The 72,089-nt window shown below is 42.6% G+C and overlaps 1 protein-coding gene and 1 long non-coding RNA gene across 2 annotated transcripts; one reads left to right on the plus strand and one right to left on the minus strand.

Annotated features, from left to right (window-relative positions):
- Window positions 1-6,439: 6,439 nt before the first annotated feature.
- Window positions 6,440-7,387, plus strand: LOC134207053 (uncharacterized). The gene is made up of 2 exons (XM_062682783.1): window positions 6,440-6,650; window positions 6,941-7,387. The coding sequence occupies exons 1-2, from the start codon at window positions 6,462-6,464 to the stop codon at window positions 7,385-7,387; spliced, it is 636 nt and encodes a 211-aa protein (XP_062538767.1). The 5' UTR covers window positions 6,440-6,461.
- LOC134207054 (uncharacterized) lies at window positions 7,054-43,355 on the minus strand. Its single transcript, XR_009978350.1, has 3 exons — window positions 43,166-43,355; window positions 42,372-42,971; window positions 7,054-7,395 (listed from the first exon to the last, which is right to left on the minus strand). It is a non-coding gene; the product is annotated as an uncharacterized LOC134207054 (long non-coding RNA).
- Between the last annotated feature and the right edge of the window lie 28,734 nt (window positions 43,356-72,089).

Genomic DNA, 72,089 nt, shown 5'->3' on the forward strand with positions numbered 1-72,089 from the left:
AAAGAAGAAGGAAGAAAAAGGATGAAGAAAGAAGGAAAAAAGAAGAAGGAAAAAGGAAAAAGGAAGAAGGAAGAAGAAAAAAGGAAAAAGGAAGAATACAGAAGGAAGAAAGAAAAAGGAAAAATGAAGAAGAAAGAATGAAGAAGGAAGAGAGAAGAAGAAATAATGAAGAAGGCAAAAGTAAGAAGGAAGAAGGAAAAAGGAAGAAGGAAGAAGGAGAAAAGAAAAAGGTAGAAGGAACAGGGTAGAAGAAAGAAGGAAGAAGGAAGAAGGAAGAGGAAGAAGGAAGAGGAAGAAGGAAGAAGGAAGAAGGAAGGAGGAAGAAAGAATAAAGAAGAAGGAAGATGGAAGAAGGAAGAAAGAAGAAGGAAGAAGACAGATATAAGAAAGAAAATGCAAGAAGGGAGAAAGAAGAAAGAACTTCTCATTTTTAACTTTTTGCTTCTTTTTGCTAATTCTGCCTAATGACCGTTCGGCCTAATGGCCATTCGGCTTTATGACCTTCGGCCTAATAGTCTGACACCGTCGCAACCTACGAAGGCTAGCGACTTGCGGTTCCATGTTCCAAGCTTCCAATCGTGATCCTTTATTCGTCGCCTAGGTCTTTGCCGATTATATCGAGTCGCATTATCTCTTATATTGTTCGTAATGATTGGTTTTCTAGGCGGCTTATTGGGCCTGTGCAAACCTCCTGCCGCCGGAGGGTCGTCGTGTCAGGTCTGTTTAGCGTCCCACCTAGCACCAGGACTTGGGTTTGTGCGCTTTGAGCGGCACACGGTCGCTTTGGTGGAGGCTACTTGCGGATAAATGCAGCTTTTAACAAAGCCCACTGTCAAACCCCACCACATCCTAGGCAGGTATCACAACTCGCAGATGGCCTGGGGAGGGATCGTCAAGCCCTTGGACATAGTCCCTGCTGCCACCAGGTATGTATATCTATGGCTACTCCCCACCTTGCCTACGCCACTGCATAACAGTCATTTGACACAAATTCAGTTCTCACGCCGCCAATTTCAGATGTAGAGCAATGACCTATTGGAAAAAGTTTCAGGGTCTTTCATGAGCAACATGTTTAAAAAAAATAAAACAAAATAATCATTTGTTTGAGAAACTGAATATATCCATTTTACACAATTTCGAGAAAACAACATACATAAAACTGGCTTTGAACAAATTAACGCCGAATCTTTCGATTTTTCGATACAGATCAATAGTTTTTGGCAAAGCTCAACACCTTGTGCACTTCCAGTATAAAAACTGCAAGTAGTACTTCATAATCGTGTGGGGTTTGAATAAAACGCCTTCAGCGTGTGTTAATAGATTCACATATCAGCGTGTCAATCGGCGAGCAGCACCAGCAAGCCATGACTTTTCCTCTTCTAGTCAGACCTCCACGGTGTGCACACGCATCCACGGAGAGTCGCTGTCATAACTTCGTTCCAGCCATTTAGGGCCACACATTTTGGCGATCCTGCCAGTCTATTTTTTGGATCCTGTCGCTGATTTCATGAGGTGAGTTGAATTCAAGTGGTTAAATTGTGACAAGTGATAAATTTCAGTTTGAAAAATCACAAGACGCGTCACGAAGACCGTCGGAAAATGGTTTGTGGTTTGCTAAATCACAGAACACGTCTCGAAGACCGTCGGAAAATTGTTTTTTGGTTTGCAAAATTATAAGACGCGCCTCGGAGACCTTTCGAAAAATGGTTTGTGGTGGCGCGACTGAAAGACCGCTGGAAAATGGTTTGTGGTTTGAAGAACATCAAAGCCTCGCCTGGAAGACCGTCGGAAAATGGTTTGTGGTTTGCAAAATCACAAGACGCGTCTCGAAGACCGTCGGAAAATGGTTTGTGGTTTGCTAAATCACAAGACGCGTCTCGAAGACCGTCGGAAAATGGTTTGTGGTTTGCTAAATCACAAGACGCGTCTCGAAGACCGTCGAAAAATGGTTTGTGGTGGCGCGTCTGAAAGACCGCTGGAAAAATGGTTTGTGGTTTGAAGAACATCAAAGCCTCGCCTGGAAGACCGATGGAAAATGGTTTGTGGTTTGCTAAATCATAAGACGCGTCTCGAAGACCGTCGAAAAATAGTTTTTGATTTGCAAAATCACATCACGCGTCTCGAAGACCGTCGAAAAATGGTTTGTGGTGGCGCGACAGATAGACCGCTGGAAAAATGGTTTGTGGTTTGAAGAACATCAAAGCCTCACCTGGAAGACCGTCGGAAAATGGTTTGTGGTTTGCAAAATCACAAGACGCGTCTTGAAGACCGTCGGAAAATGGTGTTGGCGCGACTGAAAGACCGTTGGAAAAATGGTTTGTGGTTTGAAGAACATCAAAGCCTCGCATGGAAAACCGTCGGAAAATGGTTTGTGGTTTGCAAAATCACAAGACGCGTCTCGAAGACCATCGGAAAATTGTTTTTTGGTTTGCAAAATCACAAGACGCGTCTCGAAGACCGTCGAAAAATGGTTTGTGGTGGCGCAACTGAAAGACCGCTGGAAAAATGGTTTGTGGTTTGAAGAACATCAAAGCCTCGCCTGGAAGACCGTCGGAAAATGGTTTGTGGTTTGCAAAATCACAAGACGCGTCTCGAAGACCGTCGGAAAAAGGTTTGTGGTTTGCAAAATCACAAAACGGGTTTCGAAGACCGTCGGAAAATGGTTTGTGGTGGCGCGACTGAAAGACCGCTGGAAAAATGGTTTGTGGTTTGAAGAACATCAAAGCCTCGCCTGGAAGACCGTCGGAAAAAGGTTTGTGGTTTGCTAAATCACAAGACGCGTCTCGAAGACCATCGGAAAATGGTTTTTGGTTTGCAAAATCACAACACGCGTCTCGAAGACCGTCGAAAAATGGTTTGTGGTGGCGCAACTGAAAGACCGCTGGAAAAATGGTTTGTGGTTTGAAGAACATCAAAGCCTCGCCTGGAAGACCGTCGGAAAACGGTTTGGGGTTTGTTAAATCACAAGACGCGTCTCGATGACCGTCGGAAAATGGTTTGTGGTGGCGCGTCTGAAAGACCGCTGGAAAATGGTTTGTGGTTTGAAGAACATCAAAGCCTCGTCTGGAAGACCGTAAGAAATTGGTTTGTGGTTTGCAAAATCACAAGACGCGTCTCAAAGACCATCGGAAAATAGTTTTTGGTTTGCAAAATCACAACACGCGTCTCGAAGACCGTCAAAAAATGGTTTGTGGTGGCGCAACTGAAATACCGCTAGAAAATGGTTTGTGGTATGAAGAACATCAAAGCCTCGCCTGGGAGACCGTCGGAAAATGGTTTGTGGTTTGGAAAATCACAAGACGCGTCTCGAAGACCGTCGGAAAAGGTTTGTGGTTTGCAAAATCACAAAACGGGTTTCGAAGACCGTCGGAAAATGGTTTGTGGTTTGCTAAATCACAAGACGCGTCTCGAAGACCGTCGGAAAATGGTTTGTGGTTTGCTAAATCACAAGACGCGTCTCGAAGACCGTCGGAAAATGGTTTGTGGTTTGCAAAATCACAAGACGCGTCTCAAAGACCGTCGAAAAATGGTTTGTGGTGGCGCGTCTGAAAGACCGTTGGAAAAATGGTTTGTGGTTTGAAGAACATCAAAGCCTCGCCTGGAAGACCATCGGAAAATGGTTTGTGGTTTGCTAAATCACAAGACGCGTCTCGAAGACCGTCGGAAAATGGTTTGTGGTTTGCAAAATCACAAGACGCGTCTCGAAGATCGTCGAAAAATGGTTTGTGGTGGCGCGACTGAAGGACCGCTGGAAAAATGGTTTGTGGTTTGAAGAACATCAAAGCCTCGCCTGGAAGACCGTCGGAAAATGGTTTGTGGTTTGCTAAATCACAAGACGCGTCTCGAAGACCGTCGGAAAATGGTTTGTGGTTTGCAAAATCACAACACGCGTCTCAAAGACCGTCGAAAAATGGTTTGTGGTGGCGCGACTGAAAGACCGCTGGAAAAATGGTTTGTGGTTTGAAGAACATCAAAGCCTCGCCTGGAAGACCGTCGGAAAATGGTTTGTGGTTTGCAAAATCACAAGACGCGTCTCGAAGACCGTCGGAAAATAAATTTTGATTTGTAATCCAGCCGCGCCTGGAAGACCGTCGAAAAGGTGTTATGGTTTGCTAAATAACAGGCGCGTCTCGAAGACCGTCAGAAAATGGTTTGTGCTTTGCAAAATCACGATACGCGTCTCGAAGACCGTCGGATAATGGTTTGTGGTGGCGCGACTGAAAGACCGAAAAATAGTTTGTGGTTTGAGGAACATCAAAGCCTCGCCTGGAAAACCGTAAGAAATTGGTTTGTAGCTTGCAAAATTACAATGCGCGTCTGGAAGGTCGGTGGAAATGGTTTGTGGTTTAGAAAACTTTAAGGCGTGTCTGAAAGGTGGCCGAAAAAATGTATTGTAGTTTGTAAAACTACAAGGTGCATATGGAAGACCAACGGAAAATGGTTTACGATCCAGAAAATCTCAAAGTCCTGCGAGCATTGATTTTGGTTAAAACGGCGGCGTTAGTATGGCAGCATACATGAGACTACCAGTTGGGCAATAATATAACGAAATCTGAGAGAAATGGAGAAATATTCAATACCGTACTCGTACTGTTCGAAACTGTTCGGAAAGCCAAATATATTATTTAGAAATTGATCTTGGAATGTACTGACTAGGTAACCATAGCGGGATTACCTGTAGGAACAGATATCTTGGAATTTGAAACATTAATATGGTTGCCGGGTTTTACAAAGCTATTCGGAAGTTCGAATTTATTATGCGTAAGATAAGTTTGGAGTTATTGGCTAGCAGTACTAGTTGATGGCAAATGGTTAATGGTATACTATACACGAAATTGAAAGTTGGAATAAATTTACGGGTTTGGATTGGATTTGGAATGGATTTGAATTGGATTTGGATTGGTTTAGTATTGGATTTGAATTGAATTGGATTGGATTGACATTTGGATTTGATTTGGATTGAGTTTGGATTGGATTTGGATTGGATTTAGATTGATTTAAATTGATTTGAATTGAATTTGGATTAGCATGGATTTTCTTATCTTTATTAGGTTGTTCTTAAATCTTATTAGTAATGAAGTTCAATTCCGCTTAGTTTTGGATTGCATTGGGTAAAATTTGGAATGTTTTTTGGAAAAAAATGTCATTGTATTTGACAAACAAAAGAAGGCCATTTACTTCGTAAATTTGTTGTTCTCTAATCATCAAACCAAAGTATGAATCACGTTTTATCTGTCGTGACCCACAGTTTGGGAACATTGTTCCACACCACATCATTGTTCTGGTATTAAAACCATGTTGAGTAAAGTTGTAATGCGGTGTGGATTTTTTGGAATAATTTTATTGAATTTGCTTAAAGCTTCAGACGTTTTTATCTTTTTAAGCAAAATCATTTGTAAATATATTATGAAATTAGATTATTATTTTTAATTAATAAATAGCTTTGACGTTTTTATCCTTTTAAGTAAAATATCATTGAAATGAGTTGAAGCCTAATTATTAGTCATAAGTTATTTCTTGCTTTATTTTTTGTTGTTGTAATTATTAGATTATTTGAATTCAATTAGCTTTGGACGTTTTTTTCTTTTTAAGCAAAATAATGCTTGAACTCGTTAAGGTCACTCCTGACAAAATCCAAGTTTCGAAGTGCTCGCATTTTCGGGGGCACACCACTCGATACGGAGGCGGCTGACGACTGACATTTTTGTTGATTCAGCTTGGTGCATCGCAGCATGCGTGAAAAATAAAAATGACAGTTATGCGTTGCTTCCGTATCGAGTGGTGTGCCCCCGAAAACGCGAGCGCTTTGAAACTTGGATTCTGTCAGGAGTGACCTTAATAGATTCACACATCAGCGTGCCAATTGGTGAGCAGCAAGTAATGACTTTCAAAATATATAAAAATCTCATTTTGGCCAAAAATGTTACATATTCAGTTTGTCAAAAAAACGGTTCAATTGTAAACAGTTTGTGGTAAAGGTTATTAACAAATTAGTCCCATGACATCGAAATGATATTTCCCGTCACTTAATTACTATAGCAAATAAAAGACAGTTGTAAGAATGACCACAGCTGTTTTCTGTCGAAACATACGTAGGGATAAACGATACTCCTCCACTACGTTTGCATGACTTCATTACTCACTTTTTGCGTGGACACAGTGTACACGTAAGCTCAACACCTCAATGTGCGCGACGAGCACAAAATTGCCGCGCAATTACCCTATAAGGACAGATAAGCACGATAAGCACTCTTACTTTTCTTTGGATTTTGGCATGAAGAACAAATGTGATTCCCGCCAAAATTAAATGCTCTAACAGGCCTGTTAAGTGAGAGTAAAGATATCAGCACCACAAGTTGAATGACGCTTTCGCGTAACATTGCTATCACTATTCAAAGTGAGTTTCATTCTGTGTTTACTTGCCAATACTATTGGATGGGTGGTAGCATAACTCTGCAAATATGAACAAAATTTCCACAATTATCTCCATCCCAACAGTTCACAAAGTCGAACAGAAAAAAAATTTCCCACTAGAGTTTCCTTTGAATAATGATGTTAACATTCTACGAAACCCATCGGAATTTGCCAATGGCCTAATCAATTGGGAAGTACTGACGACTTTTCGAGCCGCCCTTAAAGTAGGACAAAATGTAGGTACTCAAAACAATATGCTTTGAACGATGATATGGAAATGCTAATATCATCTTCCAAACTTGGACGTACATGTTCATGATAGCATTAGAGGCGAAAGTACTAAGGAACTATCAATTCTATACTTTCGCCTCTAATGCTATCATGAACATGTACGTCCAAGTTTGGAAGATGATATTAGCATTTCCATATCATTGTAAATCGTTTAACTTCACGTAGAAGTAACACACACGAAATCATTAATTTAATGCTTTGAACATTAATTTTATTACACATGCTTTTTATTCAGATATCAGCCATTTGGATTCTGGTGTACCTCCTATCGAAAAGCCATTCCTATCAGTATGAACCCTTTTTCACTCCGCTTGAAGTTTCCTACGTTTTCCTCACAGTAAATTCGGTGATCGGGACGGTGCTTCTGCTGGGCGATTCGTTACTTGCAGCTCGTCCGGTTCGTCGAGCATTCACTTCGATGCAATGGTTCAGGGTGGAACTTTGGTTCACTGGATTGGCGGCAGCTGGCTACTACATACTGGGGTACTGCGTGTTGTCCGATCTTTTCCGCGCCTATCCCATCGGTAACAATCGATCGGCGGCTGCCATCGGATTCATCGCTGCTTTGCTTTTCCTGGTGGACTGGTGGATGCATTTCAGCAAACGGCGTGCCATCGTCAGACGATTGGAGAACGAGAAGGATGGTGATGCTGAGCAGGAAAATCTTGCTTATCCAGGATGATATTATCGCTTGGAAAATAAAAAACGGTGATTACATTGAAACTCGCTAGCTCACGGGAGGGTATTCTACCGGGTCGTTACGCTATTTCAATCACCCCAATACTCAAGCTGAGGATGATTCTGTTCTTCGCAGGAGTATGATAAAAACAGAGCTGTCGACAAAAGGTGTCTAATGCGGTAGGATGGGCAAAGCTATAACTCAAAGGGGGGAGTATCTATGTAGTGATCCAAGAAGGACGAGGCTTGATGGTCCCTTTGTGGACGTGGGAAAACGACACAAGAGAAAATGGTGAAAGACCTTTATAATTCAGGGCTGCTCTACATGGCTACACCTGAGGTTAACAATTTTGACAATACATTTGTGTGTCTCCGTTGACGGCGTCCTAATAAAGTCGGTTCAGTGATGGTTTATACGATACGCACTTGCTACTCTCACGGCCATCTGCTTATATGTGCTATTAAGCCGTACGGATTTCTTCTCCTGATTACACCAGCCGTCCAGACGGGAGCTCCGTATCGGAGAGTTATTTTGTGAAGTTAAGGGACAGGGCCCTTCTTTGCCATGAGGTAAGATGCGCGGCTTCAAAGCAATACTATGCTGAAGGTGGCTGGGTTCCATTCACGGTGCCGGTCTAGGCAACTTTCGAATTGGAAATTATGTCGACTTCAACAAAATCAACTTAGTTAAAGATAATGTTATGTGTCCAGTAAAAATAATGTTCGACTATTTTAAATGAAATATTTCTAGAAAGGAGGGGGCTAGGAGGGAGGGGGCTTCCACCTCTCCTATTTAATCTTAGACACTGCAACCATATTCTAGTTTTGATTTGCGTTTGAACTGTTCCTAAAATTAAAAACAAACATTCAAATTTACTGTTCAGGAATACGTAGGCGACTCTAGGGCGGACTGCCCTTTGCCATGGCTTCTGGGCGACCAAATAAGGTCCGATCGATCCGTATTCGGTGAAGGACGAACCAGAACTAGCTTGAGCGATTCAGTTTCCGTAGCAATCGCTGGGCCAGTTGGGGGGCTTGGGTTCAACTTCCAGGCTCGTTAACTGAGCACTTTCGGGTCCTGATTCGTCAATAATTGTAAGTACCACGAATTAACGATCACTTTGGCACTCCTAGGGACCTAATACGTCAAATTAGACTTTCCAATACGAATTAAACCTTGTTTTAACGTCTGTTCTCTCCGGTGTTCTCGATAGGAACGAGATCAGATCCTCTCTAGTCTACGTTTACCCTATAGCCTATCCATTCTTGTCCTGTAGTTTTTCACCATCCCTTTTTGGTGATAATTGGCCGTGACGAAAGCGTGAAAGCAAAATGGGGGTCTGTTGATGCTTTTTTATTTCACCCAGCAAGGGATATAGAACGTCAATTTTAAAATGCTTATTATAGCATGAAAACACATTTTAGCCGGAAATTGTTCATTTTTTAAATTTACTTTTATATAGTTGAATTATTTTGATTAAAAAAACATGTGTAGATAAGGAGCCTAACATGTAGTAACCCTATGAATTTAAAAGTTTTCAACATATCACTGTTGATAACATTTTAAAAGCATTTTAAAATATACTTTCTATACTTCACCGTGTTGAAAGTGATTTCACGCACACGTCCGTCGCCGCTAGATGGGAACAGCACGGCTGCGTCAAAGCGAATTGCTTATTTAACTCGCGACAACTTTTCGGCTGATACCCATGCAGCAGTTTTATTCGTGTTCTGTGTTCGAAAGTGCTTTTCAAATTTTGTTTTTATTTTATTTTAGCTCTTCGTTTTTAAATATTTTATTTTCTTTTATTTACTCGTTTGCATGCTAATATTTTAATTCTTAGGCTTTGGATTACATACATATGTATTTTACATAACTATCAAACTATATTTAATGTTACTTTTTAATTGGCAGTCTACTTAGGGACATTTTGTGTGAACGGTAACACCTGATTTTTGGCAGCTTTTTGAATGCCGCCTGATTTTTATTTTTTTTGTGAATATTTTCATGGGAAAAACTCATAGTTTCATTAACAATAAAGGTGATAACCGAAAAGTTAAAAAAATTTACCTCAGACAGCAAGTAATGAATACTTTGAAAAGAGTAATGAGAAGTAGAGAACAGAGAACTTCTTCCTTCTTCCTTTTTCCTTCTTCCTTCTCCCTTCTCCCTTCTCCCTTCTTCCTTCTTCCTTCTTCCCTCTTCCTTCTTCCATCTATCTTATTCATTTTTCCTTCTTCTTTCTTCTTTCTATCTTCTTCCTTCCTCCTTCATCCTTCTTTCTTCTTCCTTCTTTCTTCTTCCTTCTTCCTTTTTCGCTTTCTTTTATTCCTTCTTCTTTCTTCCCTCTTACGTCTTCTTTCTTCCTTCTTCTTTCTTCCTTCTCCCTTCTCCCTTCTTCCTTCTTCCCTCTTCCTCTCTTCCTTCTATCTTATTTCTTCTTCCTTCTTCTTTCTTCCTTCTATCTTCTTCTTTCTTCCTTCTTCCTTCTTTCTTCTTCCTTCTTCCTTCTTCGCTTTCTTTTTTTCCTTCTTTTTTCTTCCTTCTTCCCTTTTCCGTCTTCCTTCTTCCTTCTTCTTTCTTCTTTCCTCTTTCCTTCATTCTTCTTTCTTCTTCTTTCTTCCTTCATCCTTTCTTCATCTCTTTCTACCTCTTCCTTCTTCCTTCTTCTTTCTACCTTCTTCCTTATTTTTTCTTTCTTCTTCCTTCTTACTCCTTCTATCTTCCTTCTTCCTTCTTCTTTCTTCCTTCCAAACCCATAGTTTGAGAAACACTATATTTAAGAAAAACACCACAATACTGATATGAAAATGATAGATGCCGTAACGGCCATGCACTATTTGAAGAATTTTTTTTTCATAATTCTCAATTCTCTATAACGTAACTATATATAAAACAATGTGGGCCCTCCTTAGCCGTGCGGTAAGACGCGCGGCTACAAAGCAAGACCATGCTGAGGGTGGTTGGGTTCGATTCCCGGTGCTGGTCTAGACAATTTTCGGATTGGAAATTTTCTCGACTAACGTGGGCATAAAAGTATCATCGTGTTAGCCTCATGATATACGAATGCAAAAATGGTAACTTGGCTTAGAAACCTCGCAGTTAATAACTGTGAAAGTGCTTAATGAACACTAAGCTGCGAGGCGGCTCTGTCCTAGTGTGGGGATGTAATGCCAAGAAGAAGAAGAAGATATAAAACAATGAATCGAAAACTTAGTTAACCACGGCACGACTCGCCTTATCACCGAAAATCCACGCTCACACTAAATGACAGCTATCTCTTAGCTTACACCATATCAGTTCTTTCTATAAGTCATATATATTGCCCGAAACAGATAACTGCGACGGACCAACCAACACAGCAGCAGACTCAACATAATCAAATGAACTAACGATTAATCTTCAATTTCAGTTCTCATTAGGAATTAACTTCTGAGTGTGAGCGGAAATGTAAATTAGTCTTGGAATAATCATCATCAGGATCAAGCTTCACTAAGATATTTGATGGTTCCTTACGTTCAGTGAGTGGAGTGCTTCATTTTTGTAACCGTCCACAACTAGCAGCAATATGGAGGACCCCATAGTACGAAACGACAGAGAAGGATCCGATTAGAAAAGGGACAACGTCACCACACTGGTACCGTTTGGAAGACACGCCATGTTCCAACTCAGCTATCACGACTGCACTTGGCAGAGCTGGAAATCGAAGGGAGGATTCAATCTCCTGGCGATAGAGACCCAGGAGTGGAGATACCAATTCCAGCAATCGAACGACATACCCGTACGATGTTTGAAATTCTTATGTAAGAGCCATTATGAATGAAAATAAATATAAATCTACCAAGTAAAAGAAGTGATCTACTCGCACAATTCTAGATTTTCCGAATAAAAAGATTTTTGCACATATGCAGGGCTTATAAGTTATAACAGGCCATTGCCCGAGTCGATATCACTTAAGGACATAGTTGGAAGAGTACCAAGATGGCAGTCAATATGGAACCGGACCTTCCACGGGTCAATCCGACACCTCCCGCACTCCTCTCCCACCAACATTCGAATGCATCGAATAGTATCGAACGAAAGTTTAATATTCAAATTACTAACCTGTTCCCAGCATATTTATTTACTTCCTCATAAAGAACATGTTTCTTCAAAGAGTCCTATGCATTTTGGCACGAATTAATGCATAAATCAGCAGTTTCGTGCCAATTTAATAGCCATTCACGATTTGGTGGGTTTATCACTGCACTTCCCTTCTTCTCAAAAAGCATTTGAAAAATTAAAGTTTTCACACACTTCTCCGCACACGAGCAGTCCGAAATGTTGATGGAATGCCAATTAAACATCACTTTTTGAAATCAGTCACTTGTTTGAAGCGAAAACTTAATAAAAACTGCTTTTTTTGCCCAAAAAAAAACACTAAAAACGGATCCCGGAGCGAATGTAAACACCGGAACTTGCAGCAGTAAACTAATGTTTAGGGTGGCTCAAAAATTATTATGCTCCGCCATGCTCAGTCGAATATGTTTTATATTCTGGGTGTCTTCCGATGGTTTGAGCTGGTTTGAATAGGATGTTACCGTGCACAGGTTGTTTCAGGTTTATATGAGATTCATATGGCAAGGTTGAATTTTACATTATTCTGATTGTAGCGCTTCGTCATTGGGCCCTGGCGTGGGGGAGACCATATGACTGGATAAAATATTCAAGAGCTTTGACTCCATAGACAATGTATATTGAATTTTCGTTCCTATAGTTGGGAGTCGATTCTAATCGAGGTTGCGAATCCTTAGCATGATAATTAGGCTTCTCAGAAAGCATCAGTGAAACGTGTAATTCAACAAAATAGTCAGAATTTGCCTGTGATATTTATCACACCAGGAGCAGATACTTCATACAAAAAGTTTGACATGGGAGTAAGCGGGGTATAAAATGATATTTTCGCGTTACGTAATCAATGGATCTTTCCCAAGGTGCGGTTTTCATTCAGTTATGTGGGTTTTGTTTTCGCCAGCGTTTGGAGGAGAGGCACTATAGCCAGTGTAATGAAAGGTTTAGTTTCCCATCCTGGCATTCATCCAAACTTTCACTGGCTTGTGCTCAAGCTGTTTTTGTTCGAATCGGCATTTGGAGGACACTAGGAGCATAGGACGAAATCGATTGAGCGTGGTGGAGCTGGGTCGTTTTTGAACCACCCTACTAAGGGAAGATCCAATTATTACGTAACGCAAAAATTGGGAATTTTCAACCCCCCTCCACCCTATGTCACACTTTTTGTATGGAGCTTCTGAAAATTTTGTATGGATCGTCACACTTCACTCAACCCCCCTCCCCCTCTAAGCGTTACGTAATTTGTGGACGTTCCCTAATATTCTTTGTTTTTTATATAAAAACGACACCAATACTACTACAGTATATGACAGTTTTTATTATACCAAAACTTTCAAAGCTTTGTTTTGGTACTCAGCCCACCTTCACCTTAAAGCTGTTAGGAAAGCTTCAAGATGATGTATGTCGATTCTGTAGCATATATGTAGAGGACTTTTTTCAGTTCTGCAGCAGGGGGAGGATAGAACCATCTGAAGTTCAAAGAACAAATCCCAGTACGATTCATCAGAACGATAATTCTGAATTGGGAATCCGCTGCCAGTCAAGGCGATGCGGTTGTTCTACATAGCCATAAATAATACGCCAACTTAACAAAACTATATCAAACGGGACATACACCACAATAGATCTAACAAATGGTCGCAGTGATTAAAATACCCAACAAGGAAAAAAAGTGGAGCACGACGCTACGCTACAATGTTTTTGACGTCAAATATCTGGATGAGCAACTGAAATACCCCAAACCAAAACCCCAACCCTGTCCATCCTGAAATTACGCAATCTAACCTTGAGTCACCACGAGTATCTTGGTCAATGTACCTTTCCCCTTACTAACTGTTAATAATAATGATATAGTTTTTAAATATCATAAAGAGTCTCGGCTCCGTTAAGTGATATACACGCCTGAGCCTGTCAAATAAATGCAATAGATAAAAAAAGAAAAAAAAAGTGTAGACGTTCGTGATGTCAAGAAGAATTTATAATCGATTAAACGTTATGGGCTGCAAAATGGTGGGTTGACATCAAGGAAGGAGCGCCCAACAGAGCTCTGGTCCCCACAAGTCCCTATCTCACGCTTCCACGGGTCTTCCGATGACAAAAGACCGCCAGCTAAGGGTTGTGTACTTAGCTGGTAGTGCAGCCTGGGCACTGTTGTCCTTCTGCTAGAGTGAGAAGGTACGCCTCGAGCGTCTGTTCACCAGGAGGTGCGGCTCAAACAGCATCTGCCTGGTACCCAGCGGCAGATTAACGAAATGCTGTATCCCGTCTGCTATACCTAAGGTGGCAGCCCCATCATCGCGATGTAGGTAACGCGACCCCGGTAAGGTAGCTTACTGAAGCCTCTCAAATACCACGAAAAATAAAGATAGAAGAAAAAGAGAACGTTATTTTTGGAAACCGACCCGGGAAAATGGTAAATGCATCATGAAACAATCATGATTATCCTTAAACAATTGAAAAATGCTCCTTAAAAATACTGATCATTTTTCCTTAATTTATTGAACAAATTACCTTGAAATATATAAAATGCTCCGTAAACATTTGAAAAGTGTACCGTAGAAACGAAAAAAATGTACCGTAAACAATTGAAAATGCTCCTTAGAAAAACAAAGATCACGGAAAGGTACAATTTCTTTAACAATGCTTTGAATTGCTTGTAGGCTAAGATTACATTTTGTATAAGTTTATGGAGCATTTCATTTTTTTTACGGAGCACTGTTTTTAGTTTAAGGAGCATTTTCTCAGGTTAAGGAGCATTTTTTATTGGTTTACTCCTTCTTTTCTACTTTATGACAGCCAATTTCAAGGTACTTTTTCAACTATTTCACAATAATTTTTATATCAATATACTGCGCAATTATCATTAGTTAAATAGCAAATCTTTGTTTTTCTAAGGAACATTTTCAATTGTTTACGGTATATTTTTTTCGTTTCTACGTACACTTTTCAAATGTTTACGGAGCATTTTATATATTTCAAGGAAATTTGTTCAATCATTTGAGGAAAAATGATCAGTTTTTTTAAGGAGCATTTTTCAATTGTTTAAGGACAATTTCATCTGTTTTAATGGACAATTTTTGGGCTGCCAAACCGACCCGGCAACGAAATAAGGACTATGATTGGAAACTCGGTACCTGGAATGTCAGGACCTTAAATGAACCTGGACGAGTGAGCCTTCTGGCTCGTGAACTGCAGAAGGTTGGAGTGAACGTGGCTGCTATTCAAGAAGTCCGATGGCCTAGATCCGGAGAACGTGAATTCCGAGCCGTGGACTCCACGACCAACACTGCATTCAAGTATAACATCTATCACAGCGGCGGTGAAAAAGCAGAGCATGGAGTTGGTTTCGTAGTGATGGGCAAGCAGATGAGGCGAGTAATGCGGTGGAAACCCATTAGCGAACGAATCTGTGTGTTGAGGATACGGGGCAAATTCTTCAATTACAGCCTAATCAACGTTTGTCGGTGCAAACGATAAACCCGACGACGTGAAGGACACGTTTTATGAATGTCTTGATAAAACCTATGGAGAGTGCCCAAAGCATGACGTGAAAATTGTTATCGGAGACGCTAACGCTCAGGTCGGTAGATAGGACTTTTCCGTCCCATAATCGGTAGGGAGAGCCTTCACCCGCTACCAATGACAACGGCCTACGGCTAATAAATTTTGCTGCTGCCAGAGGGATGGCCATCAGTAGCACCTACTTTGCACGAAAGAACATCCGAAAGCACACCTGGAGACACCCAAATGGTGAAACTTGCAACCAGATAGACCATGTTCTAGTGGATGGGCGCCATTTCTCGGATGTTATCGATGTGCGGACATTCAGAGGTCCGAACATTGACTCTGACCACTACCTCGTTGTCAGTAAAATTCGATCACGATTGTCAACAGTATCGAACGATGCGTTACAATATCCAGCGATTGTCGGCGGAAGGAGTATCGGCTGAGTACCGCCAGAAGCTCGACGAACGGATAAGTGCAATCAACGTTAGCGACAACATCAACGATCTATGGGAGTCGATCCATGGAGCGGTGAGCACAACAGCACGGGAAGTGGTAGGCACTGCACAGAGGCGACCCAGGACGGGTTGGTTCGATGTGGAGTGTCAGAGAGTGACAGACGAGAAGAACGTTGCCAGAAGCCGGATGTTGGTGTCGGGTACCCGATCGAATAGAGATCGGTACAAGGAAGCAAGAGTAGCCGAAAAACGTACCCACCGCAGGTAGAAAAAAGAGTACGAAGAACAAGTTATTAGTGAGGCGCAGGAAAAAATGGAGCAGAACGATATGCGGAGGTTTTATGAGTCTGTCAATGGCGTGCGGAGAAAGACAGCGCCATCTCCCGTCATGTGCAACGACCAACAAGGCAATTTGCTGACAGATAAAACTGAAGTGGCTGCCAGGTGGAAGCAACACTTCGAGACTTTGTTGAATGGAGGAAGTGACGGTGCATCGGTGAACAGAATAAATATTAGCGACGATGGACAAGCTGTGGAGTCACCTACACTAGATGAGGTTAAAAAAGCTGTTAAAGAGCTGAAAAACAATAAGGCTGCGGGGAAGGACCAGCTCCCGGCTGAACTTCTCAAACATGGCAGTGAGCAGCTTTATGAAGTTCTGCACCATATTATGTCGAAAATATGGGAAGACGAGGCAATGCCTGCTAGCTGGTTGGACGGCCTCATTTGCCCTCTCTTTAAAAAAGGGCACAGACTGGAGTGCGCAAATTACCGAGGAATAACCCTCCTTAATTCGGCCCGTATTCTGTTCAACAGATTGAGACCGCTTGAAGAGTCCTTCGTCGGCGAATACCAAGCAGGTTTTCGTGAGGGCCGATCAACGACGGATCAAATGTTTACCCTGAGACAAATCCTTGATAAATTCCGGGAGTACAACTTGCAGACACATCATCTGTTTATTGATTTCAAGGCGGCGTACGATTCAGTGAAACGGAATGAATTATGGCAAATTATGCTTGAACATGGTTTTCCGGCGAAACTGATACGGCTGATTCGTATAACGTTGGACGGATCGAAATCAAGTGTAAGGGTTGCGGATGAAATATCGACGTCATTTGTTACCTTAGATGGATTAAAACAGGGTGATGCACTCTCTAATCTACTGTTCAATATAGCGCTCGAGGGAGCGATTAGGAGAGCTGGTGTGCAAAGAAGCGGTACCATTATCACAAAATCGCATATGCTTCTGCGATTTGCGGACGATATCGATATTATCGGAATTGATCGCCGTGCCGTGGAAGAGGCTTTTGTGGCTTTTAAGAGGGAGACAGCGAGGATTGGACTCACGATCAATACCAGCAAAACGAAGTACATGGTCGCTGGCAATCAACGTGGGCTCATTAGCGGTAGTGGTAGCGAAATGGTGCTGGATGGTGAAAAATTTGAAGTGGTAGAAGAATTTGTGTATCTTGGATCATTAGTGACGTGCGATAATGATGTTACCATCAAGGTGAAAAGGCGTATTGATCACATGCATGAATCACGAATTGTACCAGGTGTATAAAGGGCTGGATATTATTAAGCTTATACAACACGGCAGACTACGGTGGGCTGGTCACGTTGTTCGTATGCCGGAAGAACGTCAAGCGAAGATAATATTTAGTAGAGAACCCGGAAGAGGCCGCAGGCTTCGTGGAAGGCCGCGTACACGATGGCTTTTTGCAGTTGAAGAGGACCTGAGGGCGCTCAATGTTCAGGGCGACTGGAAGCGATTGGCCCAGGATCGAGTCCAGTGGAGAAGGATGCTCCATTCGGCGTAGGTTCATCGAAGAGCTGTAGCCCATCAAGTATCAAGTAAACGTTATGTAAGTTGCGAATGAGCCCTATCAACTGTTAGGCTTACCTCGCCGTACATCGATTCACTATATGCCATTCTATTGCCGGCGGCGATTGTCAAACTCAGAACGGGTATTAATTTTTTGTTTTCATTTATCATGCCGTTGAAATCGAAAGCGAAACTGACTCTTTTGTGATGATGCCGGGTATGAAGGGGAGCTTGTACGCCGCCAGCAATGAGGAAAGTGGAGAAACAATGCAATTTATTTTCAAATACGCGCACCCGCGCATCCCATCATAGAGCTGATTTCGCATCCCATCATAGAGAATGATTTCGGTGCAGGCGTTCTCCAATGAAGTAACCTTACCAAAAGCAAATTCGGATCGGCCTGTATGATGCATCTCATGTCGTTGTGAAAAAGCATTTTATTCTAAGTGCAAATAGTTAATCTGGCTGTTGGTGTCGCAAGCACAGACTTTTAGTTTCTGTCTCGTACATCATCTAAAACTACAAGTACATTAATTGGTGCGTTTACACCGTGCTTCGTAATCCACATATCAGGTTTACAGTTTCTGCAAAACGCATCAGCACTATAAATTTATTTCTCCTATCTTCACCATTACAAATTGTGTCATAGTTGCAATCATATACCATAACGAAATAAAAATACATCGGTTGAGAAACACTGCTGTAAACACAACTGCTCTCTCTGGGGCATCCGTCCGACAAGAGGACGACGGACGATGCCTCACCGGATACCGAACGCCTCCGCATTTCCCAAGATGCCCCCTCATAGCAGTGGTGTACATGTATTTTTGTGCGGAAAGCGCTTCATCTTGTTGTTTTGCTCTTGTTCAAAATAACAAAAAGGTGTAGTGATGAATGAATTTTCCGCGGTGGTTTGTTGTCCTTGTGGTCAGGAAACGTCATCTGAGTCACTACCTACCTTCGTACATACACTCGTTTCTTGGAGTGGGCGTTGCCGTTCGCAATAGGTGCCTGCATATCTGATGGCTCGAATTTTGACTTCGGTGACTTTGTCGTTGTAAGTTCGCAATTTCAAATTCCGAATGTTAAATATCACATCACGTTCAATCTCACTCTACAACGCTTGGTTATCGCTAAAATGTTGCGCCCAGTTTCGCCAGCCAACGGGAGCCACTAATTAAGTCCTGTCCCGTCGGTCGTGTTTTGATAGGTATTAAAATGTGAAAGATACCGACTCGTCATGTTGCCGAGCTAGGGGGTTGTTCGCCGTGATGATCCACTTCTTCGCGCTTCCGCGCGCACTCAGAATTAGTGCTCTGCCACTGACTTGCTTCAAGGGTATGCGGCATAGGATATTTTCCGCAAAAAAATAAACATAATTGTTTGCTCATGAGCAGTGAATGTAAAACTACAACATTGCCAATGCCAACAACATTGTTCTCTCTTGGAAATGTCGGGACAAACTTAAGTCGCAAAAAACGTTCCGCGCATTTACAACAATTACCCACCATATTTGTTACAAATAAAATAGAACGCAACATAATCTTTTATTGCTTGTTTTTTGCATTTTTCAGCGACAATAAATCTACCATACCATTCCATTTTACCATCGACTAAAATAAATTCCGTACTGTAAATGTAACGTTTGGATTGATCTCAATAGCGAAATACTGCCTACCCTTAAGTCTCGCTGCCACTGCAAACTGCTAATGGTTAGCAACACATTCACACGCTATCTGACAGCGCGAATGGCGAAAATTTGAAATACCGCAAGCGATTCATGAAATTTTTCCCGACACATCACTCAACTTTTCGCCAGTAGTAGATCATGATCACGCTGTTTTGTTTTTATATTTTGCAAGTTTCCGTTCTCTGTGTCTGATACTCACCGCCTTTCCGCGCTCTCGACTTACTACAGCGTGCGGGCTCGTGGGGCCTGCTGCTGCGACGAGTGATTGTCCGGTTCGGGTCAACCAGCGGCTACTGTGCGAAGGTTATAAAAACATTCTCCAACAATAAATCACCATGCACCTCCATAAACTTTTGATACACTTTCGCAGTCGAAACGATCTGTCCGTCCGGACTCCGGGGCGCACCGGACAGGAAATTCCTCACATCGCACAGCTCGTAAAACTCGCGCTACTCGCGAAATGATGTCGTGTTACTGTTTATAGCATTGAATTCGATCGTAATTCGAATCTACAATAATCAATTTTTATTCCTTCATTATAGCTATGGCAGCACAAGAAGCCGTACCAGATGTGGCGGCGCGGACAACACGGTCGACGGAATGTCGATCGATCGCGTGGGTACCGGGGTGTGTTGGTTCGGAATGGAACGAAACAAAACGCCACCGGTCGTCGTGCGTTTGAATGAAAGTGCGGATTCATAACACAGTTTGAGAAGTGAAGGAACGGATCGATCGTGCGACAACGATCATTGCGGCGATGATCGTGGTAGTGATCTGCTACAACAAGCTTGGTGGAAAACCGAGAGAGTGAGAGCTTGTTTTCATTTTTGCGATTTCATTTTTTTTATGAAGAACGGAGTAATAGTATGAGTAGGTTTGATGAAAATTGAAATAGGTGAAGAAAATTTTCAACGTGCCTGACATTGTTTTTATGTCAGAACGTCTAAACCATTAAAGGTGTAGATCGCAGCACAGGTTCTCTGGGCAGAACTGACATGACAGTCCCGTAAAGACATGTAGAACATTATTGTAAAGAATGTTGGAGAAGATACGACTCGATGCAAGCAAGCAACAAGTTGTCAGTTAATTATAGGGAGCTGTCAACTGACAAAAAACAGCCGAAAAGTTTTAATTTACCAAAAAAAAAAAACGAACCAAACAATTGCATAATGTAAAAAAAGGAGCAAGGTAAATATCACCCCTTTCGAAGTAATTGGTTTTATTTTTGCCTTTCTCGTATACTAAGTATACGGTAAAGGCTATATGATCGCTCCAAAAACAAACTTTTTATAGAAGGCTCGGAGACCCATAGTGTTATATACCAATCGACTCAGTTCGACGAATCGAGGTGATGTCTGTGTGTGTGTGTGTGTGTGTGTGTGTGTGTGTGTGTGTGTGTGTGTGTGTGTGTGTGTGTGTGTATGTGTGTGTGTATGTGTGTGTGTGTGTGTGTGCAAAGCTACTCAAAAAATGACACTCATTTTTAGGGCACTTATCTTCAACCGATTTGCTCGCAACAAGTTGCATTCGACGCAGAATCCTGTCCCATTGTTTCCTATTTGAAGTTGGTCAGATCGGACTATGGGATCAGAAGTTATGGCCAAAATACAAATTCATACGAAAAAATCGCGTAAAAAATGTCACTCATTTTTCGGGCACTTATCCTCAACCGATTTGCTCGCAACAAGTTGCATTCGACGCAGAATCCTGTCCCATTGTTTTCTATTTGGGACAAATTCATACGAAAAAATCGCGTAAAAAATGTCACTCATTTTTCGGGCACTTATCCTCAACCGATTTGCTCGCAACAAGTTGCATTCGACGCAGAATCCTGTCCCATTGTTTCCTATTTGAAATTGGTCAGATCGGACTATGGAATCAGAAGTTATGGCCAAAATACAAATTCATACGAAAAAATCGCGTAAAAAATGTCACTCATTTTTCGGGCACTTATCCTCAACCGATTTGCTCACAACAAGTTGCATTCGACGCAGAATCCTGTCCCATTGTTTCCTATTTGAAATTGGTCAGATCGGACTATGGAATCAGAAGTTATGGCCAAAATACAAATTCATACGAAAAAAATCGCGTAAAAAATGTCACTCATTTTCCGGGCACTTATCCTCAATCGATTTGCTCACAACAAGTTGCATTCGACGTAGAATCCTGTCCCGTTGTTTCCTATTGAAAATTGGCCATATCGGACTATGCGATCGAAAATTATACCATTTTGTTATGAAAAAAGTCGCTAAAAAAATGTCACTCATTTTTCAGGCACTTTTCCTTAACCGATTTGTTCGCATTAAATTGCATTCGACGCAGAATGTCTCATATTTTCTTATTGAAAATTAGCCAGATCGGACTATGGGCTTAGATGTTATGGTCGAATTACTATTTATTGTAAAAAAGAGTTCAAAAAAGTCTAGCTCACTTTCTTAGCACTTAGACTTCATCTATTCCCCAAGCTACACAATTTCAACAAATCTGGTTGCAGTAACCATATTGTGACTGAATCCGGTCATATATAAGTTACTGTGATTGATGCGCAATATGTGTGCTTCTCAGGTCGCTCGCAACAGATTGCATTCGACGCAGAATCTTGTCCCATTGTTACCTAAAGAAACTTGGCCGGATCGTACAATTGGGTCAAAAGTTATGGCGAAAATACTAATTTTAAAACTACTGAATAAAATGCCATTTTTTGCTCTTATGCTCATCCGATTTGTTTCCAACAAATTGCGTTTGGCGAGAATTTTCTTATGCATATAAACAAATATGAAAAATAAGACCAATCCACATATTGGTGTTATTTGAGATTTTTCCAAACCTTTTGAACGAATGAGAAAGGCACCATCACCGCTAGGTGGATTAATCTGGGTTTTTCTTCTTAAATACTTTCTAACTGGAACGTGATCTGGTTCCCAACTTAGTTTTCACTTAGTATTTCCTCAGGTATTAATTGAAAGCATTTCTAAGCCTGACATTGTTCTCTAGTTAGGCGAACACTGACAAAATCAATAAATTTTTAAATATAAGAAGATAAATTTATTGTATTGACGAGTATTCGAAACGTCGGTTCGAAGATCGAGAACAGTCGGCTATAGCAGGCTTCATCAGTTTGAAGAAAAATATTGAAATTCATGTTTTCATAATTGTGTACACAAGAAGTCTCTCGCTTTAAAACTCCATGAACCGCGAATCGATCAAATGTACAACAGTACTACCTCAATTGGGTTTTGGGAAGGGTCTTAACTTATGGATCTTGTGAACCTCCGGTGGTGCAAAAGACTATCCTGAGCAATATCTAGCTATCGCTTTAACCTGTTGCCAGGTTAGATTTCTGTCGACTTCTTTTATTTCTTTATTGAGGCTTATATATTCTTATATACGCAGCAGAGGCAGACGCCATGAGCCTCTGGGTCTGCCTCTGCTGCGATGTCCCGCTGGGTTCCAGTCTAATGCTTGTTGCGCCCCTACGTAGAGTGTGGCCGACCCAGCCCCACTTCCGATTCCGAATTTCTGTCGCCATCGGTCTCTCGTAACAACGACGATGAAGGTTGTTGTTTGAGATCCAGTTGTGAGGCCACCAGGCCTGAATTATATACCGCAGGCATCTGTTGATGAACACCTGCAGCCGTTGAGTGTTCTCCACTGATACACACCATGTTTTGTTAGAGTATAACACCACAGATTTCACGTTAGAGATGAAAATTCGTATTTTGGTGCGTTCATTTATGTATCTGCATTTTTTCCCATATATTTCTTAAAATCGCAAAGGCAGCCCAGCTTTCTTGATTCGTGCGTCTATGTCGATCTCGGTACTGCCGTCTAACGCCATTTGGCTACCAAGTTATTGGAAGCTTTCAACATTCTCCACTGATTGCCCGGCTACTGTGAAACTGGAAGGGGTCACCGTGTTTACATCCAACGATTTGGTTTTACTGATGTTGCTGACTAAACCTGCCGAAGAGGAGCACTCGGCAAGGTCGTTGAGCTTATTCTGTATATCAGAGCGCCGTTAAGCGAGGAGTGCAACGTCATCAACCAATTCGAAGTCGTTTGGGTGCTCCATGTCTGTAGGTTGGCCTAGCAGCACACGGTTTGGTTCACGGTCAATCGCACCTACCAGAATCTCGTCGATGACGATGAGAAACAGCAACGGTGATAGAATACCTCCTTGGCTCACACCAGCTATGACCCGAATCAGGTCAGACTCCGAGCAGCACAAGTCAGACCAATATGGTTGTAGCAACTTGATTGTGACTAAATCTGATCACATATCAGTTACAGTAACTATGCAAGACATGTGTGCTGCTAGGGACAAGACCCCATTGTGCAGTACTCAACACGAGAAGGCCTCATACTATGCCGAGGCCGATGATTCCTCAGGAACCCTCTTGCGTCTCAGGGCGCGCCACATATTCCCGTAATTCAGACGGTCGAAAGCTTTTACGTAGTCACTGAATACCAAGTAAAGGGATTCTCGGAATTTATTGACCTGCTCCAGAATGATACGGAGCGTGACAATATGGTCCACACAGGATCTTTCTTCTTCTTATTGAATCCGACCACTACCTCGTTGCAGTATGCCTGCGCTCAAAACTCTCGACGGTGTACAACACGCGTCGAAGTCGGACGCCGCGGCTTAACATTGGGCGGCTACAAGATGGTAGACTAGCCCAAGAATACGCGCAGCAGCTGGAAGTGGCACTTCCAACGGAAGAGCAGCTAGGCGCAGCGTCTCTTGAAGATGGCTGGAGAGATATTCGATCCGCCATTGGTAGCACCGCAACCGCTGCACTTGGCACGGTGCCCCCGGATCAGAGAAACGACTGGTATGACGGCGAATGTGAGCAGTTAGAGGAAGAGAAGAATGCAGCATGGGCGAGATTGCTGCAACACCGCACGAGGGCGAACGAGGCACGATATAAACAGGCGCGGAACAGACAAAACTCGATTTTCCGGAGGAAAAAGCGCCAGCAGGAAGATCGAGACCGTGAAGAAACGGAGCAACTGTACCGCGCTAATAACACACGAAAGTTCTATGAGAAGTTAAACCGTTCACGTAAGGGCCACGTGCCACAGCCTGATATGTGTAAGGACATAAACGGGAACCTTCTTACGAACGAGCGTGAGGTGATCCAAAGGTGGCGGCAGCACTACGAAGAACACCTGAATGGCGATGTGGCAGACAACGGTGGCAGTATGGTGATGGACCTGGGAGAACGCGCGCAGGACATAATTCTACCAACTCCGGATCTCCAGGAACTCCAGGAGGAGATTGGCCGGCTGAAAAACAACAAAGCACCTGGGGTTGACCAACTACCAGGAGAGCTATTTAAACACGGTGGTGAGGCACTGGCTAGAGCGCTGCACTGGGTCATTACCAAGATTTGGGAGGAGGAAGTTTTACCGCAGGAGTGGATGACCTTCCCTTCGTTGGGTGTCCCATCTACAAAAAGGGCGATAAGCTGGATTGTAGCAACTACCGCGCAATCACATTGCTGAACGCCGCCTACAAGGTACTCTCCCAAATTTTATGCCGTCGACTAGCACCAACTGCAAGGGAGTTCGTGGGGCAGTACCAGGCGGGTTTTATGGGCGAACGCTCCACCACGGACCAGGTGTTCGCCATTCGCCAAGTACTGCAGAAATGCCGCGAATACAACGTGCCTACACATCATCTATTCATCGACTTCAAAGCCGCATATGATACAATCGATCGGGACCAGCTATGGCAGCTAATGCACGAACACGGTTTTCCGGATAAACTGACACGGTTGATCAAAGCGACGATGGATCGGGTGATGTGCGTAGTTCGAGTTTCGAGGGCATTCTCGAGTCCCTTCGAAACCCGCAGAGGGTTACGGCAAGGTGATGGTCTTTCGTGTCTGCTATTCAACATCGCTTTGGAAGGGTAATACGAAGAGCAGGGATTAACACGAGTGGTACAATTTTCAATAAGTCCGTCCAGCTATTTGGTTTCGCCGACGACATAGATATTATGGCACGTAACTTTGAGAAGATGGAGGAAGCCTACATCAGACTGAAGAGGGAAGCTAAGCGGATCGGACTAGTCATCAACACGTCGAAGACGAAGTACATGATAGGAAGAGGTTCAAGAGAAGACAATGTGAGCCACCCACCGCGAGTTTGCATCGGTGGTGACGAAATCGAGGTGGTAGAAGAATTTGTGTACTTGGGCTCACTGGTGACTGCCGAAAATGACACCAGCAGAGAAATTCGGAGACGCATAGTGGCTGGAAATCGTACGTACTTTGGCTCCGATCGAATAGAGTTCGCCGCCGTACCAAACTGACAATCTACAAAACGCTAATTAGACCGGTAGTCCTCTACGGACACGAGACCTGGACGATGCTCGTGGAGGACCAACGCGCACTTGGAGTTTTCGAAAGGAAAGTGCTGCGTACCATCTATGGTGGGGTGCAGATGGCGAATTGCATCAGCTGTTGGGAGAACCATCCATCGTTCACACCGCGAAAATCGGACGACTGCGATGGGCCGGGCACGTAGCCAGAATGTCGGACAGTAACCCGGTGAAAATGGTTCTCGACAACGATCCGACGGGCACAAGAAGGCGAGGTGCGCAGCGGGCAAGGTGGATCGATCAGGTGGAAGATGACTTGCGGACCCTCCGTAGACTGCGTGGTTGGCGACGTGTAGCCATGGACCGAGCCGAATGGAGAAGACTCTTATATACCGCACAGGCCACTTCGGCCTTAGTCTGATTAAATAAATAATAATACAGGATCTTCCGGCACTGAATCCGACCTGCTGCCGCCGGAGAGTCACATCGATCTTTTTCTGAATCCTGGCTAGGATAACTTTGCATAGAACTTTGAGAACGATACACAGCAACATAATCACCCCTATTCTTGTTTACGGACGAACGAAACTTTTGAACGAATGCAGTTCGTTCGAATCGTTTCCCCATTTGATTTTGCTGGCGTGAACTAGAATGCGCATCAACTTTCGTTCGAAACCGTGTTCGTACGTAAACAAGAATAAGGGTAAGTGCCTCGCCAGTTATCGCATACAGTCAGGTCACCCTTTTCCGGGGGTCTAAGTCATTTGGCATAAAGTCATTTGGCATAACGCCATTTGGCATAATGGTCATTTGGCATAACGGACATTTGGCATAATTTTGAACTACAACAAAAAAGTGGGTCATTTGGCATAACGGACATTTGGCATAATTTGGAACTGTTAAAGGGAAAGGGTTATTTGATGTATTTTTTCACATAGTTAGAGTAGATCGAGGAAATGTTCTGATAGATTTAGCCTGACGATAGGTATTTTTCGGAAGGACGGACAAGCGAAGCGGCAGAACTACTTCCGAGAAAGGGATCACATCCGTCATTGACTTATTCCAGAAAAACGCCTACATCCAAAAAGAGAATCTTGATTCTCCTTGCTTGATTCCGGACAAACAGCTACTTTTGAAGAGCATGAGCATGAGCATGATTGACCGCCCACGGTTGCTACTCCGTTATTGCCAGGTCAGCTGTAATTACACAGAGAACCAACAGATGAAGATTGGGACTGACATCATCTTTAATGTGTAAGAACTGGTGACCCAAAAATAAGCAATACCAGCGCCGGCTGTGTCCGAATGCTGGTCAATTAAGGAATAGGTAGGAAATTGTTTACGTGATACTCGCTTTGATAGAAGCCGACGAATCATCTGCACTTCCACGAAAAATCACTGGGATGTTGGATATATGGGGTAGGGAGTGTGGCAGGGTTCGTTTTGGTAAACGGTCTGCCGTGTAAAGCGTTTAGTTTGATTTGAAACAATAACAATCAAACGAACGCTAATTATTTTAATTATCGGATGCGAACTAAATTTTCACTTTCTGGTTAACTTACTCACCCGCACAAAGCAGAACAAAATTTCGGTGACCGGCCGATCGTTTTGCTTTCCGCACAAAGCAAAACTAAATTTCGACGACCGGCCGATCGCTCTGCTTACTGGAGAATCTGAAACACGAGAAATCTCGCACTGAACTGATTAACTTTATTACCGGTCGCGCAATCCCGGACAAACAGATACTTTTGAAGAAAGGATTAAACCCTAGATTGTTTCAATCCGGGCAAATGCCTACTTCAGGGTGCCCAGCGAACCGGGAAAACTGCGAGAACCGGGAAAAAGTCGGGAATTATGCGGGAATTTGAATGTGCACCGGGAAAAATTAAACTGCATTAACTTATTTGTAAACATTAGTGTAGTAATCTCAAATATGATGAGAGTATATAGAAAATTTCTCTCGGAAATATCTTCAGAAATTCAATCCAAAAATAGTTTAAATATTTGGCTTTGGAAATTCCTAAGGATTTCCTTCTAGAATACCATTGGATACTCTTTTAGGATTTCCATTACAAACTATTTCATTTATAATAAACATACCAGAAGAATTCTTCCATCAAAATTTCCTAAAGAACTCCTGCAATTACGAGACAAGCCAGCCTCGGGCTGAAAGTCTCGATAATAAAGACAAAAAAAACTCCTGTAAAAATTTCAGATATATCTCCTGAAGGAATTTCGCATGATTGTACTAAAGAATTTCCGAAAAAATTCCTGAAGGGATTTTCAAAGTATTTCCTAGACGTTCTTCAAAAAAAAATAAAGCTTTTCTGAAGGATTTTTGGGAAAAAATACAAAGGCATTTTCGGAGGATTTTTCGATGAAAACCCTGGAGGAAAGGAAAACGATGAATTTTTGGAGCAATCTTCTGGATTCTGGTCTGCAGGAATTCCAAAGTATGTGGTTTCTCTCTTCTGTATTCTGCAGTATTTTTTAAAAATAATTTATTAAAGTGCTATTTTGCAGTACAATGAATTGACCTTTCCTGTCAAAAAATGTATCTCGTGTTATTGTCTCAGTCGATTCTTTGGCTTATTTAAGGTCAACTTTCCCAAAGAACCCATATTTTTCAGAGCCTCCAACTATTTTTAAAATCGAAAACAAAAACCGAAAAAGTGCTGCACATGTGAACCGGCCTGGAAAATTCGTACAATGTCCGTTCAAAATCGGGCCAATCTTAAAAAAACAGGACTTTTTCGATTTTTGTTAGAGGTGTCAAAAAAATGGGTTCTTTGGGAAAGTTGACCTTAAATAAATCAAAGAATCGATCGAGCGAATAAAAAATTTGACGGAAAGAGTCAACTGTTTCTAATAAAAAGATTCGCTTAGAATAAACTACTTCTGGTACTGTAGATTTGTTTTTATTTCTTCCTAAATATATGTATTTTTGTATCGGGAAATTTTTCAAAATTTAGGGAGAAAACCGGGAAAAAACCAAGAATTCTAAATCCAATATTCACTGGCCACCCTGCTACTTTCAACGCCAATGCCCGGGATTAGATTCAGAAGAGTCGTAGTGTGCCGTGGTTGAAGGCGGTTGCGAAAATTTCTAATCCGTCATATTTTTCAGTTTTTTATTTTTTTATTTTGGATTCTTTTTTTCCAAATTTTCCTTCCTTCTAAAATCAACAAACTAATAACAGCAATTTTTTCCTACAAATTATAGTGTTGAATTGACAGATGAATTCTATTCAAGAATTAACTTGTGTGGCTGCGGTTGAAGTCAGGGAGGGTCGTTGAATTTTCTCTCCCGGATTCTGGAGTTAGAGCATCTGAATACATCCACTGGGAAAGCAAACTTCTGTATCGAGAGGAGTACGGCAGCTCAAGAATCGTGGTCATCAATATGCGAAGGGAGAGACCGGATCGTATACACGTAGCTTGCCAGAGAAAAGCAGGATTACTGAGCCGAATGTCAAAGAGGATGAGGTATTTTATCGCAAAATATTTGACGGCTGATTTTCAAGGTATGCAGAAGTCCAGGTATGTTACATTTTTAATTTTGCTTGCTGCGCAACAATGGCCGTGAAAAGATCTATTTCATGTTGACGAAAGGGTCAAACATGATAACAAATGATAAGCTAATATTGTTTAATGTTTATTAGGTTGGAATGATGAACGGCTGGAAGTTAGGGTTCGGTTTTCACTATCATCCAATCTTTGACATATGGGAGAACACGAAGATACAATGGGAACTAACTGACTATATGTGTGTTTGTCGTCACCATTGAAAAAGTTTACGTCGTAATTTATCCGTATAGATAGTATGAAGAGGTAGATTTTGAATTGCTTTCACTTGATGTTTTATATCATCATATTTGTTTAACTTGTTTGGAACATTTGTATAGAAAGACGCAGTTATAATTTTCGTTGTCGTCGTCGGTGAATAGAGTTACCTTTTCACTAATTTGCAGTACGGGCTTGAAAAAACAGTCAATATATTATTACCTATAAAACGTTTATGTAGACGACGTCGACGACGCCGATTTTTATGCACTTTTAATTCAATATAATTTTTCTAAGAACGGTTTTATTTCTTAGTTTATTTGGATTCCATAATCACATAGTATATTCACATACGTCTGGGTTTTTAGATCACATTCACCCCTTTTGAATTATGCATACTCATTAAACTATCTCTTCAATTTATGTTCTTTCTGATAGGACACATATTTTGCGTTAGTTTGCATTTCCCATAGTTAATGTATTGCCCTTGTTACTCATCTTATGACAAGTGAAGACATTCCACTAAAAAGTTCTAACAATTCTTATCAATAATGATTAGCCGTCGATGATGTTATCAATTCAGTGCAAATCCGAATTATAGCCGCTAACAAAGTTGGATTTTTCTCACAATTCGTGCGTTAAACCTAACTTCGGAAGTGGTGCGCTGTTTTCATTTGGTGATGCACTATACAGCGCGCTACTTCCGAAATTAGGTTTAACGTATGGATTGTGAGAAAAATCCAATTTCAATTGCGGCTATAATTCGATTTTCTACTGAATTTATAATAAAAGAAATCAAAGTATATAGGTACATATTGGTTTTCAAAAAAAGCGCTCATGCTGTTATGTTTGATGCTGCTTTCCTTTTTTATTTTTTTCATTTCATCTTTTAAGGTTTCAGGATAAGTATCTTTTTTTCAAAATTTGGACACATCATAACTTCTGAGCTCGTTTTTAGTAAACTCTCCCTTGCTCGATATTGAGTAGTCGAGATCGACTTAGAGGGGCAAAATATTACATCGAAGTAGAGAACAAATTATTAAAATATCATAAGTAAGTGATCAAGTGCTCATAATTTAGCCTTGAGTAGTGAAGAACTAATGGTAGAGGTTTACTTATTTACATTCTTTATTTTCCACGAACTCAAATAATTCATCATCTTCATTATATTCCTTAACGACGTTTCAGCGCGTTTACTTGAAAAAAATACTCATATTTTTTCATCCTTCGTACTCGTGATGTGATGTAAAGTGTCTTGACGTTATGTATATACTTTATTCCCACTAGAAATATATGTTTAAATTTTATCATGAAATTGATCGGTTTTAGAAAATAATTAGGCAAAGGAAAAATTCAAAAAATCATTATATTCATTATGTTAAACTCTTCATTCAAAAATATTCATCGAATTCATTTTTGCTGTTTGTAGCCGACCCGACAAACTTCAGATAAACGAAAATTGGCCTTCTGGATGATTTTTTCTTCCGTTTCTTCATTTTCACTCCTCATTCACTTTTCGCGAAAATTTGTGGTAAGCCATTTCAATAAATTGTGTTTTGACGGGAAAAAAATGCTTCCAAGCATGGAAAATATGGAGATATTGTAAGTAAAAATATGGTATAATTTTATCGTCTTGAGTTTTCGCTTGTTTTCATCGCTTTTGTTTCTTTTCTTTGTCTCGTTCCAGAGAGCGAGTAATGGCGCTTAAACCTAGGCCTATATGTACACTGATGTACATAAGTATTCGTCATGTTTTCATAGTAATCTATCTGAATTTATGCGAATACTTTTGCCCATCAGTGTATAAGCCAGGGCACTAGACTAAAAACTGTGTCCCATCCCAAGACGTCGAGGACCCATGGAGTGTACATTAATCTTCTTAGCAAGTCACTCCCAACGATTCGTCAATCATCTTTCCCCCTGCATGTGAAACGGTTGGTACGGCTGTCCCCGTTTCTTCCTTTCGTAGATTCAAAACTCTTCGTTGATCATGTTATTTATTACTAAATAATCTGATTGCCGGGGAGTTATGGATTATCTCCCAAATTCAAGCCTGCACGGTGGGCCTGGCCGTTTTAATACTTGTGTCATATTTATGATATGCTGCAAATATTAATGCAGACAAGAAAATGCTCGGGAATACAACCGACATTTCCAGGATGCTTTTCAATACTGGCTGTGCATGTGCTAAGACAAGACAAGACAAGACAAGACAACGCCCGGGATTAGATTCATAAGCTTATTCAGCAAAACGCTTACATTCAAAGGATGAATCACATCCACCATTACTGTATTCTGGACAAACTTCTATTTCCACAAAAGGAATCACCTTTACTTTAAAAAAGGTATAAATCCACCATCGTCTTATTGTGGGCAAACGCCTACTTTTAAAGAAGGTATCACATCCACCATTGCCTTAATCTGGACAAACGCCTAATTTTAAAGAAGGAATCACATCCACCATTGCCCTAATCCGGGCAAAAAGTGATCACATCCACACTTGCCTTAATCCGAGTAAGCGCCTAGTTTTAATGAGGGGATCACATCATCCATTGCCTTAATCCGGGTTAGCACTTACTTTTAAGGTGAAGCGTTGTGACACTCAAATTGCAATGTGATTGTGTCATAAAAATCATCAACCACGGATTTGTAGTGGTGGACACTTCCAATACCAATTCAGTAAGCATACACGTGGGATTCATTTTTGTTAACATCCAACAACAGTAAACATTGCACGCATTCGGAAGAATTCAGCCCAACTTAGAAGCAGTATTAATCAATACAGTCTAAGCATGGGATTAACTGATGGAATTTGTCCGAAAAGCATCAGTTTTTCTTTGGTTTAGGTGAATATTTATGAATTATGTTTTCACGATGCTGGCTGTTTATGTTTACATCCTCAACTGTTGTTGCCAGCTGCACCAATAACAAGATCATTTTTTGCCCCGTTTTTTCAATTTTTAACAATGTACTCCAAAACAAAATCAATAAGGTATTATTATTGCATCAATACATAATGCGTTAGGAAAAGAATGACTAATTAAATCGATATTTTACATGTTTCCGCTATGATTTCACAATAGTTCATATCGACATCACTGTTTGCTGCTGTTCAATGATTGCTTGCATACGACGCTACCGACGACGTGCAGAGTGTTGAAACCGGCGACGTCGTTGGCATAGTGCGCTACAGGGGGGAATTTTTTCACTTTGTTCACTTGCTTATATATCTTCCCTAAATTAGCTCTATGTGATAATATCATCATATCGCCACATAGATTGAACTTAGAACTAAGTCCAGATTTACTTTTTTAGTGAGAAGATGGTCAGGTATGTAGGCAATATATCAATTAAATTTATCTGTGCATATCGGGGTGGGTGGGGTGGTTGATTGTTTGACTGTGTTGGTAAGCCGCAAGGCAGCCATTCTGAATGACATGTCATGAAGCCTTAAAGAAAGGGTCACATCCACCATCGCCTTATGTCAAGCACATGCCTTTATTTCAAAAAGAGATCATATCCACAATTGTAGTAATTCGAGCAAATGAATACTTAAAAGGAAGGAATTACATCCACCATTGCCTAATACAGGCAAGCGTTTACTATTAAAGAAGGGATCGCATTCACCATTACCTTAATCCGAACGATTGCCTACTTTTAAATAAGTGATCACAAAACCTTTTTTTCTAATCCGGGCGAGCGTCTACTTTTAAAGAAGGGGCTATGCCAAATGACCCTCATGTTGGTCGCTGTTCTTAATTATTCCAAATGTCCGTAATGCCAAAAGGACTTCGTGCCAAATAACCTTATGCCAAATGGCGTTATGCCAAATGGCCCGCTCCCCTTTACCGACACCTCCACTAAGATACCTTGCATCCAGTCTACCGGGAAAGTTGCGGTGTCCCTGATATTACGAAATAAACGATTAGACGTGATATCGGCAAAATGGTAAATGCATCATGAAAGATTCATGATTACCCTTAAAAAATTGAAAAATGTTCCTTAAAAAGTGATCATTTTCCCTTAAATTATCTTACAAATTACCTTGAAATATATAAAATGCTCCGTAAACATTCGAAAAGCGTACCGTAAAAACCGAAAAAAATGTACCGTAAACAATTAAAAATGCTCCTTAAAAAAGCAAAGATTTGCTACGTAATTAATGATAATTGCGCAGTATATTGACAAAAAAAATTATTATAAAAAAGTTTAAAAGGTACCTTAAAATTGGCTATCATAAATTAGAATCTTATGCACAATTGTATAGCCCCTAGAGTTTATTGCTGATTGTTTTGTTCGGTAACCCTATTCAACCGAAAACTAAGAAAAATGCTCCTTAGGATTAATAAAATGGGAAAAAAGGGAGGGAAAAAATGTAATGCTCCATAAACTTATAAAATGTTAAGAAAATTATTTTGAGCTTTTTAGTGGAATTTCTTCACTTGTCATAAGACGAGTTTATACAATCCCATTGAATTCCACCACTTAATTAAGTGGTGGAATTAAATGGGATTGTATAAACTCGTCTTATGACAAGTTATAAAATGTAATCTTAGCCAACATGCTATTCAAAGCATTGTTTACGAAATTGTGCACCTGGCTCACAGATAAACAAACGTCCCAGACAATTGAACATCGAATAAAAAATGTTTGGCGATACGAATTTCATTAAAATCACATTGCATTTAATATGCTTATCGGTTTCTTCATTAACTTCCCCGCATAACCACACACGACTTAAATAACTTAGAATTGTCTTCTTCTTCTTTAATGGCTCTACATTCCTACTGAATCTTAGCCTGTTTTTCAGCTTAGTATTCTATGATTAGCATCTCCTCAGTTATTAATTGAAGCATTTCTATGCCCGTCATTGCATGAGTATGTATTTCGTGTGGCAAATACAATGGATACACTATGCACAGGCAGTTGAGAATCGAGCTCGCCATTTCTGGATTGGCAATCCTACGCCTCTACTCTCAATGCTACTGGAGACCGAACTCGAAATTGTAAAGCACACAAAAAACTGCTAGAGAGACTACTTTTAAAATTAAGAGCTAAATAGTCGCCTTACAAAAATAAACCTGAAGGTAATGTTGTGGCGGTGGATGCTTTGACAGCACGTGCAGTTTGTATTGTGAATCAATTTTACTCATTTAAATTTTATAAGTTTATGGAGCATTTCATTTTTTACGGAGCCCTTTTTTCGTTTAAGGTGAAGGTGGGTTGAGTACCAAAACAAAGCTTTGATAGTATTGGTACAGTAAAAACTTTCATATACTGTAGTAGTATTCGGAATATTTGGTTAGATGGATTGAATCATATCTTAGAGATAGAACACAGTTAGTGCGCTTCCATAATAAATTGTCTTCGCCAATTAAAGTTACTTCTGGTGTACCACAAGGATCACACTTAGGTCCATTATTGTTCATTCTTTTTGTTAATGATATAACACTCATATTAAAACGCCTTAAGGTCCTTATTTATGCCGATGACATGAAATTGTACATGGAAATTTGTGATGATGCTGACTTAGCCGTATTTCAACAAGAAATTGACGATTTTTATAACTGGTGCTCAAAAACCTTCTCGATATAAACGTGAAAAATGTAGCATAATTTCATTTACTAGAAAGCAGATATTACAAAACATTACCTGTAAGCTAGGCCAGGAACGAATTATACGATGCACAAAAGTGAGAGACTTAGGGTTATTATTAGACTCCAAGTTGACCTTTGTAGAACATTATAACGTCATTATTCATAAAGCACATAACATGCTTGGATTCATTAAACGTTTCAGTTATCATTTCAATGACCCTTACACGATAAAAACACTCTATGTGTCCTACGTCAGATCAATATTAGAATACTGTAGCATTGTCTGGTCACCCTATCAAGAAGTCCACTCAAATCGAATCGAATCAGTACAAAAACAGTTTTTGCGTTTTGCTCTTAGAAAGTTAGGTTGGTCAACCCTACCGCTTCCGTCATATGAATCTCGGTGCCTACTAATTAATATCGAAACACTTAAGAAAAGAAGAGAAGTTGGTTGTGTAACATTCGTTAATGGTTTAATCTCACATCAGATAAAAGCAGAAAGCCTTCTGTCAGGCTTGAACTTTTATGCACCTACGCGTACCTTGAGAAATCGTGACTTATTTCAACTAAATCTGCAACGCACATCCTATGCTAAAAATGGACCGCTCAACTCTATGATGAACATATATAATAAATATTGTGAGGTCATCGACATATCAATGTCTAACACGCTAGTGAGGAAAACAATGAATAGTATTGCATAATAGTTGTCTAGTGATTAAAACAGATAGTGTTTAAGTGAAACAATGTGTTTGTAGTCTACAATGCTTGACGAAATAAATAAATAAATAAATTGGTGTCGTATTTATAAAAAACTAAGAATATTAGTAGGGTGTGTGTGTGTGTGTACAAACTAACCCCCACTGTCTGACAGTGATGTTATGGAAGAAAGCTGTCTGTTAAAACAGTCAGATTTAATCCGGGAGTTAGAAAGTGCTAGCTCTACTGCAGCTCCAGTGACCCATTTCAGAGTGCCTGGTATTTCATGTCCACTCCGAGGTCACTATCACTAACAGTAAGCCCCGCATGAATACATTCAGATATCAAATGGATATATGCAATATATTTATACTTCCGGGATCAAGATTTATATCCATGATACATCATAAATAGGTTTAGGGTCATTTGGCCGAATGTCGTTTGGCCGAATGCCATTTGGCCGAAAGGGTCATTTGGCCGAACGCCATTTGGCCGAATGCCGTTTGGCCGAATAGTTGAAATACGTTTCCTTATGAAGGAAGAAGGAAGAAGAAAGAAAGAAGAAGGAAGAATTGTGTAGGAAGAGGGAAGAAGGAAGAAGGGAAAATAAAGAAGGAAGAAGGAATAAGGAATAAGAAGAAGGAAGAAGGGAGAAGAAAGAAGGAAGAAGGAAGAAGGAAGAAGGAAGAAGGAAGAAGGAAGAAGGAAGAAGGAAGAAGGAAGAAGGAAGAAGGAAGAAGGAAGAAGGAAGAAGAAAGAAGAAAGAAGGAAAAAGGAAGAAGGAAGAAGGAAGAAGGAAAAAGGAAGAAGGAAAGGGGAAGAAGGAAGAAAGAAGAAGAAAGAAGGAAGAATTGTGCAGGACGAGAGAAGAGGGAAGAAGGAAGAAGGGAAAATAAAGAAGAAAGAAGGAATAAAGAATAAGAAGAAGGAAGAAGGGAGAAGAAAGAAGGAAGAAGGAAGAAGGAAGAAGGAAGAAAGAAGAAGGAAGAAGGAAGAAGGAAGAAAGAAGAAGGAAGAAGGAAGAAGGAAGAAGGAAGAAAGAAGAAGGAAGAAGGAAGAAGGAAGAAGGAAGAAGGAAGAAGGAAGAAGGAAGAAGGAAGAAGGAAGAAGGAAGAAGGAAGAAGGAAGAAGAAGGAAGAAAGAAGAAGGAAAAGGAAGAAAGAAGAAGGAAGAAAGAAGAAGGAAGAAAGAAGAAGCAAAAAGGAAGAAGGTAGAAAGAAGAAGGAAGAAGGAAGAAGGAAGAGGGAAGAAGGAAGAAAGAAGAAGGAAGAAGGAAGAAAGAAGAAGGAAGAAGGAAGAAGGGAGAAGAAAAAAGGAAAAAGATAGAAGGAAGAAGGTAAAAGAAAGAAGGAAGAAGAAGGAAGAAGGAAGAAGGAAGAAAGAAGAAGGTAGAAGGAAGAAGGAAAAGGGAAGAAGGAAGAAGGAAGAAAGAAGAAGGAAAAGGAAGAAAGAAGAAGGAAGAAAGAAGAAGCAAAAAGGAAGAAGGTAGAAAGAAGAAGGAAGAAGGAAGAAGGAAGAATGAAGAAGGGAGAAGGAAGAAGGAAGAAGGAAGAAGGAAGAGGGGAGAAGGAAGAAGGAAGAAGGAAGAAGGAAGAAAGAAGAAGGAAGAAGGAAGAAGGAAGAAGGAGAAGGAAAAAGGAAGAAGGAATAAGGAAAAAGGAAGAAGGAAGAAGGAAGAAGGAAGAAGGTGGAAGGAAGAAGATAGAAAAAAAAAGGAAGAAAGAAGAAGGAAGAGGAAGAAGGAAGAAGGAAGAAGAAAGAAAGAAAAAGGAAGAAGGAAGAAAGAAGAAGGAAGAAGAAAGAAGAAGGAAGAAGAAAGAATAAAGAAGAATGAAGGAATAAGGAAGAAGGAAGAAGGAAGAAAGAAGAAAGAAGGAAGTAGGAAGAAGAAAGAAGAAGGAAGAAGAAAGAAGAATGAAGGAAGAAGGAAGAAGGAAGAAGGAAGAAGGAAGAAAGAAGAAAGAAGGAAGAAAGGTGAAAAAAGATAGAGGGTAGAAAAAAGAAGTAAGAAAAAGGAAGGAAGAAGGAACACGCAAGAAGGAGGCAGGAAGCAAGAAGAAAGAAAAAGGAAGTAAAGAAGGACCACTCGTAAAATGAGGTCATTTTTTTAACTATTCGGCCAAACGGCATTCGGCCAAACGACCCGTTCGGCCAAACGGCATTCGGCCAAATGGCGTTCGGCCAAACGGCATTCGGCCAAACGGCATTCGGCCAAATGGCCTGACACCCATAAATATACATCGTTGAACTCAGACCGTATTTAGTGAAATCAGTTTTTATATTTATATTTTTAAGTATGGAACGGACTCACCATATTTGAAACTTTCCAATCCATCGTTTGTGCTTGACCATTTTGATCCAACCATAATCATTCTCTATAATCTCGAAATCGTCTCAAATATATATTAGTTGGGTAATTGTCGGAAAATTTTGAATCATTTTGAAACATCAGCTCATCGTAATCATCTGGCTCTGGATTGAAACAAGTGTCCTCACATCCTTGCCTTCGCTCACCCGGTCAGCATTTATTGACAGCAACTATAACTGGACCTTCATGGCAGCATAATTTATCAAAAAAGCACAAACAATGTCACTAAGAATTGCTAATTTTAAAACATTCACTTTAGTCTCAGAAACTTGACTTTTTTTCAAAGGAACGGTTTTTTTTTGACGGAGGGATAAAAGTTTGCGTCCTTCTTTCTACAGCGCACACTACGATCTCAACTAAGAATATTAGTAGGGTGGTTCAAAAAACGACCCAGCACCATCACGCTCACTCGATTCCGTCCCATGCTCCGAGTGTCCTAAAAAACCGATTTGAACAAAAGCAAGCCGGTTCAAGTTTGTATGAAAACTAGAATGGGAAACTAAACCGTTTATTACACTGATTACGGCGCTTTCCCTCCAAACGCTGACCAAAAGAAAACCCACATTGCTGAAAGCAACATTCCAGAGACTTTAGTGAACGAAAAACGCACCGCAGGAAAGATCCATTGATTACGTAATGCAATTATAGCATTTTATACTCCACTCACCCTTATGTCACACTTTTTTATGAAGTATCTGCCCCTGGTACGATAGTGTAGACTAGACTAGACTAGAAGTATCTGCCCCTGGTGCGATAGATATCACAGACAAATTCTGGGTATTTTGTTGAATTGCACGTTTCACTGATGCCTTCTGAGAAGCCTAATTATCATGCGAAAGAATCGCAACCTAGATTAAAATCGACTCCCAGCTATTGGAACGACCATTCAATATGGATTGTTTATGGAGTTGAAGCTCTTACATATTTCATCCCGTCATATAGTCTCCCCCCTCGCCATCGCCCAATGACGGAGTGCCAGAATCAGAATAATGTTAAATTCAACCTCGCCATATCAACTGTCATACAAACCTGAAACGACCTGCGCACGGTAAGCCTATTCAAACCAGCCCAAACCATTGGATGACACCCAAATTATAAATCATAATCAACTGAGCGTGGCGAAGCAAAATTATTTTTTGAGCCACCCTACTTATTAGTTTGCTGCTGCCGGTGCCGGTGCACCGCGGTGTTTACATTCGCTCCGCGATCAGTTTTTAATCGTTTTTTTTCGGGCAAATCTAGCAGTTTATACTAAGTTTTCGGTTCAAATAAGTGACTGATTTCAAAAAGTGGTGTTTAATTTGCATTCTATCAACATTTCGGGCTGCTCATGTGCGGAGAAGTGAGTAAAAACTTGATTTTTCCAATGCCCTTTGAGAAGAAGTGAAGTGCAGTGATGAACCCAACAAATCGCGGACGGCTATTAAATTGGCACGAAACTGCTAATTTATGCTACAATTCGAGCCGGAATACATAGGGTTCATTGAAGAAACATGTTCATTATCACGGGAAGTAAGGAAATATGCTGTGAACAGGTTAGTAATTTGAATAATTAACTTTTGTTCGATGCTGTTCGATGCATTCGAATGTTGGTCGGAGAGGAGTGCGGGAGGTGTGGGGTTGGCCCGTGGAAGGTCCGGTGCCATATTGGCTGCCATCGTGGTATTCTTCCAACTATGTCCTTAAGGAGCATTTCCTCAAATTAAGGAACATTTTTCGTTGGTTTAAGGAGCATTTCTTTATTTTAGGGAGCATTTTTCTTAGTTTAAGAAGCATTTTTTATTTGTTTATGGAGCGTTTTATTCATCCTGAGGAGCATTTTTCTTAGTTTTCGGTTGAATAGGGTTACCAAGCAAAACAATCAGCAATAAACTCTAGGGACTATACAATTGACCATAAGATTCTAATTTATGACAGTCAATTTAAGGTACCTTTTGAACTATTTTATAATAATTCTTTTGTCAATATACTGCGCAATTATCATTAATTACATTTTTAATTGTTTACGGTACAATTTTTTCGTTTTTACTCCCTTCGGGGGAGTTTCCGCTACCGGGAAGCTTCTAGTCGGAGTAGGCTAGATCCACCGCCGGGGACTATGCCGAGTAGTTCGTGACGCGTCGAATAATCGGTTTTGGGTAATGGAAGCGCCATTGAACCGAACGTTATGCTCCACCCGGAATCTTTGGACCGACTTTGGTATCTAACCAGTTTCCCGTTGAAGTGAGAAAGTGCCTCGGACTATCTAGGTGAAACATTTGTGTTGGACACGCAATAAACTTCCACGGGTCGTGAGGTTTTCGGGGAAGCTCTAGCCGCCCGGGGACTTCCCGTCGGAGTAGGATAGATTCGCTGCCGGGGACTATCTGAGTAGGTAGCGAGCACTCGAAGAGCTAAATGGCTCAAAGATGCAGTGGTACTGAATGACATGAGGAAGAGAAACAGTGAGCGTCAAAGATTAAGAGACGTGCAAACCGAATGAAAAATGCTTCGATGATAAAAATGTAGCGAACCAGCTGTGCTTGCTAGAGGCTGAACACGTGAAGTGCATAAGCACAGCCCCCCTCCGACATTGACATCCAGTAAGTCCCGGGGGAACAGGGCATGAGAAGAGAGGGTAACTCAAGTAACCTTCTGTTACTTGGGTGGGTTTAGTGGGTCCGGCCTTCTGCCGACCGCGCCAACCCCACTCTCTGAGTGATTATTTCAGGTGTGTGTAAGCAGATTTGCCTCTTCAACCCTCTACAAAATAAAAATAAAACACAAACAGACATCACCTCAATTCGTCTAACTGAGTCGATTGGTATATAACACTATGGGTCTCCGAGCCTTCTATCAAAAGTTTGGTTTTGGAGTGATCATATAGCCTTAACACGGAGAAACAGACGTCTCACTCTACACATGTTTTATCGTTGATTTTTTAAACGGTGGATTCAATTTTTTGTAGGTGGTCGATCGGCCACCGATGGCGCTTCCATCGGTTTTGCTTGTGTTTGACGTTTTCTCACTACCGCCACCTGCTGACATGACATTTTTTTTCCCATATGAATCGCCGAGTCAAGTACGTGACACTGACGACGGCCTTACTGTTTAGACCGATATACGTATTTGTCAAAGATACAATCAAGTGGTGGAATTAAATGGGATGACATTCCACTAAAAGCTCAAAATTATTTTCATACACATGAAAATGTTTTTAGTTTTCTTCGTCTATTTTTTCTTGCAGAAATTAATACGATAGCTAACTTGTTATATATTCGTCAATTAATGCATATCATTTTTACAACCGCGTTTATATAACATCAGTAAAACATTCAAAATGTTAGATGAAGTCATATTTATTTCTTGTTGACAAAAATGCAACAAAGAATAATTTTGCTTGAAAATGTTTACTTCAAACACTTTCAAGCTTTTTCTATAACAAATAAGCTTATCCGTGTCACTATTACAACTTAAATACAACAAGTTTTTTTTATTTTTCTTAGAACGTAGATGTTTTTAGTGTTACTTGGGATTTGGTCGAGCGTGTGACACTTGGCCGAGCAGGTCATTTGGCCGAATAGGTCACTTGGCCGTACAGTAACAAATATAACACGGACATAGTTGATATCGTTACCCATTAAGACGTCTTGTTTCCTACTTCTTACTAATTAATTTTGGGCGAGACAAAGTTCGATGGGTCTGCTATTAATAATGAAAATAATGGTTTCGTTTTTACAATTTAATAAGAATTACTGTCTTCAAATTGGTACTCCAGAGTAACTTTTGACTTTCTTCCAGTTTGATCATCACATTTTTCAAAATAATTTTAGTTATAAGTATAAACAGATGCCTAATCTTGCAAATAGATAAAATCCCATGCAAAACGTACGAAAATTCACTTTATTCGAAAGTTTGGATTTCAATTATTAAAGTTTTTTGAATTCATCTTAACATTTTTCTTCGTATAATAGAAGAAGAAACGAATATGAATTAGAAGAAATTGGACTGTCCATTGTTCAACGATGTACAGTGTGCGGTTTTATGAGTATCAAAATCATAACGACTAAGTTTAAACGAACCCAGTCCAGTTTATCCCTCACCCCTACATAAACCGATACACAACAAATCTATAGAGTTCAATTAATTTAACTAATAGAAATGTGGTGAAATTTGTAAGAAGTTTACTGATGAAAAGACGATGCACCATGCGTCTCCATCTGTCCACATTTTTACAAAATGATGAACAATTTTAAGATCTCTACCTTCGCTGTCCCCTAGGAGGCCCCTACTGACCTAAAAGACACCGAAATCGGGGCCGTACACTAATTGCGTAGATATTTTTATGGAGTTTCCAACCTCGAGGTCCCTCTCCTCCTTCCATGTAAGATATGATTATATGGAGTGAAGGAAAATAGCTGACCACTCCTTCTTCCATAAGCTCTTGCGTAACTAGTGTATGGCCCTTGATATTCTGCACCACACCGCAAAAACGGAATTCACTGAAATATATTTTCAATAATTAACACTCCGAAATTTAAACCCAATAAACCCGAATTATCCCAGCCTAATAATTTCATCGCATTGGATTTGCAACAGTCATATTTAGCACGATCTACTTCAACACCTTTCCCTTTCTTACTCACGTTGTTGTAGGTAGATATTTCTGCGTCCACTGGTTGCGTCTCGCAGCTCAGTACATCCCAAGTTTTCCGTCTCCTCAGCTTACGAACACGCGCAATTTTCCTGCTGCGGCAGCTCGTTCGACACCGCTGCCGTTTGCTCTCCAAATGCACCACTTCACCGCACAGCCGGGGGCACTCACTCTCGATCCTATGCTACTGTGTAACTGTATGGGCAAAACACTTGGAAGAAGACTGTGGCTACAAAATATCGTCGCCACCGATCCACCTCGGAGAAATTCTCTCGCTCCCTCTGGAGTGGAAAGCCGCCACAAACAGTCGACGCGGGGCACCCACAGGCGAAGGAAATTCTGTATCCTATTTTTAAAACACCATCACACTTTCCGCACTACTTCCCATTCGTACTGCTCAGTTGGGGCTTCTTCACTAGATCTTGCATCGATCAGCACCTCCGGTGGTTGCTGCAATTTTTTCTGCGCTAATCCTTCAACACCATGCGTTTCCAGCGATGATCACTCACTGACAAATTTATATTCCACTAAATTTATATACGATTTTCCGGATTCTTTCCCAATTTGCTTCTTTACACCCACTCAAACGGATCTGCTTTTAATGAGATTTTTGTATGCATTCGGGCTTCGATCATCAAAATCACTGCATGTGTTCACTACTATCTTATTAACATTGTTGAAACGAATAGACATGAATTGTAGAATCAAATAATATAGTTAGTGGAAATAGAGATCAGGCAATCGTAGCCCGAATGCACCGTTCTTGATCCAACCCGAGCTACGCACTTTTGATCCAGTTTTCCCCTCGTTTCCACAGCAACCGTTCGATCAGCGCATATTGCGTCTCTTTCGCACCGCCTACTCCTGCTTCCCTTTTCGAACACACAACAACAATAACAAAATCGGTAGAAGAACCTCCGAGTTCGAACTTTTCCTTTTCCTTCGGATCGAAACACTCTCGAAGACGCGCACCAACAAACTGGTGGAAAATCGGCTGCTTGGTCAAAAGGAGGCCACCGGTTTCCCACGGTTTTGCCAAATGCTCTCACGTGGTGCTCTCACTTTGCGCTCACGAAAATATTTCTGGGTAGGTTGCCAAAAACGGAACTTTATGCACGTTTGGCTATTACAAACTGACCCGTGCTGCGATGTGATGAAGAACGAACAATACTGGCAACCCGGTGATCGAGAAGATGTGAAAATATTTACCGACCCACATTCAGAGAGCACAAATACGTAGGGAAGTTTGTTTGCGAAAAAACGAGTCGAAATATGCTTCCCATTAAGCATCGATAAAATTTAAAGCTAAAAGAATATTATTTCTAACATATTTTCCAATAGACCAAAAAACTACAACCTTATGAAAACTAATTAGGTTCCATGAAAACACTAAAATTATCTACGAGAAACGTTAATATTAAGAGATTGGGTAAAATAATTGGTCATTTTAAAAACTTGAAACTTCAAGAAACATGTTGAAATATTCCTTCAATCGGAAAAATGTAATTTTCAATATCAAACTTTGATTCCAACTCATTTTCACTCTCAAGCGCCACGATAATTGGTGCAATACTGTTTGGTGTTTTCTCGCACCATGTGTCTGTTGCTAAAAATTGAAAAGGGAAATGTTCACTTCAGCATTCGAATGTTTGTGCATTTTGTGTTAGGTGTGTGAACCTTTATTCAAATTTCAATCAATTTAGGACAATCTCATCCAAGTTAAATAGATAATAGTTTCTTTGAAGCTGACGATTGAATTTGTGAAGCCAATTTGATTATTATTTATTATTTATTCAGTCTAAGGCCGAAGTGGCCTGTGCGGTATATAAAAGTCTTCTCCATTCGGCTCGGTCCATGGCTACACGTCGCCAGCCACGCAGTCCACGGAGGGTCCGCAAGTCATCTTCCACCTGATCGATCCACCTTGCCCGCTGCGCACCTCGCCTTCTTGTGCCCGTCGGATCGTTGTCGAGAACCATTTTCACCGGGTTATTGTCCGACATTCTGGCTACGTGCCCGGCCCACCGCAGTCGTCCGATTTTCGCGGTGTGAACGATGGATGGTTCTCCCAACAGCTGATGCAACTCGTGGTTCATTCGCCTCCTCCACGTACCGTCCGCCATCTGCAACCCACCATAGATGGTACGCAACACTTTCCTTTCGAAAACTCCAAGTGCGCGTTGGTCCTCCACGAGCATCGTCCAGGTCTCGTGTCCGTAGAGAACTACCGGTCTTATAAGCGTTTTGTAGATAGTCAGTTTGGTACGGCGGCGAACTCTATTCGATCGAAACGTCTTGCGGAGTCCAAAGTACGTACGATTTCCAGCCACTATGCGTCTCCAAATTTCTCTGCTAGTGTCATTTTCGGCAGTCACCCGTGAGCCCAAGTACACAAATTCTTCTGCCACCTCGACTTCGTCACCACCGATGCAAACTCGCGGTGGGTGGCTCACATTGTCGTCTCTTGAACTTCTTCCTATCATGTACTTTGTCTTCAACGTATTGATGACAAGTCCAATCCGCTTAGCCTCCCTCTTCAGTCTGATGTAGGCTTCCTCCATCTTCTCAAAGTTATGTGCCATAATATCTATGTCGTCGGCGAAGCCAAATAGCTTGACGGACTTATTGAAAATTGTACCACTCGTGTTAATCCCTGCTCTTCGTATTACCCCTTCCAAAGCGATGTTGAATAGCAGACACGAAAGACCATCACCTTGCCGTAACCCTCTACGCGTTTCGAATGGCCTCTGAAACTCGAACTACGCACATCACCCGATCCATCGTCGCCTTGATCAACCGTGTCAGTTTATCCGGAAAACCGTGTTCGTGCATTAGCTGCCATAGCTGGTCCCGATCGATTGTATCATATGCGGCTTTGAAGTCGATGAATGATGATGTGTGGGCACTAGAGTGATTCAAATTTTGACTTTTTTGCCCCCCCGATGCTTGAACGATTACATTTGCCATTTTAATAATCCTCCTAAATTTTTAGCAATTTCGGATGTAATTTGACTGTGCACACGTCATTTGAATTTTGTATGGAAATTACTACGAAAACTGACGAAAACGAAAACTGGAAATTACTACGAAAAAATGTGGAAGATCGTTCCGAGAGGTGGCCCATGAACTATTTAAATATAATCATCACATTGCCTACACAGAATACTTCTCAAGCTGAAAGGCAGTTGTTATTGCGAAGCGATTTCTTGTTTGGAAGCAAAGTTATGAAGAAAACAAAAATGCCTCATTATTGATATTGATGTTATTCTTTTACGCGTTAAATTAAATTTCCCACGATTCTGTATTTCCTTAATAACTTTTCTTGCGAGCATCAAATCGTTTCGCAACAAAGACGGCCTGTTTCCTTGTAAAATGTCTTATGTTGCTGATGTACTACTATGTTTTTAGAGCTACGGTTTTCCATGAAAGTTACTGTTTTCATAGCAATTTTTATACAAACTTCAAACCGCGCGTGATCACTCAATTTACATCCAAATCAGCTTAAAATTCAGGTGGGTTAATAAAAGACAAATGCAATCGTTTAAGCATCGGGGGGCAAAAAAGTCAAAATTTGAATCACTCTAGTGGGCACGTTGTATTCGCGGCATTTCTGCAGTACTTGGCGAATGGCGAACACCTGGTCCGTGGTGGAGCGTTCGCCCATAAAACCCGCCTGGTACTGCCCCACGAACTCCCTTGCTGTTGGTGCTAGTCGACGGCATAAAATTTGGGAGAGTACCTTGTAGGTGGCGTTAAGCAATGTGATTGCGCGGTAGTTGCTACAATCTAGCTTATCGCCCTTTTTGTAGATGGGACACACGACACCTTCCATCCACTCCTGCGGCAAAACTTCCTCCTCCCAAATCTTGGTAATGACCCAGTGCAGCGCTCTAGCCAGTGCCTCACCACCGTGTTTAAATAGCTCTCCGCGCGTTCTTCCAGGTCCATCACCATACCGCCATCTTCGTCTGCCACATCGCCATTCAGGTGTTCTTCGAAGTGCTGCACCCCACTTTTGGATCACGTCACGCTCGTTCGTAAGAAGGTTCCCGTTTATGTCCTTACACATATCAGGCTGTGGCACGTGGCCCTTACGGGAACGGTTTGACTTCTCATAGAACTTTCGTGTGTTATAAGCGCGGTACAGTTGCTCCGTCTTTTCACGGTCTCGATCTTCCTCGTGCGGCAATCTCGCCCATGCTGCATTCTTCTCTTCCACTAACTGCTCACATTCGCCGTCATATCAGTCGTTTCTCTGATCCAGGGCACCGTGCCAGGTGCAGCGGTTGCGGTGCTATCAATGGCGAATTGAATATTTCTTCAGCCATCTTCAAGAGACGCAGCGCCTAGCTGCTCTTCCGTTGGGAGTGCCACTTCCGGCTGCTGCGCGTTTTCTTGGGCTAGTCTACCGTCTTGTAGCCTCCCAATGTTAAGCCGCGGCGTCCGACTTCGACGCGTGTTGTACACCGTCGAGAGTTTTGAGCGCAGGCATACTGCAACGAGGTAGTGGTCGGATTCAATATTCGCACTGCGGTAAGTGCGGACGTTCGTGATGTCGGAGAAGAATTTACCGTCGATTAGAACGTGGTCGATTTGGTTTTCCGTTTCTTGGTTAGGTGATCTCCATGTGGCCTTGTGGACATTTTTGCGGGGAAAGAAGGTGCTTCGGACTACCATTCCGCGGGAGGCTGCGAAGTTTATGCATCGTTGGCCGTTGTCATTCGATACGGTGTGCAGACTATCCGGTCCGATGACCGGTCTATACATTTCCTCCCTTCCTACCTGAGCGTTCATGTCACCGATGACGATTTTGACGTCCCGCAGTGGGCATCCATCGTATGTCTCCTCCAGCTGTGCTTAGAACGCTTCTTTCTCGTCGTCGCGTCTCCCTTCGTGTGGGCAGTGCACGTTGATGATGCTATAGTTGAAGAAACGGCCTTTAATCCTCAGATTGCACATCCTTGCGTTTATTGGCTGCCACCCAATCACGCGTTGGCGCATCTTACCCAGCACTATGAAGCCGGTTCCCAGCTCGTTGGTGGTGCCACAGCTTTGGTAGAAGGTAGCCGCTCGATGCCCGCTTTTCCACAGGTCTTTGCCGATTATATCGAGTCGCATTAACTCTTATATTGTTCGTAATGATTGGTTTTCCAGGCGGCTTATTGGGCCTGCGCAAACCTCCTGTCTCGTTCGAGGGCCGTCGTGTCAGGGCTGCTTAGCGTCCCACCTAACACCAGGACTTGGGCTTGTGCGCTTTGAGCGGCACACGGTCGCTTTGGTGGGGCCTACTTCCGGATACATGCAGCTTTTTAAAGAGGTTTAACAGGGCCCACTGTCAAACCCCACCACATCCTAGGCAAGCCCTACAACTCGCAGATGGCCTGGGGAGGGATCGTCAAGCCCTTGGACATAGTCCCTGCTGCCCTGAAGCCAATTTGAAGACAAATCATAAAACCCAGATTAATCCACCTAGCAGTGATGGTGCCTTTCACGTGTATTATAAAATGTAACAAGAAAAGCACATAAGAGAGGTCAAATTTGCACTGTAGGGAGATAGATTCAGTTATTTCCGTCAATTCACATTTATTAGCGTTCATTTGAATTTTTCGATTTTGAAAAAAAAAATCAAAGGAGGGAAAAATGGGGGAAAAAACATTCTCTGGCATTTTCACGAGAAGTTCTCTGGAATTTCCACTTTTCAGAGTTCCCGCATGATATTGTTCAAAATGTTCCAATTGCTTGAAATTTCCATTTTGATTTTGTTCAAATTAATTGGTATTTACAAGGGATTTTTGTACATTTTCACGGAAAACTGTATTTCATCTTTCTTTGGTATAGGTGTCCAACAAACCATCCTTTCCCTTCCTCAATATTCGCAAGGACGTGTCCAGGACAGATCTCGACTATTGGAGAGTGCATTGCTTCCATCTAAGAGTTAGTGATTAGTACCAAATCAATATCTGTGGTAACGGATGAAAGTGATGCTACTCTCATACAATAGTCTTGGCTTGTACCACCCATTACTTCTTTTGTTCAGATTTTCGATCATCAACGTAATCTTTACCTCCTGTTAGAAATTTGCACTAATGTGTCCACAAAAAGAGATACAAACGCGATGTGAACAACCATCGAGGGATTACGTCATTGTGTGTCATTTCGAAGCTGTTTGAACTCGTTATCATGGAACCACTGCTTTCGCATTGTAAGCAGCTTCTTATTGGCGATCATCGCGGATCTACCGGCAGTCGCTCTACTTCCATCAATTTACTGTGTCTCACGTCTTACGTCACAAACAGTCTGACAGGACAGGCTCAGGTGTTATACTGACCTATCTGCAGCCTTTGATAAGATGAATAACTCATAAGCTATTGCAAAATTGGACCTATTCGTAGTTAGCGGCTGTCTTCTGAACTGGTATATCTTTCAGACCGGCATCTGATGGTAACTATAGAATGTTCATCTTAAGGTTTTCATGCACTACCCGGTATACCATAAGGGAGTCATCTGGAACCACTGATCTTCCTAATCTACTTCATTGGTGTACACTTGGTTATCAAGAGAACTAGGTTGTCTTACGCAGAAGATCTTAAAATATGTTTGGCAATACATTATTGCATTAACATTGAAGCTTTTACAACTTCACCTTGATTGCTTCGCTAATTTGTGCTCTCAGAAACGAATGATAGTAAACCTGGCCAAGCGCTCTGTCATAACGTTTTGAACCCATAGTTTTCAACAATAGCCTTCTCGGCAAATAAATAGAGCGAGTGAGTCATGTGAAGGACCCTGGCGTCACCCTAGACTCACAACTAATGTTCAAGCAGCGCATCCCTTTCATCGCCGACAAAGCATCCAAAGTACACTGTTTAAAATTTCTCTATTGCTCTCTGGTGCGCTCCACTCTTGAGTATTGTCCTGTTGTCTGGATTCCAGCTTACAACAACGGTACTGAAGGGGGATCTTATATCTTATCAAAACACCTCCTTTTTCTTCACGCTCCTTCTACTTCTTGTTAAACGGCTCAACATTCCAGTATTTCCACATTAATTCATGGAAAGCCTTTCTATGTCTCCCATTGCATGAATAAGAAATATGAATCTTGTGTGGCAAGCACAAAGTATACATTTTGCTCAGAAAGTTGAGAATGTTTCCCACCCGAACGGGCCGAGAATCGAACTCGCCATCTCTGGATTAACAATCTTACGCGTATAAGAATATTCAGGATTTTTTATAGTTCTTTTTACTAGCCATCTTTCTCCCCGACGGTTTGCCATACCGTCGTTCCTCTATGGTTACGATTTTTTTATATTTCTCCAGAGACTTAATTTTTATCCAGCGGTTTTCGATGCAAGTCATCATTTTATTTGGCGGTCTTCATTACACGCCTTATTTTCCCTGCGGTGTACTTCACACGCTGATTCTTTTAACCAGTGCCTGCGGTTTACAATACCCACTATTTTCTTTATGGCTATATTTTAATATTCACCATTTTTTCACTATGCGGTTTTCGTTACACGTCATATTCTCCCAGCGGAGTATTTTACTCGCTGTTTTTAACACTCGGCGATTTTCCAATAATCACCAGTTATTATCCTGGCGGTGTACATTACACGCCAACTTTTGCCCCTGCGGCTGAGAAAATATGTATTCTTCCTCCATGCTCTATTTTTATAACTGACGGTCTCCTTTACACGCCATCGCTTTTCACGGCAGTTTCCAATACATGCCTTTTTCCCTTGGCAGTTTTCATTACTCGCCATCCTTTTCAGCGGTGTTCTTTACACGCCGGCGGTTTTCGTTACCTATGGTTTTGCGACGGTTTTCAATACGCGCCATATTCAAAATGCAAAAAAAAAAGTTTCTATTACCTGCTCGTTTTGCCAATTTCTGCTGGTCACGCCTTCCCTTCTTCTTGCACTCCAAAACAAACAATTAGAAAATTTCCCATATTGAGTGATTCCTCTTGGTTTGTTTATTAATTGCTTCATTTTCTTCCGTCCTATCACCGTCGCCAATGTAAATGCTTAACTAGTGTGAGAAATCACTCAATACGGAACAGCTTTGGACTACCAAGTGTCTTCACTGCTGACAGGATGTGAACTCACTGGAGGATACTGATACTCCTTTGAAGCTTGGCCGTACTGACGTTTTGACGAAGTAGTTCCATGACGCTGATACAATCAATCTGCCATCATCGTCATTATCCATCATGCGCGAGGAGTAGGACGCTACAAGAGTATAAGTCTTGTATGCACCTCACAGAAAGTCATCTAGCTGAATTCCATTTGGCCAAAATGAACGTTTGGGTGACATGGTTATACATAAGTGGTGCTCAGCATTTTAGGCGTTTTTTACCTTAATTTGCTTGGCACACAATAAAAAAGAGCTTTCACCTTACAAGTTAGTACTAGGGCGAAAGCTTTGAAATATATCTATCAGCTGAGGATATTAAAACAAATATTGGTGCTAAAATCACTCCGTGCGACTCGATTAAAGGACACTCCTTACGGAATCCATTTTCTCATTTTCGGAGGTGGCGCACAACTGTCATTTTTGTTGATTTAGCTTTGCTGCGTCGCAGCATGCGAGAAATAATGATACGGAGGTGGCGCACAACTGTCATTTTTGTTGATTTATTTTTGCTGCGTCGCAGCATGCGTGAAATAATAAAAATTACAGTTGTGCGTTGCTTCCGTATCGAGTGGTGTGCCCGCGAGCACCTTGAAACCTGGATTCAATGAGGAGTGACTTTAAAGGAAAATTACAGTATGGCCCTCGGGCCGCCCTTTTGATTTGCTTAGATTGTTTCGTACGGAGTGAATTCAACACCAATATCCGTTTAATTACCCTCCATAGATAGATACATTTAAAAGCTTTCGATCAAGTGCTAATTTGTATGATCAAAGCTCATTTTTTATTGTGTGAGAAGCAAATTAAGGAAAAAACGCCCAAAGTGCTGTTATACATCGAAAACGGTTTGACCAAGCATTTCATTTGGCCAAAACAACACACAGCGACACAAAGCAACAGCCGTTAACACTAATAGGCCGGGAATTCACTTTTGCCGAAATGCCCTAGCAGCACACATATTCCACATAGATTACTGCAACTCATATGTGACCAGATTTAGTCGTAATCAAATTGTTGCAACCAGAAAGGGCCATTTGGCCGAAAATATCATTTGACCCATCAGGTCAACAGGTCTTCCTGTTGTCTCGAAATTGGAAATCATCTCGACTTCCCTGGGCATAAAAGTATCATCGTGTTAGCCTTATGATATACGAATGCAGAAATGGTAACTTGGCTTAGAAACCTCGCAGGTAATAACTGTGGAAGTGCTTAATGAACACTAAGCTGTAAGGCGGCAATGTCACAGTAGGGGATGTAATGCCAATGAAGAATAAGAAGTAGGCTTCCACCATGCTCTTAAAGTTACGTGACAGAATATCAATGTCGTCGGTGAAACCAAATATCTGGACGGACTACGTGAAAATCATACCACTCGTGTCAATAACTGCCCTTCGTATTACTCCCTACAAAGCAATGTTGAATAGCAGACACGAAAGACCATCACCTTGCCGTAACCCTCTGCGTGTTTCGAAGGGACTCGAGAATGTCCCTGAAACTCGAACTACGCACATCACCCGAACCATCGTCGCCTTGATCAACCTTATCAGTTTATCCGGAAATCCGTTTTCGATCGATTGTATCATATGAAGCTTTGAAGTCGATGAATATATGTGTGGGCACGTTGTATTCGCGGCATTTCTGCAATACCTGACGTACGGCGAACACCTGGTCTGTGGTAGAGCGTTCACCCACAAATCCCGCCTGGTACTGCCCCACGAACTCTCTTACGATTGGTGTTAGTCGACGGCATACAATTTGGGAGAGTACCTTGTAGACGGCGTTCAACAATGTGATTACGCGGTAATTGCTGCGGCAAAGACTCATCCTCCCAAACCTTGGTAATTACCCAGTGCAGCGCTCTAGCCAGTGCCCCACCACCGTGTTTAAATAGCTCTCCTGGTAGTTGGTCTACTCCAGGGGCTTTGTTGTTTTCAACCAGTTGATCTCCTTCTGGATTTCCTGAACATTCGGAGCTGGAAGTCGCATGTCCTGTGCGCGTGCTCCTAAGTTCATGGCCATACCGCCACCGTTGTCTAATTCATTGTCATTCAAGTGTTTTCGTAGTGCTGCCGCCACCTTTGGATCACCTCACGCTCGTTTGTAAGTAGGTTCCCGTTACATATATCGCGCGGTGGCACGTGGCTCTTAAGTTTCGTGCGTTATTAGCGCTCCCAGGTAGCACATTTCTATCGAATCTTGTAACAGCAACTTGATTGTGGCCAAATTCGGTCGAATATCAGTTTATTTTTGTTTGTTTGTTTATTTGTTTTTAAACCTCATCTGATAGTGATCATAATGAGGGCGTGGGCGTGGCGAGCTTGAGCTTGAGCTTGATTGACTGCTCGTAGTTGCTACTCCATTATGACCAGATCAGCTGTTCTTGCACAGGGAACCAACAGATGTTTGCTTGGGACTAGCACACATCTTCAATGTACAAGAACTGGTGATCTCATTTGTTAGATCATACTGGCGCCTGCCACGTCAGAATGCAAGTCAATGTAGGGAAGGGGGAGGAAATGATGATGCAATCACTCGCCCACTGCAAGCCGAATATACCTCTGCACTTGCCACGAGTTCATGCGGAATTTGTTGGAATTTCTGGGTTAGGTTGGAGAGGCAGAGGTCCGTCTTGGTTAACGAGCTGCCAATGTGATAGATAGGAGAAGGTAACTGATGGAATTTCTAATTGGATGTAGGAAACGAGCTCTATAAGTTCATTTCCAATTCTAGCAGATTACTGTTAGAATACTCAAATTGAAGGTATAGGAATAGTAATGGAAACGGTATGGAAGTCCATTTCCAGTTCTAGCGATTGCTAGAACATGAGAAATAAAGAGAAAGATACAAAGTAGGAGAATGGAACGGACCTGGGATTGAATTCACGACCTCCTGCGTATGAGGCAGAAGCAGTAGCCATATGGCTACCAAGCCCGCTTCGAAACAAGAGAGACCACGCACTGAACTATTTATTTTCATTACCGGCCGCGCAATGCAGAACACAATATTTCGTCCGACCACGCGATCGTTCTGCTGTCCGAAACATGAGAGATCACGCACTGAACTGATTATTTTTATTACCGGCCGCGCAATGCAGAACACAATATTTCGTCCGACCACGCGATCGTTCTGCTGTCCGAAACATGAGAGATCACGCACTGAACTGATTATTTTTATTACCGGCCGCGCAATGCAGAACACAATATTTCGTCCGACCACGCGATCGTTCTCCATAATGAGGGCGTGGGCGTGGCGATGTGGAAAAGTCCTTTTGAACTTGTCACTGATGAAGTACTCAAGAGGACATAAAAACCACGTATCTTTTCCAAAAACATATAGAGTACAAAAAAAAGTACGGGGCATTAACCATAGCTAACAATAGTTTCCCAGCAAAAAATGATCTACTGGATTCTCGTCGATCATAGTAAGGAGACTGCAACGCGTTTCATACGGAGGCATATTTGCAATGTCATTCCACGGAAGTAATCTTTAAGCATGCCTTGTGAACTTTGTTTGAATGACTTCAATTCGCCTTATCCAGATATCAGCATATGGGCACTAAACCACACTTGCAGTTTCGATCGTGGAACGAACGAGAGAATAATAAAGCGATCGTAAGCAAATCGGTTCTGAAAATGCACGAGTTGGTCGCATAATAAATCCCAGATTCCTGTTCACTTTAGCAATAATGCTCGAGTAGTGGTCACGGAATAACAGACTAATATCCAGCAGTACTCAAAGGTCTTTTACGGCTTTTACCCGTTTAATTTGTATTCCGCATACTTCGTAATTCCATACTATAGGTGTTTTTTTCCGGTTAAAATATATAACTGAACATTCTTGAGCGCTTAGGGCCATGCAATTTCTTAGACACCAATTCTGAAACAGATCAATAAACATTTTTAGATCATCTGCATAAGCAATACGAAATTCAGCAGGAAGAAAGCAGCATACCTTGAGGTACCCCTGAGAGGTTAGTACTGTACTCCGATTGTATTGCGCCAATTTGACCAGATAACCGACGTTCAGTCCTTTACCTTACCTTACCTTGATTACCCTCATCGATATTTATCAGACAGTGAGACGTAAACTGCACAACGATCAGGAAAAAAAAACCATGCTGATCCGGAATGATGTATGACTTCGATGCACAGACCAGGGGTCCTCCAACGAGAATTTCAAGCAACTTAGATCCAACACAGAGTCAAGTAATGCCTCTGTTGTTATTCACCTTTCGTTTATCTCCTTTTTTGAATGCAGGAAACATATAGGACTCTTTCTATTTTGTCGAAAATTTTGATTCAACTATTGACCTGTTACATGACCTGTGGTGAGTGGAGTACAAAGCGCCATCACGCATTTTTTTCAACACAATTGATGGTATACCATCAGGACCAGGAGCCGGCGAAGATTTCAATTTGTTGAGAGCATTAAGAACATCATCTTGAAAAAAAAGCATCTGCAAAAGTTAAAAACATCACGAGGAACTTCAAGCAAAGCTTCATCGATTTGATCAACAGACACCGATTCTTTTTCGAAAACTCCCGAAAAATGTTTACCGAATAGTTTACAAATTCCGTCGCATGTAGCTGCTACTTCATCATTCAAGAACACTGTTTTTGTAAACCAATTTCCTTTCTTTTGGAATTCATGAACGACCAAAACTGCTTCGGTTCCGTTTGAGATTTGCCTCAGTTCGCCCGGAGTAGCAGGTATACAGAAGTCGATTGTATATTCGGCTCCAGATTTCTTAATTTAGTGTAATTTCGCAATGCTTTGGATCTGCGTCGTTTCAAATTGCGCAGATGGCTATTCGACGTGGCTTCCTTCGAGGCAGATGATTAGGAACATGAGAGTAAAACAACTGATTTAGTCTTCCAGTGAAGAAGTTCACTGCGCTGCGCTGTTACGGCAACTCAACCTCGAATATGCGTGCTACTAGGGCGGTACAGTTGCTCCGTCTCTTCACGATCTCGATCTTCATGCGGGCGCTTTTTCCTCCGCAAAATCAAGTTTTGTCAGTCCCGCTGTCCTGTCCTGTTTGTATCGCACATCGTTCGTCCTCGTGCGGTGTTGCAGCAATCTCGCCCATACTGAATTTTTCACCTCAACTAACTACTCACATTCAACGTCATACCAGTCATTTCTTTGATCCAGGGGCACCGTGCCTAGGTCAGCAGTTGCGGTGCTTCCAATGGCGGATCGAATATCTCTCCAGCCATCTTAAAAAGACGCTGCGCCTAGCTGCTCATTCGTTGGGAGTGCCATTTCCAGCTGCTACGTGTAGTCTTGGTCTAGTCCACCATCTTGTAGACGCCCAATGTTTAGCCACGGCGGACGACTCCGACAAGTGTTGTACACCGTCGAGAGTATTGAGCGCAGACATACTGCAACAAGGTAGTGGTCGGATTCAATATTCGCGCTGCGATAAGTGCGTACGTTTGTGATGTCGGAGAAGAATTTACCGTCAATCAGAACGATTTGGTCGATTTAGTTTTCCGTTTCCTGATTAGGTGATTTCCATGTGGCCTTGTGGATATTCTTGCGGGGGAGACTACTGCAAAGTTTATGCATCGTTGGCCCTTGTCGTTCGTTACGGTATGCAGACTATCCGGTCCGATGACCGGTCTATGCATTTCTTCCCTTCCTACTGAGCGTTTATGTCGCCGATGACGATTTTGCCGTCCCGTAGTGGGCATGGGCATCCATCGTTTGTCTGCTCCAGCTGTGCGTAGAACGCTTCGTTCTCGTCGTCGGGTCTCCCTTCGTGTGGGCAGTGCACGTTGATGATGCTATAGTTGAAGAAACGGCTTTTTGTCATCAGCTTGCACATCCTTGCGTTGATTGACTGCCACCCAATCACGCGATGGCGCATCTTGCCCAAAACTAAGAAGCCCCACCTCATTGTTGGTGCCACAGCATTGGTAGAAGGTAGCCGCTCGATGCCTGCTTTTCCACACTTTCTGTTCTGTCCAGCAGGTTTCCTGCAACCCTACGACGTCGAAGTTGCGGGGATGTATTTCATCGTAGATAATCCTGTCGCAACCAGTGAAGCCTTGTTCCAAGCTTCCAATCGTGATCCTTTATTCGTCGCCTAAATCGTTGCCGACTGTACCGAGTCGTAGTATCTTCTATTTCGTTCGTAATGGTTGTTTTTAAAAGCGGCTTATAGCGCAAACCTCCTATCTCGGAGGGCCGTCGTGTCAGGTCTGTTTAGCGTCCCACCAAACACCAGGATTTGCGCCTTTCCAATAACCAACAGCAACCAAACGCTTGTCGGAACCTTGCGTTGAAATTTCACTTCGTGCTGTTATTGTCCGACGGCCACTCGATAACTTTTCGCTAAGACGCCACTATTTGGAATAAATTTTCAGCATCGCCACTGGTGGCGCGGGATCACAACAGACGCCATTTTTGTAATCAACCCTTCATTCACATAAAATGTTGGCTCGTTAAGGTTGAATGATCTGCATCAATCATGCCGATGACCGACACCAATGCGATGGTTTTCCGTTGAAAATGCTACCAGCGCCTTCGTGCTGCTGAGTCCGCTCTGCTTGCAATTTTGTGCAAACTGGATTAGATGCAAACCCGCAAGTTGCTTGATTTTGATGTCTGTGCTTGCGATACATGTACGTGGTTAATTGATTTACATATTTCTAAACTTTTTACCACTTATATCTACATAAAAAAAAACGAAATGGTCTGTGTTCGTATCAGCATAACTCGAAAACGGCTGGATCAATTTTCTTCATTCCTTTAGCGATATGTTCAATATCGTTTCCGTCGGGTTTATGTGACATTTCCTCATGCGAAAATCATGGGTAAGGTGGAGTAAACTAAAATTAAGATTCGTATGGATATTTTGCATGGCCAGTTCACAACGCGCTTTTCGCCTACTATGCAGGACAACGTCTGCTGGGTCAAGTCGATAAAAATTATTTAGGAATCAGTATTTTCAGATACATAAATATAAAAAAGAGTTGACTCTTCCTTGATCGAATGATAAAAAAAAGGAATTTCATCGAGAAACGGCGTAGATATTAACGTTCAAGTCAATGGCAAAATTTACCCCAATATAGAGAAGACTGACGTGGTCTTACGACAAAAAGTGGTTACAAGGATTCGCTTTAGTAACCCATACGGAGAAAATCGTTTAGTGTGCTGAAAACGACGATGCGGTAAATGCGTTATTAATGCGCATTGCATACAATAAAAGAAACAAAACTCGGCTAAGGAACACGGAATGTATTCTCCGGAAACCCAAAAAGTGAAGCAGAGTTATACAGATTCTTCATTAGCATGGTCTTGCTTTGTAGCCACACATCTTGCCGCCAAGCTAACAAAGGTACGAGAGTTTAACAATTTTATTCAACATCTAGTATCTTACCTAAGACGTTGTCCAACGTAGAAATAGCAATATCTCATGGAATTCATCATGTTTTCCTGGGAACACATTCCATTCTCATTGTGACTCAAGAGGAAATTATTTGTCCCCGAGTAACGCCATTGGCACCGCTTGTTAGCGGTATAAAAATTCCAGAATCGACAGCTAAGCATCTCACTCAACCGCGTGACATTCACTTCCCGCCGCGACCAGAATGGCATTTTTCTCCGGAAAAACCTACTTGCTGCTGCAGTAAACCAACCACCTTTTGCGATGAAAACAGTCAAAAGTAAACCCTCAGATGTGGGAAAATGACTCACCGGCAGAGAGCCGCATCGAACACGGCACACCAGCCGCAGCGTAGTAGGCGTGTGATCAAAGAAACGACACCATCATGAGCCGATAGGGTTAGGCGTCAACTTTTCGTTCAATTCCAAATTCCGTTAATTCGCTTAGAATAATCTAATGGGATGCGACAAACTCATCGCATGCGATTTAACATCAAATTAATTTTCTTACATATGGCGATAATAATCAGTTCGCAATCCCATTCGGATGTACTGCAAACACTCACTCACCCTTCTCATGATCGTCTCCGCCGGGCCTGTGCTGTTCGGCGTGGGACAGGAACACGGCGAGACAAGAACGATCGGTTTTCGGGAAAGGCGGAAAATGTGTTTTCATTCATTAATATCATGCCAAAAGTTGTTTACTCGTTTGTATGTTTTATTTTCTGCCGTGCTCGCTCGACGTCGAAGCCGCTGTTGCAATATTTTGCCTGTTTGGTTGGATTTTGTACATACAGCACAGAAGGGAAGGAGTGCTGTATTTGTGGGGACAAATCGGGAAAAGCTGAGCGCCGTGTTTGTGTGCATTTGTCGCGAAGATGTCCGTAAAATGTACGGTGATCGGAAACTTTTACTTCTCGTTCTTGATCGTTTACAAAACAGTACCGCTAAGCTGTACCGGTAAGGAAGTAAAGTAAAAAATGTTCAAGATGATAATTTAAATATGTATCAATTATTGTTCCGAAGGACTCGCTTAGGACTTACAAGCATGGGCGAAGCTAGGATTTCGCGAAGGGGGTCCAACTTTTTCTGGTCTTCTGAATCGTAGTTTTATAAAAACGCATGGATATTAGTGCTTGGTACTATTTCCTTCTAAGTCTTCTTCCTTCTTTGAAACCAAATCCACAACCAACATTGAAGGCTGGATCACAATAACGCGTTGCGCGTCGCGTCGTGCTGGGCGTTGAAGTCAGCGTCTCGTACTGGATGGATTTAAAAATGCATGATTTATTGCTCATCAGATATTTTTAAATAAAGTGAGAAAATTATTAACGAACTTAGTATTTAGAAAGAATATAAAATCGGCTATAACAATTATTATAAAAATCCTGCATTATTCCATAAGTTTTAGAAAACAAGAACCATATATCTGAATTTCTAAACAAATCCTCTCTGAAATAATATTTATTATAAAATAGGCAGAAGAAAAACAATATGCAAGCTTTCTCCAGGAATTCCTTCGACAATTGCTCCAGGAATCCTATCAGGAATTCCACCATCAATTTCGCCGAGAATTGATCCGAAAATTCCACCATTATTTACTCCAAGAAATCCTCCACCAACTCCTTTATAAGTTCTTCGCATTTCCACTTCAAGATTTCCATTGGGAGATCCTCCAGGAGTTTCTCCGAAAATTCCTCCGGGAGTTCCTCCGGGAATTCTTCCAGGAGTTCCACCGGCAGTTCCTCCAAGAATTCCTCCAGGATTTCCTCCGAGAATTATTCCGGTAGTTCTATCGGCAGTTCCTACGGGGGTTCCTCTGAAAATTCTTCCGGGAATTTCTCCAGAATTTCCTCCAGGAATTCACTCAGGCTTTCTTTCTGGAATTCACTAAGGCTTCTTCAGGAATTTATATAGATATTTCTCCAGATGCTCGTCCGAGAATTTCTCCGGGAGCTCTTCAGGGAATTCTCCTACAAAGGTTTCAGCTAGACCAGATTTGTCTAGGGGAAATGCACCGGTTTTGGCCAACTTAGTGCCTAATTTGGCCAACCTTGAAAAATACATATTTTTTCCAAAATAAACGATCAAATGAAAGCAGCGTTGAATCGTGAAGAATATACATCTTGTTGGAACTAATAAAACCCTCGCGAATTACTTTATTTTTGGAGTTATTCGCAAAATTGGCCAAATTAGGAACATGGTCAAAACCGGTACAGTTCCCCTATAAGATAAATTCTCCAAGATTTTTTCCGAGAATTCTTCTCTGGGAGTTCCTTTGAAAATTCTCCCGGGAGTTTCTTCAGAAATTCCTCCGGAAGTCTCTTCGAGAATTCTCCCGGCAATGCATCCGGGAGTTTCTCCGAGAATTCCTCCGGGAGTTCCACCATTAGCTCTTCCAGCTGGAAATTCCTCCCGAAGTTCTTCCGATAGTTTCTCCAGGAGTTTTTACGAGTGCCCCTCCGGCAGTTCCTTCGGGAGTTCCTCCGGGAGATCCACCGGCAATTTCCAAGAGAAGAGTAATTTCCAGAGGAATTTCTTGAGAAGTTCTCGGAAAGTTATAAGATGAATTCTCGGAGGAACTACCAGTGGAACTTCTGGAGGAGTTTCTTGAAGAACTATAGGAAGAATTTTCGAAAAAAAAACTCTCGTAAGAACTCCTGGATGAACTCATAAATGCACTTCCGTAAGAATTCCCGGAAGAACTCCCAGAAAAATTAACCGAGGAACTTCTGGAGGAATTTGGTTGATAAATTCCTTAAAAAAGTCTAAATGAATTCCGCAATGAAAGCCTGAATGAATTCCTGGAGGAACTACAGGCGGTGGAATGCCCGGAATTGAATTTCTAGAGGGTGTTCCGAAATCCCATTTCCAGTGAAATTCCTGCTAATATTCTCCAGGAATTCTCTGTGAAGCTGCTGGAGGGATTCCCGGAAGAACTCTTGAAAAAACTCCTGGATGTGGTCCCGGAGGAACTCCCACAAGCAGCACTTCCGGTAGAATTCTCACAAGGAAGTCCTGAAATAGTTCTTGAAGAAGTTCCTGAAGGAATTCCCGGGAAAATACCAGGAGGGGTTTATGCAGAAATTCCCAGATGAAATCCTGAAAGTATTCCCAGACGAATTGCTGAAGAAATTAGCGGATGAATTCCCATGAATGAATTAGCGGGTTTGTTCTGATGAAATTCCCGGAAGAACTCTTGGAAGATATCCTGGAGGAATTCCGGAAAGAATTCTAGGATAATTCCGCGGAAAATTCCCGGAGAAATTCCTGAAGGAAATCCTGGAGAAGTACCTGAAGGAATACCTGGAAGAATTTCCGGGGAAATAATTGGACGAATTCATGGAGAGATTCCTAAAGAAATTTTTAGAAGAATTCTTGAAGGATATTCTTAAGGAATTGCGGAAAGAATTCCCGAATGAAATCCTTGAGGATTTCGCTATTGAATTTATGGACATATTCCCGGAAAAAATCCTGGAAGTTATCCCGGAGGAATTAAAGGAGGATTTCCTTGAAGAATTTCCGAAGGAATTTCTTATAGATTTACAAGTGAAATTATGGAGTGAAATCGGAGGATTTCCGTCATAAAATTCTGAAAAAAACTTCTAATAGAATTTTGGGAGGAAATTCCGTATACTTGAAAGGAACTCTCGAACTCCTGAAGGAAATGCCGGAGATTTTTCTGGAATAATAGCCGAAGAAATGTATAGAAGTGAAACTTGGAGAGAAGAAAAGAAATCTTCAATGAATTTCCTCATAAATAGTGAGGGGTTTCTAAATAAGGAGGAATTACAATAACATGAGAAGGATTTTCGAACGATTTTCAGAGGAATTTGTGGATAACTTCCCGGAGGAATTTAGAGGTGGATCGCAGCAAGCCATGCGCGTGGATGGTTGCTTTTGAATTTGCTGTCACGTTTTTGTTCGTTTGAGCAAAAAATCGATTCGGCTGGTGTTTATATTTTGCATATGTGTACTAGAAAAATAAATTTAAGAGACCTGAAGTTTGAAATTTACACATTTGGTTACCTTTTATAAAGTGTATTTTTAATAGAGTGCGCGAAGTCTTTTGTGTAGTTTGTATACGGGGATGTCTTTGGTGAAATATGTGTGGCTGTGTGATAATATCAGAAATACATGGATCAATTACGAACATCTCAGAACAGCTCTGGAAGAGTGAAGTGAATTGTTCGTGGACACTAGAAGTGATTCCTCAATTCATTTATCCAGAATTGGATCAATTTGGTGAGATTGTTTCAATATGGTTTATATATGATTCCAAAAATAATGGGCGCTGGATTTAAAAATTTGGAAGTTTGTTTATGGATCCATTATCCATTTGATAATGGTAGCATAAACAGGCAAGCTTATTGCAAGTGAAAGTGACCTCGGGCTGGACGTGAGTTACCAGGCAGTCTGAAATGGGTCACTGGAGCTGCAGTAGAGCTAACACCTTCTAACTTCCCGGCCTTCGGCAGCAGTACCAACTTCTGCCTTTTCCATCTCTCAGGGAAACGACACTCATCCAGGCATCTCTGCATAGCTAGCCTGAACATGTTCGGGTTCGCTATGATCGCTGCCTTGAGTGCACTGTTTGGAACTCCATCGGGGCCTGGAGCTTTGTTCATCGCAAGGGTGTTAGCCACTGCGAGTAACTCTTCGTTCGTCACCGGAGCCACCATTTCGGCCACACTCCCAGGGCCTTGCAGCGCAGGAGGAGGCCAGGGACTTGTGGCTCGGGACGGGAAGAGTACTTCGATAATCCTCGCCAACCGGTGACCGTTCGGGGGGTGAAGAGCCCCCTTTGGTCTTGGCCATCACGATCCTATAAGCGTCACCCTACGGATTCGCATTGGCACCCCCGCACAGGTTGTCGAAGCACGCTCTCTTGCTGCTCTTAATGGCCTTGTTAAGGGCCAGTCTCGCAGCCCGAAACACTTCCGGCGGACCACTCTTTCTTCCTCGGTGCGGGCTCGTTGCGTCCTACGTCTAGCCTTGAGGCAACCTGATCGTAGGGTTGCAATTTCGGCACTCTACCAGTATGCCGGGCGTCTGCCATTTCTTGGCAGGGCTTTCCTTGGCATAGTAGCGTCGCACGCGCGTGATATAACAGCTACCAGCGCATCCCCGCTTAGACTGTCGGTGTTGGCCTCCAGTCCCAGGGCCGCGGTGAAAACTTCGCTGTCGAAGTGATTGGACTTCCACCCACGGACCTGACAGGGATCACCCGCCCTCGGACGCTGCACACCATAGTTGATCTTGAAGCGAATTGCTAGGTGATTACTATGGGTGTAGCCCTCATCTACCCTCTAGTCCAGGTCAGAGACCAGATCGGGGCTGACAAACGTTACATCTATCCATGACTTGGCCCCATTCCTACGGAATGTGCTACTGGCTCCGTCATTGACAAGCACTGCGTCGAGTTTGTTTGCCTCGAGTAACGCTTGTCTCCTCTGATTGGTGCAGCGGCTGTCCCATTCCAATCTCCCGCTATAACGAACGGGCTCCGACCCACTAGGTCGGACGATATCCTGTCGATCATATGGTTGAACGGTACCATTGGCCTCCTTGGTGGGGTATAGCAGCTACAATAGAACACCCCATTGATCTTGGCTATCGCGACACCCTTCGCGGAGGAGTGTACAACCTCTTGAACCGGATACCTTCCCGTTGTGCAGATTGCCACCGATCTAGATCCGTCCACCACCCAGTTGCCATTGTCAGCAGGGACGTTGTACGGGTCGGACAGGAGGGCGACATCGGTTCTCGACTTCGAGACCGCCTGCCACAGCAGTTGCTGGGCAGGTGCACAGTGGTTCAGATTCAGCTGTGTTACTTCCACAGCTTTTTCCGATCTAGGTGCCTTGTCGCATTCCTGCGCCTTGCGTCCCTCCTCGCCGCAGCGACGGCACATCTTGCTTCGGTCTGGGCCCTTGCAGTCACAAGACTTGTGCCCGGACTGAAGGCACCGGTAGCACCTGTCCACTGAAGGTGGCTGGAGCACGCTTACTGGCATACTGACCAGCCGATCTTTAGCTTCCCTTTCTCAGTGACCTTTTTGGCGTCAGCCACCGGTAGTCTGAGATAGGCTACCTAGGTACCAAAGAATCCTCCTCTTAGACGTACAGAGGACCGCTCAAACTCTGTGCCGCACTTTTCTTTGACGGCAGAGACGACGTCTTCCGCGGCCGTGACCTTGTCCAGCTGCTTACACTGGATGGTCACTTCCGCACCCAACGACCTGACCTGAGCGCCGTCACCCAAGACCTCCTGGGCAAGCTTTTTGTAAGCTACCCGCTGGATTGCGCGCCACGCTTCAGTACCAAGATTATTTCACCGTTCTTGGTACGTCTGACGCTGCGCACATCCTGGCCCAGGGCCGATAGGCTATCGGCCGCTCGCAGCGATTTCAGGACGTCGACGTATTTGTCCTTTCGGTTCTGTCTCTCACCTTCTTTGCAGGTCGAGGGGTGTTTGATTTCCGCACCCCACTGACCAGCTGCCAAGGATTTGCATCCCCTTCGGCGGATACCGATGGCTGGCTGGGGCCAGCTTGTGGCTTAGCAACTTGTGCCTGTCTAGTGCCTTTCACCTTCTTGAGCACACGCCCTTCAGGCTCCGGTTCACCATCCAGGCGACGCTTTGCCTTACTGGTAGTGCGTTTGGGTCGCTTCGAGCTTGGCGTTTTCTTACCCTCACTGGCTGTAAGGGCGGTCGCCTCTTTCGTCGTAGTAACACCGCTAGGGGAGGAGAGGGCCTAGGTATGGGTACCTTTGGCTACCTTCTCTGCTGCCGCTACACGCCTGATATAAGCGTCCTGTTCTTGTCTTGCGACACGAACAGCTTGCCGAAGCACCAACAGGCTCTGCTTAAGCTCCTTGTTGGTGTTCTGCCTGCCGCTTATGAACTCGATGATCTCATCGAGTTGCTCGGCCACCACCCGTATCCCTGGTAGTGGCTCGTCAGGCGTGCAGGCAGGGCTACTCCCCACCACCACTGGAGACTCTTCGGTACTGCCAATAGCCGCAACCGTCACTCCACTCTCCCCCTCTTTAATAGAGGACCTCGCTAGACCCCTTTTGGCAAAGGGGTCCATCACCTCCAACTCCAATGATTTTATTCTTTCAATACTCATTGTTGACGAACAAGGTTGAACCCCTAATACGAATGCAGCCACAAATACGCTCTGTCGGACAAGGCGATTTACTACCTGGCCGCTCAATTGGTCACTCATCACTGGAACGATCTCGCTGAATCTGATGACCACACGACGAACATATTTAGGAGAAAATCAACATCGGCTAGTTGTCCACTGCTACTACTCGCGATCGGTCGATGGAGGGCGAACCTCTTATCAAATTATTGTTCTATGTTTACCTATAATTAAGTTTAATAAAATGTAGAAGTAGTTATTTGATGTTTTTAAAAATAAAGTGTAGTTTTCAGTTATGTTGTGTGTTTAGTAATAACGTGTGTAGAAAGTGGGAGTATTGAGACAAACCTACCCACGAAACATATGCATGCTAGCTGCATTGTAAATGCGAGATTGCACATCCAGAAGGAAGGTCTTGTGAAGGACAACATAAACGACAGGAGAGCGAACGATCATTCTGAAGGTATCCCAACACTCATTGCTGTATGGGTCCCAGCTGGCGGCTGCCGCCGAATCCTACTGGAGTAGTCGCCTTTAGTGATCCCATGGTTATCTATGCCTGCCTTGTGGCAAGATAACCATGCCCACCCAGTAGGTAAAACTGGATGGCAGGATTGGGCAGCGTGCTACAAGGCCCACCACGGTTTTATGGGACGGTAGACAGCCTAGCCATTAGCCCACTCGCCGTTTCCAGCCGGTGCCACCCGGCCCTACTAAGAGAGTATAATGTCAGACTGCCAGCCCTCGCTTCACAATATTATAATATACCATACACATAGCCATGACGTGCCTGCCAGGACCATAATTGAGACCTTACTGGCGTCAGCCTCAAAGCGCTTCCGCGCTCCCTCGTTTGTAGTTCATTTAGCCGCCTAGCCCTTCAACTACCGTTGATACGCTAACGTTTCCAGTGAGCACCGCGCGGAGGCGAACTACGCTGCCCGCCGCGCCGTCTCGTACCTGCTGAGTCGGAAGCAAACACCATCTTTGCAGGGCTGCTGTCCGGCATTCTAGTAACATGCCCTGCCCATCGTACCTTTCCGGCTTTATCTTACTTCTGGATACTGAGTTCGCCATAGAGCTGGGCGAGCTCGTGGTTCGTTCCTTGTTGCCACACACCGTCTTCTTGCCAAAGATGGTTATAAGCACCCGAATACTCCGAGTGCTTGCAAGTCCTCCTCGAGAATTGTCCATGTTTCATTTCCGTAGAGGTCTTACGTCTTTGACGCAATCACCACCAGTCCAACTTTTGTTGCTTCACGTTTCACGCGGGTTTACAGTTCTGCCACCTTTACAAATGTTGTCCGACAATGTCCATCTCATCCGCATAATAAATAAATTGACTGGATCAGTTGAAAATCGTACCCCGGCTGTTACACCCGGCTCTCTGCATAAACAATGCGTAATGTTGAACAGCAGGCACAAAAGTCTATCACCTTGTCTTAGTTCCCGGCGCGATTCGAACGAACTGGAGTGTTCGCCCGAAATCTTCACACAGTTTTGCATCTACCGTTGCTTTCATCAGTCTGGTAAGCTTTCCAGGGAAGCTGTTCTCGTCCATAATTTTCCATAGCTCTACGAGTTTTATACTCTCGTATGCCGCCTTGAAATCAATGAACGGATGTTGCGTTGGGACCTGGTATTCATGGCATTTTTGAAGGATTTGCCGTACCGTACGAAGCCGGTTTTATAACTTCCCATGAACTCATTCACTAATGGTGACAGACGACGGAAGATGATCTGGGATATCACTTTGTAGGCGCCATTAAGGATGGTGATCGCTCGAAAGTTCTCACACTCCAGTTTGTCGCCTTTCTTGTAGATGGGGCATATAGCCCCTTCCTTCCACTCCTCCGGTAGCTGTTCAGTTTCCCAGATTCCGACTATTAGTTTGTGCAAGCAAGTTGCTAGCTTTATCGGGCCCATCTTGATGAGCTCAGCTCCGGTACCATCCTTACCAGCTGCTTTATTGGTCTTTAGCTGATGGATGGAATCCTTAACTTCCCTCAAGATGGAGGCTGGTTGGCTTACATTGTCCGCTGCAGATTTCGGCTCGCGGCACGAAGCCTTTGCGGGATGCGTTGAGCTTCTGATAGAACTCGCGTGTTGCTTGAGAACGGCACAGCTGTTTCATCATCTCGCACTCCGCTTCTTCTGGCGGCGTTTCTTCTCCTGAAAAAGGCGGGTCTGCTGTCTCCGCTTCCGTCTATAACGTTCCACGTTCGGCCGGGTACCTTGCTACAGCGCAACCTTTTGAAAACCAGTGGGACATAATTTTTATTAAATATTTGTAACAGCCTAATTCATTCTTTAGCCGTGCGGTAAGACGTGCGGCTACAAAGCAAGACCATGCTGAGGGTGGCTGGGTTCGATTTCGGTTTGGAAATTATCTCGACTTCCCTGGGCATAAAAGTATCATCGTGTTAGCCTCATGATATACGAATGCAAAAATGGTAACTTAGCTTAGAAAGGTCGCAGTTAATAACTGTGGAAGTGCTTAATGAACACTAAGCTGCGAGGCGGCTCTATCCCAGTGTGGGGATGTAATGTCAATGAGAAGAAGAAGAAGAATTCATTCCATCGGAATTATACCTAAAATTCAACACATGTTTGAGTTGCCACGAGCCCAAATCGGTGCAATTTTAAGTAAGTTATGTTGAAAGTGGGGTCTCCACTAGCCTTGCGAGCAAAGGCGGTCTAGGATGTTCGGGCTGGAAACATTCTCGACTCCCTGCCCTAATGCAATGGCGGGCATAGAAAAGCTGTCAATTAATAGCTAAGGAAATGCTAATAGAATACTAAATTGAAAAGCAGGCCAAGTTCCAGTTGGAATGTAGAACCATTGAAGAAGAAGATGTTGAAAGTGTAGACTGTTGCGTTGTGTATAACTCGTTGCATACATTACGGAGCTGTTTTGAGGAGAATATACACGCCTGACATGAACTACTCAAAATTTAAGTGAAAAGATACTACTTTAATAACATGACAATTGAACTGACGTTAGGGATCTGTTTACTGTTAAGATACACTTGTTTAATTGAGATACACTTGTTTCCCACTTGTGGAATTACCAAAAGATGGAGGGTCATTTTTATTATTCACAAAATCAGTTTTTTTTTTCATTGATGTAGTGTCTTTTACTCAAATTTTGAGCTGTTCCATTTTTAATGAAAGTGAGACGATTTTGACTCATTTTTGAGTAGATCATTTTAAGCGTGTAAACAAAAATACATTTTTCTGAAGAGTATGAAAAGGATCATGTATAAATGGGTAGGGTTATTATTTTAATAACATCTTCAAGACAAAATCTACACGCCCGTTTCAAATCACTCAGAGACTGAGTGAAATTGTATTGCCGTCTCTTTTTTTCTCACGGAAATCTTACTCAATTTTCGTAAAAAGTGGAACTACTCAAATTTTGAGTAGTTCCACTTTTTACGAAAATTGAGTAATTTTTCCGTGGGAAAAAAAGAGACGGCAATACAATTTCACTCAGTCTCTGAGTGATTTGAAACGGGTGTTTACATAACGCAATTTAGATAGAATTTAACAAACTTAACAAAAATGATGTCGCACCTTCTACTCTCAGAATAATGCATGGAAATCAAACTTTTACATAAAAATTATAGTTCACTCACTAAATAATAGCTAAAAGCTAATCGAGTACATTATTCTAATTGAATATTTGGTATTGAAAAATTACTTTCAGAGTTTTTATTTCACATTAGAAACATGTGATTAGAATTTTGAAGACGCGAAGAATGTTGCCCAAATACATCTGCTTACTCTCATAAGTTATATCAGATCAATCCAAAAAAGATAGTAATTAGAGGAACTGTCCGGATCTCCATCTCACTAAACATATATTAATCTCATCGCGAAACAAAGAAATACGGCACCAATTTCGTCGTTTCTTTCAGTTAACATGCGTGCTCACTGTTGAAAAAAAATACAAAAATAAGAAACAAATCAAATTCCTATCCATTGCTTTGTATTGGGATGAACATCGAAGCCATGAGATAAATTCCAGAAGTAGTTCCCCTATGTTCAAAACATCACATCGCCTAAATGTATGAAACCCGGACAGCTACCAAAGATCACGGATCGCGAGATGCTGAGAGTATGCTCGTATTCGTACACGCTTAAAGTCAATGACAGAGAGATGTGTTTGCTGCACACCAAATGGGCCTCTCTTGGAACAACATATAAATAGAGTTATCGTTACGAAGTCACAAAAATGGCTCTTGTGATTTGATTCAAGCTCGATGTTCACTATTTTTAACGGCAATACATTCCTCAAAGAGCTGGAATCTGAACACTCGTTTACATAATGAAAAAGACTCTAAACACTGCTCTGTATTATTGATTTTTAGCGTGTGGTTGATCCCACCAAATGATCTTCAATTAATTAGAGAACAGAGTGCTCATTCTCTCCCAGCCAGCCACAAACGCTCCGCCTACTGTTTTATCCGGATTGGTTGATTGCCTTCCATTCTTTGCTTTCTTCCAATTATCATCATTCGCGAAGAGCTGAAGAAGTGGAAGTGGCTTCGTGTTTCCATCTTTCCCATCGTCGCCGCAACCGAAGGTGTGGGTGGACTTTGCGATCCAACTGTAGCACCGAAAACGAAACTTCTGACTAGGTGCCTTGTCGCATTCCTGCGCCTTGCGTCCATCCTCGCCGCAGACGGCACATCTTGCTTCGGTTCGCCCCTGTAGTCACAAGACTTGGCCCGGACTGAGGCACCGTAGCACCTGTCCACTGAAGGTGGAGCACGCTTACTGGCATACTGACCAGCCGATCTTTAGCTTCCCTTCTCAGTGACCTTTTGGCGTCAGCCACCGGTAGTCTGAGATAGGCTACCTAGGTACCAAAGAATCCTCCTCTTAGACGCAGAGAGACGCTCAAACTCTGTGCCGCACTTTTCTTTGACGGCAGAGACGACGTCTTCCGGGTCGTGACTCGTCCAGCTGCAGCACTGGAGGTCACCTTCAACGACCTGACCTGAGCGCCGTCACCCAAGACCTCCTGGGCAAGCTTTTGTGTTACCCGCTGGATTGCGCGTACGCTTCAGTACCAAGACTCCACCGTTCTTGGTACGTCAAGCTGCGCAAATCCTGGCCCGATAGGGCCACGCTCGCAGGATTTCGGACGTCATGTTGTCCTTTCGGTTCTGTCTTCACCTTCTTTGCAGGTCGAGGGTGTTTGATTTCGCACCCCACTGACCAGCTGCCAGATTTGCATCCCTTCGGCGGATACCGATGGCTGGCTGGGGCCAGCTGCGGCTTAGCAACCGCCTGCAGTGCCTTTCACCTTCTTGCACAACCCTTCAGGCTCCGGTTCACCATCGGCGACGCTTTGCCTTACTGGTAGTGCGTTTGGGTCGCTTCGAGCTTGGCGTTTTCTTACCCTCACTGGCTGTAAGGGCGGTCGCCTCTTCGTCGTAGTAACACCGCCAGGGGGAGAGGGCCAGGTATGGGTACCTTTGGCTACCTTCTCTGCCGCCGCCACGCCTGATATAAGGTCCTGTTCTTGCTCTGCGACACGAACAGCTTGCCAAGCACCAACAGGCTCTGCTTAAGCTCCTTGTTGGTGTTCTGCTCGCCGCTTGAACTCGATGATCTCATCGAGTTCTCGGCCACCACCCGTATCCCTGATAGTGGCTTCGCGGTGCAGGCAGGGCTACTCCCCACCACCACTGGAGACTCTTCGGTACCGCAAAGCCGCAACCGTCCCACTCTCTTTAGAGGACCTCGTAGACCCTTTTGGCAAGGGGTCCATCACCTCAACTCAATGATTTTATTCTTTCAATACTCATTGTTGACGAACAGGTTGAACCCCTAATACGAATGCAGCCACAAATACGCTCTGTCGGACAAGGCGATTTACTACCTGGCTGCCAATTGGTCACTCATCACCGGAACGATCTCGCTGAATCTGATGACCACGACGACATATTTAGAGAAAATCAACATCGGCTAGTTGTCCATCGCTAATACTCGCGATCGGTCGATGGAGGCGAACCTCTTATCAAATTATTGTTCTATGTTTACCTATAATTAAGTTTAATAAAATGTAGAAGTAGTTATTTGATGTTTTTAAAATAAAAGGTTTCAGTTATGTTGTGTGTTTAGTAATAACGTGTAGAAAGGGAGATTGAGACAAACCCACCCACGAAACATATGCATGCTAGCTGCATTGTAAATGCGAGATTGCACATCCAGAAGGAAGGTCTTGTGAAGGACAACATAAACGACAGGAGAGCGAACGATCATTCTGAAGGTATCCCAACACTCATTGCTGTATGGGTCCCAGCTGGCGGTGCCGCCGAATCCTACTGAGAGTCGCCTTTAGTGATCCCATGGTTATTCTGCTCGCCTTGTGGCAAGATAACCATGCCACCCAGGTAAAAATGGAGCAGGATTGGGCAGCGTGCTGGCCCGCACGGTTTTTAGGGACGGACAAGCCAGCCATTAGCCCACTCGCCGTTTCGAGTCGGTGTCACCCGGCCTACTAAGAGAGTAGAATGCTGCCAGCTCGCTCTCACAATAATACAATATACCATACAATAGCCATGACGTGCTCGCAGAACCATAATTGAGACCTTACTGGCTCAGCCTCAATGCGCTTCCGGCTCCCTCGTTTGTAGTTCATTTAGCCGCTCAGCCTTCAACTGCCGTTGATACGCTATGGTTTCAGCGAGCACGCGCGGAGGCGAAACTGCCGCCCGCCGCGCCGTCTCGTACCTGCTGAGTCGGAAGCAAACACCATCTTTGCAGGGCTGCTGTCCGGCATTCCAGTAACATGCCCCGCCCATCGTACCTTTCCGGCTTTATCTAACTTCTGGATACTGAGTTCGCCATAGAGCTGGGCGAGTCGTGGTTCGTTCCTTGTTGCCACACACCGTCTTCTTGCAGATGGTCCTAAGCACCCGTCTCTCGAATACCTGAGTGCTTGCAAGTCCTCCTCGAGCATTGTCCATGTTTCATTTCCGTAGAGGTCTTACGTCTTTGACGCACACCACCAGTCCAACT

This window comes from Armigeres subalbatus, chromosome 1, assembly GCF_024139115.2.
Source record: "Armigeres subalbatus isolate Guangzhou_Male chromosome 1, GZ_Asu_2, whole genome shotgun sequence".
Classification (NCBI taxonomy): domain Eukaryota; kingdom Metazoa; phylum Arthropoda; class Insecta; order Diptera; family Culicidae; genus Armigeres; species Armigeres subalbatus.

Coding starts and splice junctions, on each gene's coding strand:
- LOC134207053 (XM_062682783.1), top strand. CDS start 6,462: ATGAACAAAATTTCCACAATTATCTCCATCCCAACAGTTCACAAAGTC. Junction 6,651..6,940: donor CCCTTAAAGTAGGACAAAAT/GTAGGTACTCAA, acceptor CTTTTTATTCAG/ATATCAGCCATTTGGATTCT.